Below are 60,948 nucleotides of genomic sequence, written 5' to 3'. Positions count from 1 at the left end.
TTGCTCTTCACTCCTGGAGGGATAACGAGAGCAAATGACCCTGGACTACGGGCATAACCCCCTCCCCACCACCTCCCCGCACACACACGAAAAGAGGATGCAAACACAGCCTTTGAAATTCAGGAGGATAATTGATTCTCTGACGCGTGGAAGCCCACAGGACTCCTGAGGGAGCTCAGGTATAAAAGGCAGAGATGCACCTCCCTGGCAGCCAGAGGACACTGGGGGAGATCCGGGAGTGTCCTCCCTGCTCAGCACGAGAGCAGGTCCTGCCTGGCACCGTGGGGGCACGGACCCAGCGGGCTCGCACAGGCAGCTCCAGAGGAGAAGTTGGATTTGCAACAGGGGAAGGAACACCTGGGCAGGAGCTGATCTAGGAAGCACTTGTTTTCTCCAGGAACGGTAAGTGGGAGCCTCTCTCTGTGCATTAACAGAATAATGTCTATTTGGAAGTTGGAGACAGTTAAATTCCACTGAAATACAATCAAAGCTGGCATCAGGAATTAGCTTTGCCAGGTACAACAGCCTTTGTACCACACCAAGATCTGTACCAATATGTTTCTGTACCAAGTTATAGGATGAAACAATAATTTAACTACATCACAAATGCAAACCAGTGAAATTATACTATAGATGAGCTTTATAAAACATGTTAGATGTTTACCAGCTGTAGCACAGTTTTTCTCTTTTGCTATGTTGATGTGAGTTCCTTTTACCCTGGTAAATGAACGGTATTTCACTCACCCAGCAATGAAGCTGTGTTTCAGGCAAACCAGAGTGTGAGGAGAAACACAACAGCGTGTTACAGGTAACGCAAAGCCAGCCACGACGAGGCACAAGGAGGCACTTAAAAGGATTTCTGCTTTTCTAATGCAGCATTTCAGGGTATGAAAGTTTCGGCTTTATGAAACAGCAGGCATGGCAAAAGCTTCATTTCATCTACACAGAGGTATTTTTAAGACTGCTCAGGTTGAGGTTTCAGAAATGGCAAGGGGTAGTTACCCAGCTCTCCAACATCACAGTCACAATGCTGCTGTTCCCACTGCACAGGATGGAACGAAGCTATTACGCTTCATCTGCTGGAATGGTGCTAAAAGCTCTTCATCTTAAGGGGGATTTATTTATTAATCATTTTTTCACATGCTGCCAGAATGGAAAGTGAAGGTGTCCCTCACCTCAGGAGAATTTCAAAGGTGACAATGTTTTGCAGACCTGTCAAGCTGCCTGCACACAGGGTGACACTTCAATTTCCCAGCTTCTCCTCTGAAACAGCAGACACATCTGGGAAGGGATGTAGGACTTTAATTTCTGATTTATTCCCGAAGGAAAGAGGGAGACAGACATACCCAAAAATCTGGAAGCAGGCTGTAGCTAAGGGAGAGAAGACAAAGCAGGACAGGGGAAGAAGGACAAAGCCAGAAACAAATAAAAAAATAATTGCAAAGAAACTAATAGTACAGAAATTAAAAAAAAGGATCTCAAATGTTCATAAAGCAATTCTAGAGGAAAACCCAACATTCAAAGAGGAGAAGCCAGAGACAGAAAGAAAGTGGTAATCAGGGCTGTATCCTAGGAAGAGGAAAGGGAAGCAGACAGCCTTGGGCTAGGTTTTCATTTACATTGGCACTTCTCAGCTCACATAGAAGCTTCTCTAGTACTGATTAAATCTCCTGGTTGGCACTTTCTATGGATGCTGGTGCCACAGGCTGCTGGTACCCACTGACAGACGCCTTAGGTAATTTCCTCTATCTAGGAAGATCTGACTTGGGATTTTCATGAAGGTATTTAGTGCAGAGGCACAGAAGAAGAATGTTTTTCCAAGTACAAATGAAAAAGGGAAAAAGAAAGGGAAGCAGGAGATTTGTTCTAAAAGCAGAAGTCCTGTATATCCATCAAAGTCCCTTTTTTCCTTCCTTTAGGCATTCCTTGGCTCTCTGAGGGGCCAAAGAGATTCTCTAATAGAGCAGGAGGTAGGAGATGCCACCCACGGGCACAAGAAGCTCTGCAGGAGCCAGGAGCTGCTGTGGTGCTCCCGGGGGAGCTGCTGGGGAAGCTGCTGGTCCCATCTGGGAGCACAAGCAACTGGAAACAGAGACTGGGCTGAGAATGACTTTGTGATAAGAAACCCCATTTCTTAGTGACACCTTTTCCCATGTCTGTCCGTGCACTTCTGCCACTGCCACTAATCGTGTTACTGACTTCCCCGGTGTCAACATCAGACCCACTTACAAGACAGGTCCTTAATCAGCCTCCCCCTCCCTGTGTTGATCTGCTCCGTCCAAGCAGAAAGGAGAGCTCTCTGATGATGTTTTCCAGCTCCCCCATCAGTAAAACCCACTGCTTGAAAGTTCACTTGAGCAATCAGAAGTCCAACCAAACCCTTTCCATCTGGAAGCTGCTCCCTTTACAATGAAGTATTGTTATACATTTGGAAGAGGTGGGGTTTTTTCCCCCTGTCTTAGGGAGATCAAACATCTTGCTTCTCTTTTCTTGTGTAAAATAAGATAGGGAACAGGGAAGCTTGGTATTTTAAAGCTTTCTATCCACATTCTTAAAGAATCCTCTTTGAGCAAAAGATCAGTCGCTTTCAATGGAAACTCAGGAAGAGCAGCATTCACTGAAATACCTTCCTACTGTTGCTCGCTTCCAGGGAAAAAAGCGCTGCATTCAGCTCCCGAGGGTGTGTGACCTCGGGCGACTCTGCCCTGAGTCATTCTCAGCTCTTCAGCCAAGCCCAGGAGACGAAGCTCCGCAGCCAGGGCTGCACACAGGGCTCAGCGCAGCTCACCTTGCACCAAAGCCGCTGCTCAGGGGCAGGTGGGGGCTGCTCTGCACACAGCAGCACTTCAGCCCTGCCAAAGGGACGTGTTTTCGGTCCAGTCCCCTCTCCACCCCAGCATGACTGATGGAACAGTCTGCGTTTTGTTTGCAAACCAAGCTCAGCACTTGCCTTCGATAGATGGCTTTGGCCAGGGTTACCTCTGCGCCAGTATTACCCCTTTGCCCAGGAACTTTATTTGGATTTCCCCGTTTCTCCCCAGTCCCTGGCCAGCCAGAGACGCAGCCCAGTCAGCTGTAAGGCACAGACCTGTGGCATGCAGGTACAGCCATGTGAGCAGACACATCCCCGGGACAGCGGGGCAGGAGAGGTCCCAGAGCTGGTTGCAGACGGTCCTGTGAAGGCAGCGAGGTTCCTTTCACATCCCTGCCAGCTGCTGCCCCCATCCAGGTGCTTTTACAGCCCGTGCAGGGGTCCCTGGGGCTCACACCAGCCCAAGAGAGAGCTCTCCTCCAGCCACAGCAGTGGGACAGGTCAGTGAGGGGGTCCCACAGCATCAAAGCCCGACTGGCCCTGTCTCCCAGCCCGAGGGAGACACCAGCTCCCAAGGGGTCACACACAGCCACTGCCCCCAGGAACTGCACTCCATGGGGAAGACTTTGCCACACCAAGACATCTCTGCCTCGGGAAGCACCACAACCACAGAGGCACATTTGCAGTCCCTTTGTGCTGAGAAATGAGCAGGGGGACTGAGAACACAAAGGTGGCACTTGGCCTCCCCTCCCAGCCCAGAGCACCTCAGTGCCCTGACTCAGGCTGCTCTGCATTTTAGGTGACTCCAAGGGGTGGAAGATGCTGGATAAGGCCACCCTGCTCCTGTTCCTGCATTTAGTCACATGCTCCATCTCCTCACCTCTCTATCCAGACCTCAGGTAAGTGCTGAGTGCTTTATGCACGCTCCCACTCTGCCTCATCTCTGCCCTTGTGCAAAATAAGCAGGTGCCAAATTAAAGTTGCCAGCACTTCTGAAAGCCAGATGAACTCTAAATGTGTTGCTAGGCCTATTTCTTTGCCCTGTCTTAATTTTTTTGGGTATACTGCTGGCCTAGGGGTGATTTCCAAAGAAGGCAGGCACCTGATGGAAAATTTCAGCCCGAACAGTTGAGTTTAGAATTGAATGCTGGGTTCTATAAAGGGAAATCTGGCAATCTCCAGGGCAGGCAGCACCTCCAGCTCAAACACTGATTAAAATTTGTGGCTGCAGGGCACCTGCACTGAAGTCAGAGCTGCAGATATTCTAGTACATGAACTCTACAGATACCTATTAATATTTCAAGTATTTCCTTGTTGGCTCTTAGAAGTTGTAATATTGCTTTGTACCACTACAAATCAACAGAAGCCCAAAATCGAGCATTGGCTTCTCTGATGTGGATTTGCAATGTCCCATAGAAAATGCTTTAGCATTGTGCCAAAGCCATGGCACAATGATACCAGAAACACTGGGATTTTGCTTACGGATCCTGGGAGCTCAGCGAGGGGGATGTGTGCTTGAGGCAGCGCTATCAACCATTTTTTCACTGTTGGAAGAGCTTCAGGGCAGCTTCTAGCTGGGGAGAGGGCCAGACAGTACTTGTGTTACTGCTAAGATGGGATGACAAATGGAGAGAGAAAAAGCAGGAAAATAGGGAATAATGGTTAAGAAGATTGAGCTCCAGCTGGCATCTGAGCACATCTCACAGTGTGCCTGGGCTTTGTCTTGCAGGTACAGTCCAGGGCCAGTGGCTGGCAAGGCCGTGAGCTTCCAGCTGCAGCACAGCAGCTCATTGCAGAGCCATAACCCCTTGGCAGAGGAGCGGGAGGAGGAGGGTTTGTTAACAGACCCCACTGAGAAAAGGTTTGTACCTCACCTGCCAGCCCTGTGGCTGCAGAGTGCACTGGTTACAGTCTCCCCCAGCCCAGGAGCAGACCAGCAGCTCAGTCCCAAACAATCACCCACGTCCAGAACCATGTCCTGGTGTCCCCCACCAGCAAGGACACACTGACGGGGGCAGGCTTACAGGCCCAGGGCTCCTGCAGGGAACAGAATTTTCCACTGAGCTCTGGGACTCGACCTGCAGGGATGCTAGAGCCTCTCCTTTCCACCTCTGCCTGGAGATAGATGATGATCATTTCTGTCTGAAGCACAGAGGACTTGTCCTTACAACAGTGAGACCAGCCAAGTGGTTTGTGTTTCCCTTACCTGTGGATTTTCTGCAGCTGGGGTCTCACCACAGGCTGGAGATCTGCTGGAGGCTCCTGTCACCCTTTCCCAGACACAGCTCTCCCAGGAGGTGATGGTGCTGCTGCAGAGCACAGGAATGTCCCAGCCCAGCTCTGCCCTAGACACTTTATTTTGCCTGCTGCCTCCATGTCAGGACTGAGCTCCCTCAAATCCTTTTACCCTCCAACACTAATGCAGTCCAACACCACAAGGTGTTTGCTGTGGTTACCTGCCCTGATAGCAGCACTGTTACACGTGGGGTGCTTTGTTATTTCTCACCTGGAGGGTTCACTGATGGCTCAGAGAGCACATTGTGCTTCCTTTCCCCCCAGGATGCAGCGCCATGCTGATGCCATATTCACTGACAACTACCGGAAATTCCTGGGGCAGATTTCCGCCCGAAAATTCCTACAGACCATCATTGGCAAGAGGCTCGGGTAAGCCCCAGCACCCTGCTGTCCTTGGGCTGAGTTTTGCTTATTACCCTGGGCAGTGCCTTCCATGCACCTGGCAGAAATCACTACCTTTTACTGCAACAGAAGCAATCTCTCCTGCTGTTCCACATCCCAAAAGGCACCCTGCATCCCTAGTCTTGGATCCCCCTAATCACAGCTATCATTAAGCAGCCTAATTAATCCTTTCCTCCAAGGCTATAAGCATCAAATCAGCTGAGAGTTCTATAGCAATACCAACAAGCAATAATATTTGCAGATATTTGCCATGATCCTTCACTGGTAGGGAACAGTTATGCCTGGTCTGGTTTGAACACAGAAAGCAGCCTCTCCATTACCCTTGGCTAGTTAGATCACTGACTGCCACTAAATAAGACCAACTGGTTAGATGCAAGCCAGCCCAAAGCCATCTTCTAACACAGGAGCAAATACAGCAACCAACTCCTTGCTGGAATGAAGCAGAATGGCCTTAGGCTCAGTCCCAGCAAGCTCCCTTGCTGTGCTGCTCAGCCTGAGCCAAACTTCAAATGAGGGACAAAAAAGTATCTCAGAAACAAAGATATTTCTCATTTTCACCTAACAGAAGCAGCAAGAGCAGCCCAGGGGAAGAGGTGCAGGAATTCCTGACCAGGCGCCAGTCTGATCAGGAATACCTGCACCTGGACAGCCAATACCACCAGCAGATGGTACTGAGGGACTTCCTGGGAGCCATCCTGCAAAACCACAGGTGGGTGGGAATCAGTTCATTCTCTGCTTACCACAGGAACATGTCCAGGTCCTCATTACTGGCTGGCTTCCAGATGTGAAACTACTGAATTAAGTGTCATTTCAGGAACAGTCAGGGGAAGAATAAGGCTGACCCCAAGCAGGGTGCAGATAAGAACAGCCTGTCCTGAGCCAGCCTGCACCACACACAGCAGCACATCACTCTGCTGTCTTCTCAACCTCGTAATCCAGTAAAATAATAGCAGAAAAGACAATTTCTCTCTTGATCCTAATTATATCATTCCTGTCCTTTTCCTTGATAGGCCTCAGGACACTGACAGCAGTTGGTTAGAAGGCTTTCCCAGCACCCTGGCTAAGCTCATGTAAATACTTCTCCCTTTTCCATCTTCCCCATGCTCTGGTGAGTACCATTCCCTGCTCAGTCCTGTATATAACTCACTGCTGCTGCACTGCTCAAGGTTTGAAGGCTCTCCTTCAGTGATGCCAGCTCCCACTGCTGTCCATGAAAAAGATGCTTGCCGCAATTTAAGGGGGAAAAAACTCCCAATCAATATTGTCAAGTACCTAAAACCTTGTTAGCTTGAACAGACAGACCACAAGTGCTGTGAAGCTGCACGTGGATGTCTGGGAAAAGGCTTGCAGCAATCCAAAGCAAAGCAGTATGAAATAGAGTGCCTGAGTGTCTGCATCAGGCTAAAGGCAGACAAAAGTCTTCCTCCAGCAGCAGAAGCTGCCTCTAGGTCCCTGAGACATGTCAGGTTTTCCCTGCTCTGGACAGCAGAGGAAGTTTTACTATTTTCTGTATCACTCACTCCTGAAAACAGTCAGCTGGAACTTGAATTATGCTCTAAATCTTGCCAGCTCTGGGGGCCTGAGAGCCAGCAAACCATCCATCCTTGGGAATACCTTCACCTGTACAATGACCAGTTGTCCTGTGTGAAGCAACCTCCTTTTACTGCCCTGTCCCACAGAAATTAAGCCTGTCCAATCCTGCCAGCACAATATAAAGGGATGTGGAGAGATCAGTGTGCACACTGAACAAAAGAGGGGCTGGGGAAGAGGGGGAAGATCAGAACTCTCCACAAGTCACCCCTACGGATTCAGCTGGGAGAGCATGGCATTCCAGCATCTCTCTAGCCATGCTTGACTTGGTTACCTTTCCACAAATAAGGTCAGTCAGGAAAAGCCTCCAAAGGATGAAAAAATTCCTGGGTGTGCTTATGAAGTTTTCTGGTAATTCTCTCCTCCTCCTCTTTCTGTCTAGAATAATTCAGAGCTCGTGGACCAAACTGTACAGTGAGCCTTTCATGGCAGTGAAGACACTCCCAGATGTGAGCAGCTGGAAACTGATGCATACACTCCTCAGATCTGATCAAAGGAATGCAGTGCTGATGCACTACTTAATTTACTCCAGTCTTTACAATTTAACTCCCCTCTTGAAATACTGCTCTGTACTGAATCAGGAAAAAACCACTGCTGTGGTTTAACCTCGGGCTGCTTTACACAGAGACTAAAACAACCAAAACACTTGTAATCCTGGGGACATTCTGCCTACTAATTAAGGTTTCAAATCACGAAGTGTAGCAAAATTTCTGCCAAGTCATCATTCTGTTTGAGGGCCTGATTAATAAATACGAGCCCACCAAAAGGCACCTTTAGGCAACTTAGTAAATTGATTACAGTGTCCTCTAAATTGATGCTGATGGCACAACCACACACAGCAAGGATCATGGCGAGGTGAGACATGAATCCACACATCTCCCATTCATTGGAAACACTGCCCTGGGCTGCTGCTGCCTGGCTCCCTGACACAGAGCCCTGGCAGCAGAATGAACCCTAAAAAGCTCAGCTACGGTTACTGCTCAGCCTTGAGGAGTTCTGACTGAAGTTACAGCTCTGCCAGAACCAAAGGAGATCCCTGTGCATCAGATTGGGCTGTCACTGTTTCCACTCAACGTCCTGCTGGGTGCCATCCCTGGCTCTGAACTCCACTGTGGCTACAGCTACAACTGTAAATGTTTTAAAAGGAGTAAGTTATTAGCCCTGTGAGCTCATACAGCTACTTCGTCCCTCTCACCCCAATCCCCCTGTTGTTTGTGTAATAATTATGTCTTCAGAAATGTAAATAACACCAGGATGGGGTCTGCTTTCCCAGCAGCAGCAGGAAATAGGGGTCGTTCTAAATAAACCTGTCCAACAGCAGGTCAAGATGGCTCTTTTGTTGAGACCTCAGTTTCTTGATTCTGGGCCCAGAATGGAAGATACTCCTCAAAGACAGTGGAAGGATGACTCAAAACTGGGCTAACAAAGGCACCAGCTCCAGTACCAATGACAAGACAAGGCTGGAAATACAATGATAAATATATGTTAAGACCTCTCCCTTAAGTCTTCCCTCCTTGCACTCCAACAATTCCTTGATAGTCTGCAGTAGTTACCATCTCATTTTTCCTCAGGTGACATGTTTTAGGATAGGAGGCTCCAGTGTGCATGGAAATTAGTTCATACTTGCACCAAATCCTTACCTGTCACAGCCTCCCTGTTCAGGTTTCACAATTCCAGCACTAGGGAAGTATTACAAAGCACCCAGCAGGATGGGAAACATCGAGGGGATGTTGAGGGAGATCAGTGAAGCTGCGACAGCAGCAAGAGCACTAATGGATAACTGCTACCCTTCCATGAGCAGGCAGCTGTCAGAGACATCAGCCATCCTTGTGCTTCAGAAACACAAAAGAAGAATCACCTGTAGCCTGGTTCAAAATGGGTTTGTAAACCTGTTCTGTAACAACACACTCAAAGCCATTAGGACTTACTCACTTCAAAGGAAAGGAATTACAAAAAATGAACCAGCTTCCTAAAGTAGCAAGTTAAGATGATAGCAAAAAAAATTTAAACTCTGTTAAGTGGCATAAAAGGCATATGCAAACACTGGATTGGATACCCCCAATAAAATCAAAGACCTATCAAAAACATTCCAGAAAGTGTTTGGGTGATTAAACCTGGGTGATTAAATGGCTGGGTGAGTGCAGCTATTTAGCATAAAAGAGACTTCAAAATGAGGAAACAAATGCTCAAACTCTGCGAGATTAAATATAAAAACAAATGAAGCAAATCAGAAAAATCTGAGGAATAAAAGACCAAAATAATAAAACCAATCTTTCCTAATGTACACCCAAGGAAGTAGAAAAATCAATAGCAACACACACAGCTTAGAGAAGATACATCACAGGGGCACTCCATGGTCCCTTTTGCATCTGTGCTCTCCTTTGGTAACATGCTGCAGCTCTACAGGCACAGGGAAAGTTCTGTCCCAGCATGAAGCATCAGCAGAAAGAATTAGTTACAAAACAAAGCTGCTAAGCAAGCAGTAACAAAAGACGAGGCTAAAAAAAAAAATATTCCAGGGTAAATGACTATGAATAGTAGCTTAGCTATTTCTTGCCTAAAACTCCTGTAGTCCCAGAGGACTTGAATGCAGCCCGAGATCTGGTGTTTGAAGGAGTGCAGAGGAGGTCAAAGAAGTTCATTAAACCTCTGTGGATCCATCATAACGTTTACCCTGAACGAGCAGGTGGGAACTGCTACACAGAGCAGGAACAGTGAGCTAAGTGTGAGCAACAGCATGGGGAAGAGACAAGGTGGATTTAATAAAGTGGGCTCAGGTCTCACGCACGTGAAATGCTTTGGAGGATTCAGCTCCACACCCTTTATCCACATGCTTGCTTGCTGATGTAATTTTCCTGGATTTCCAGAAGACATTTCATACGGTTCCTTTGCCAAAGGGCCTTTAAAGCAACTACTCTTGACATGGGATGAACATGGATGCAGGGCAAGGAAGGAGCACCTGTTAAATTTCCATGTGGAAGTTGCTCATCAGGAGGAGATTTAGGCCTTTGGTTATTACTATCTGTGAGTCCTTCAGCAACCCAAATCTGCTGCCTCAGCACTGCTTGGTGGTCCTGAAGGGAGTAATTAGGTGGGAAATTAAAGCTCGAGTAACTCAGACATGGCCACATGGCAACCAGCAGAATCCTGGCTTTTGGTTTCATACAACACCAGAGGCAACAACCTGCCTCAAACTCGTATTTGGAGTGACAAGGTTACCTCCAGAGGCTGGAAAGAGAGTGAAGCCCCCACAGGACCCCCAAACCTGCCTGGTCAGACATGGCCAGGCACACCAGCACACAGCTGGCTCCCCACAAGGGCCTGACCCCGAGGGCCCAGAGCAGCTGGGCACAGCCTGGAGTGGGAGAGAAGAGCCCTTAGCAGAGAAAGGCAGCCACAGCCTCACCCAAGGGACAGGCAGGAGGGAAGTCCCCTCAATAAACACGGCCCCCTGGGAAAGAACATGAAAGAACAGGAAGCTTTACACTCAGCAATGACTCACACAGAACTACCCACCAGAAAAAGCTCTTCTCATTCTCATGTGAGCCCAGCTTCCAGTCACCACCTCTGAGACAGCCAAAACACACCACTCATTCAAAACAAAGGACCATTCTTTCCTCTTTATTCACAAATCTTTAGGATGAGGAAAGGGCATCTGGGGAAAAGCAGATTTGTATTTTCTTCTTCCTTTTTCTCAAAATGAAATTCAAATGTCCTGGGAGAAGGGGGGAGGATCCAAGGGAAGAAAAGATTTTCCAGATTCATATGAAAAGCACTCCAGTAGCATGAACACAGTGATGAAAATGAAAATTTTAAAAAAAGTTTAACTGGCACCCTTTTGACTTAATATATAAAAAAGAATCATCCTCTGCCTTCCTTCTTCTGGCCTTGCAGTTACTTATTTGCTTCTGTTCTGAAGGCATTTGCTTTGTTTTCCACATTTCTTCAATTCTTCTGGTACTAGTGTGTCCTGGAAAGAAAAATCAAAAAAATTAACTCTTCCAGGCAACAAAGCACTTCCTTCTACAGTACAAGTGTCCCCAGATCCCTCATTCTCTCTCAAAAGCAGCTTGTTGGACAAGCTTCCCCAAAGCAGCTTATTTGAGTGATAAAACCAGTACTGCTCTGGAATGGGGGATGGAATTCAAGGAGCATGGAAATGGTCAGAGAAAAGAAAGATTAATTTCTGGTGCAAAAGGGATGAATGTGCCTATTAAATTATAGAATTGAAAAAAAAAAAACAAACCCAGGCTGAAGGTAAAGCCTGCAAGTACCTTAACTTCTCCTTTTAACAGGGCTGATCCATCTGCTGGGAATCGTTGGTCCATGTAAACACAAAGATCTTCAAGTCCCCAAGAAGATCAAGCAGTCTCATGTTAGCACAGCAGACCCAACTTTTCGGGGTCCTTTTGCCTTCCGTGATGCCAGACACAGGCACACATAGCATGACACTCTTAACTGACATAGCTGGGGCATCAGAAAACTCAGCAATGAGGAAAAATGCTTGCGACTGTGTATGGCAGCAATATCTAACTTAGGGTTTGTGGATATTAAGTTACTTGCAAGATCTTAGGGCCACAGAGATGCTCTGAGAGCCAGAGCCCCTCTGCTCTGAGGGAGCTGGGGATGCTCTGCCTGGAGAAGGCCCCAGGGAGGCCTCACTGTGGCCATGCAGGACTTGAAGGGGGCTTATGAAAAGGAGTGAGAGGGATGTTTTATACAGGCAGATGGGGCAGTGGTTTTAAACTGAAAGAGGGCAGGTTTGGATTAGATGTTAGGAAGAAATTTTTTACACAGAAGGTGGTGAGGCACTGGCACAGGTTTGCCTAGAGAGGTTGTTGATGGCCCATTTTTGGAATTTGTTAAAGGCCAGGGTGGATGTGGCCCTAAGCAACCTGGTCTTGTGGAAGGTGTCCCTGCCTACAGCAGGGGGGTTGGAACTAGAGGACCTTAAGGTCCCTTCCAACCCAAACCAGTCTGTGATTCCGTGATCCTCTAGGATTACTTACAGCCCACAAGGAATGAAGGAGTTAAAATACTAGGCTGAGAAACAGGAAACATGCAGGCTGTGGAGAACATGCTCATGAGGCACTTGGTAACAGGCCACTAAAAAGCTGCAAACCACTGGTCCAAAGTGATGTTAAAGAGAAGCATCCAAGAGCCTGAACAGCAAACACAGCAGTCATCTACAAGGACAAGTGACAGCCACCTCCAGTTCCTCTCCAGTAACTTGCTGTACCTTGTTCTGTGCTCAAATACCTCAAAACACTCCAGGGAGAGAAAAGACAGCAAAAGGGTGTTTTTCTGAGGGACATGATGCCAAATTCTCCACAGGTGACTTCCACACAACCATCCTGAACACTCCCTGATCTACAGACAGGAGCTCTCACCACAGTGCATACCATTTGTGTGGCACGACCTCCCAGTGCTGGTTTTGATTTGCACCACAAAAACTGGGCTCCATTCAACTCCCCACGTGCCTGGAGCACTGACTATGGATGTGAGAGGAAGCAGATGCTCAGGAGATGTACCTGTGCAGGACATTGCACAGTGATTTGTGGCATCACAGGACCCATCCCAGAAGCTCTCCCTCTTTCCCACAACAAACCAGTGCATTGAACAAGGAATGAAGCCCTCCATGCACACACACTCAGAACTGGGCAGTCCTGCCTCCCACACCAGTGTGTGCAGAGCAAACTGGGACCTTACCTCTTGGAAAGAAAGGAAATAAAGGGCTTTCTGCTGGCAAATGGCAATGGAGACCAATCACACGGCTGTGTGCAATGGAGGGGGCTGGGAACTGCTGCTGCCTGAGCCATCATGACCAGTTCAGTCTAATGGGAGGGTGACCCAGGACTGGGTCGTGCTCTCAGCTGAGAGAGGTGGTGCTGACCTGGCTTTGCTGCACAGAGCTCTCACCACCCCAAATGAGGATGTAATTCAGCAGGCAGAGTGCCTGGCAGCTGAATAGCCAGAATACTGCAGGTGGGGATAGGGAGTACCAGCAGCAGGATGGGAACAGCCCCAGTATCAGCCACTTTCATCAGGTCTCCTCCAGATGACATTACTAATAATTTATTTATAGGAGCAATAATATTGTTTAAACTAGGTTTATTTCATCACCTGAGAGCTGCTTGGTGCCTGTGACAGCATATTTACATGTGCACATATCACCACACAGACTTCAGACAGTTAAGGAAATCACACAAGCGCAATTCAGTCTCAGAGAACATGTACTGCTAATATGCCAACACAGCTGCAGCTGCACCCAAGGACTGATTTAAAGCCCAATAAGCAATGTTGGGGGAAGCAGCTTCAGCTCACATACTTTTTGTCAAAGGAGTGAGTGATGAGGTGAAATGAAACAGGCAGCATGCCCAGGGAAAGGCAAAATCCAAAAAGGCCCTTACTTCCTGAAGAGCTGGTCACTAGCAAACCCCCTTTTACCGCAGCGTTCTATACTTTGCCAACCTACTGCTCTGCTCTGCAGCGATCCTGCCAAAAGGAGAGAGGGAGAAAGGTTCAGAGAAGACAGGAAGGAAGAAAGCAGCCCTGTTCCAGGAACCAGACTCAGTGACAGAAATGCAAAAAAGCAAAACCAGGCCTTCTGGTAACTTCTGTAACAAGATGGTTTATACAGCCAGCCCCCTTCCCTCCCCTTCCCATGCCTGCTGTCGGCCTCCACAGCTTCGCCTCAAAGTGCAATCTGGTTAATTGTCACTGCACTTCAGCATCTGAGACAGGCAGGCAGCGTCTTCACAAGGAGATGTCTCTTTGAACTTTAAAGTCATGTACAAAAGGTTTAACTTTAGCCTCAGAGAGAAGTTTTACTTTCAAATCTGCCATTGTAGTTGCAGCTTCGTGTCATTTACCGCGAAAAAGCACTCGGACACCCCCTGCAGTGGTTTGAAGGAGGAACTAACCACCTGCATCTATGTGCTAACAGAAGCCCTGGTTGAGCCAAGACAGAAATTTGCTTCATTGTATTATTTTCCCCCAAATCTGTATCCTAGGCAATCTCCACTTAATAACAATGTCTCATTACACTTTAAATGAAAAGGAAACATTATTAAATGACACAACAGCCCCAGGGGCAACAAAATTCCCATTGGAAGTTATGCAAACAAGATAAAGTGCTACAGTGGAGAGGGCTGGACATCTGAGGGAGCAAGGCTGAGAAAGCTGGGAGGACAGTATGGAAATGGTTTATTACATTAATCAGCCTCCTTAACACAACCATAAAAGTAGAGATGTTTTAAAGAAATCAAATCAATGCAACCCTCCTGAAAATTATATTGCTTATGATTTTTTTACAGCTCTTGTCCCAGTTTTAATAGAGTGTAACCAAAAAAGTGAGAACCCAGGGCTATCTATGCAGATAGGTATTCAGGAATAAGCTCCCAGTGGCTGAAAAAGGGGAAAGAGAGGAAAGCACAGGTGTGATGGCAAAGCAGGTCAGTAAGATCATCTTCAAAGCCAGATGCTGCATTAGTACAAAAGGGCTAAAGCTGAAGTGTCACACGGACACTGTGTGTGGCAGAAGGAGAGGGAATGGTGTGACCTCTAACCAATGCACTGCACTGGAAGTTTGGGTCACCAAACTGCTGGCTGCCCACGCCAGGGCAGTCACAAAGGCACTGCGTGGCAGAAGACACAAGTGTGCAGAATGAATCCAATGCCAGTACAGAAATGAACGCTGTATCCCAAATATCTAGCAGAATTTTCCCTGGGTTTGCTAGTGTTTGTTGCCTCTTGTCTGTTGCTGCACAGCTGATAAGCAGCTGCTTCCCTTTTCTCCATCATCTCCCCTTAGCTAAAGGAAAACAACAGTAATTTACTCGTGCCTTACCTTCCTCCTCTCAAAATCTTTATCACAAGCAGAGCTCCCAAATAGCTGGGCCTCTCCTGAATTTAAAATGGCTTTCACAATCTAATATTATTCTAAGAGCTTGCTTCAGCACATGCCACATGACCAATTCTCTCTGCAGGAGCTGTACCTCAGGGACAGCCCCTCACTGCCCTGCTCAGTTCAAGAGGCAGGGAGTGGAGCTGAGCAGCCCAGCCCCACACACAAGGTCCAAGAGCCCAAACCAGTGTTCACTGACACACAGCATCACCCTGTGATGTCCTCCCCACTGATGTCAAAGCTGTGCCCCCCCTTACCGCTTCACAGCTTTCTGAGCCAGCATCCTGTTGCCTGCCAGGAATGTGATGCCACCCAAAATGGCCAAGTACTTCAGAGTCTGGAACATGTTGAGCTGAGTCCAGTAGACATACATGAGTCCCAACATTGCTGGGGGAAAAAAAAAGAGAGTCCATGGCTGAAACTGCATTTCAAAGACCAACCATTTGTTATCCTCAGAACAACTGTACTGCCAGGCCTAAGCATTTGGTTTCTATCTCATCTCTGAAGCTCTGAATGGCAGATCTAAAGACTACATATTATTGCCAGGGAATGAAGACATCTGGGTCCCCATTCTGGAAAGAAAATGTGACACTAACAGCTTGCAATCAACCCTCCTGTGGCAGAGTTATGGACATATTATAGACATTAAGGGCTATTAAAAAGAGGAGGATACTCTGGATTTCAATAGGGGATATTAACCTCACACATCTGTAAGGGCTTACAGCTTTATAAAGCTTCCAAGGAAGCTGACTTGGACTGAGAAACATAATGGCATTTGGAAATCAGTAGATTCCATATTCTCCCAACCTGCTATGTTTTTGAAACTCTACCAAGACATTAAATAACTGTGTGACCAAAGGCACAATAAAATTGATGAAAAAAAATTGGTTCAGCCAAAGAACCAGAAGTGTTTTCATGGGAAGAGCTTTAAAGAAAAGATGTAGCCATTCACTGTTAACACAGTCCTGCAGGTTTCAATCCCCACAGAACCTCCCTGCTCTCAGAGGATAAACATGCAATAAAGAAAGTGTGACCTCTGGAAATAAGAAGTTCTATTAAGTACAGATAAATGGAGTGAGAGAGGGGCCCGGATAATGAAGGCTGTTATAAGCTGATGGCCAAAACAGGTTTATCACCATATTAACAGTCATGAAAAGCAGGAAGGCAGATGGAAACAAAGAGAACAAATGTTATGCTGTTATGTCATTAGAGTTAATAGACCACGAGCCCATTAACCACAGGCTCTCATCTGTAACTCCCAGGTGAGGAGGTCAAACACAGCAGAAAGCCTCTGACACTTACCAGCATGTCCCATGTGAAAAACAATGGTGCTGGGAGAAAAGCTGAAGTTGGAGATGTTGGCACCTATCTTGATCCACTAAAAGGAAAAGAAGCAAAACTGGAGTTAAACAGCCTTGTAAACACAAGCTTTTATTTTAAGCTTCAGTATCCTTCAAGCCTGTTTGCTTTAAGATCTTCAGTGAATCCAGTGTATTCTCTACAGAAGCACTTGTTTACTACTGCAAGAGGAGAGAGCAGTAATTTTGCTAAAGGCAGCATTGTTGAGCTCTTTCAGTGAATATTTCTTCTGCTACTTCTGACTGCCCTAATGCAGTTCCTCAAATATCTTAAACTGATGAGAGTACTGCTCCAAATTTAAATACTGAAAAAGAAATAGACATTGCTATTTCTATCCAGTTGAATTAATTACCATTAAAAATACCAAAAAAAAAAAAAGGTAATGCTCTCTTTTTGGACTCATCCAAAGAACAACTATAGATACAAGATGTTTGCTCAGAGTATCATTTTTAGCTTTTAACTACAAAAGATAAAGGCATGAAGGGTGGAAAAGAGGAGCAGCAACAATGAGTTTTTTCATTGAAGCATCATCAACTTGTATATTGTGAACTCCATAGACCAGAGGACATGACTGCCTGAATGCCAGCTTTCACTGAGACTGGCAAATGGGAAATTACTCTTGGAATCAGTTTCATCTTCCAAATAAGGAGTAATTTAACTTGCCTCTGTGAGATTTTTTTATTGCATTAAGTTCAAAGCACTGACCTGATGATACAGTGAGTAGCAGAGGATGTTTCAACTACAGACACTCAAATGTCCATAAATGGGAATTCAGTCTGATAGGATTAAGTAACACAGATTTTGTGATGGATTTATTACATGTGAGGCAGAATAACTGCTTTTTTCCTGTGGAAGTCTAATGTTATTACAACTTAATCAGCCCACTGTTATTCACCATCCCCAGCTGAAGCACACTGAAGAAACTCATCCACCTACTTCAATTTGGCAACAGTGTTACTCTGCTTCGACTACAACCTCAAAAAACCAAACCAGACCAACGCTCTGCACTGACATCTGCTAGCTGTGACTGCAGCACTGCTGTGCCAGTCATGATTAACCAAGAGTTTTAGCAAGAAATCGACCTGTCCAACCTCCTAAGTGACTCTGGACTGGACAGGAAAAGGTATTGCTCTTTTGTGACCCAGTTCACTCACCAGGATGAGCAGCAAAAGCAGTGGGGAGAGAACCAACGCTGTGAAAGTGTTGGACACCACTGTGGGAGGCCTCTTCTCGGGTTCCCTGAAGAGGTGCTGCAAACAAACAAAACCAACTCATGAGGAGGAGTATTCCAACAGAGCAGCTTCTCTGCTCCCCAGATGTCTCGCTGCAGCCCTGGTGCTGTTTTCAAGAGGTTCCTCTGCATGAGAGCCATTCTTCTTAAGGCAAAGCAGTCTATTCCAGTCTCTGCACATTTGATTTCTTGCACAGTTAACTTTTCCTTGCACTCACAGAAGCACTTGTTAGCTTGACACCAGCACAGATGGCTGGAACAAAGCAGAGACCTTTCTGCGGTGCTTACCTGGCCAAATTTTCATGTTTGAGTCTTCTCACTGACACCAATTGCTCTCTCACAGGTAGAACACACAGCTTATTTCTTCATACACCAGAGAACTCCAACAAATTTCTCTCCATTAAGCAGTAACTCTGGTCTTCCTTTAATTACATTACTTCCAAATACATTATGATGAGAACACTAGGCCCTCATCTCCACACAATTTTGACTGTACCTGGATTTCAGGTTTGGGAACAAAGAGGTTCTTGGACTGGACTGTGGATGGTGCATCCTCTTCTGGGAACGTGATCACAACATCAGCCTGAAATGAAATCATGCAGCTTCATGCATTTAGATCTAAATGTATTAATAAAATCGATTCCATTACTGTGCTCTATTTCCTTACTTGCCAATCTGTGATCTACATAATTTTTAAAGGAAATTGAGAAAAAAAGACACCAGATTTTTTAAGAAGCAACTTCTCCTAAACAGAGGCAGTAATTCCATTCAGCCATCATTAAGAACTGAACTTATTTCCAGCAGAGAAAGAGCAGAGAGGTTAAACCTTGAGAGCTTGCTGTGAAATTAAAATCAAACCCATAAACCTTCTGAAGTTTCTGCACCACCACGTGATGAAATGAATGTTAATTTCTGTCTTGCTTTCATGTTTACTTAAAACTTGCAGTGAACAGCAAACCTCAGAGCCCATAAATGGCCAAAAGGATTCTGATTCACTACAAAGAGTAAAACATTTGAGCTTTTTGCTTCCAAGCCTGTACCATGCTCTCCTGTTAAGACTGTCAGTAATGCCAAAATCACACGACCCCACTTCCAGCTATATACCACATTCCACAGGATTGGATTTTCCAGAGTGGCATCTCCAATGATCAGGTAAAGAGTGTAGGTCCCAGAGGCAGAGTCAAATTCAGTCTTTCTTTCAGAGGTATCCAGTTCAAACTTGTACACATTCTTGCTGTCTGGTTCTGCAACAAACACCACCTCCTGGCCAGTCTTTTGGTTGTGAAGTCGGACAAAAGTCTGCAAGGAAGATTGCAACATTCAAGGACTTTTTCAGCCAACAATCTACATTAAAAAAAAAAATAATCAGAAGTGTGCTTTTACAGTGCAGACTATGTGCACTCAATGTGTGGAGTTAAATACAACACGATACCAGAGCCAGGATAGGTTTCATTTAACAGACAAAACAAACGAAGTGAATCTCCCATCTACTGAGATCAGTGATCTTCACAGTCAGAAACATAAGGCTTCTCAAAACCTATCAAATCTTTTCAAGAGCAACTGTCAACTCAGATGCTTCATGACAGAACATCTTGGTAACACAGCAATGACAAAAATTGTCCTAACCTGGTGAGGGATGAGTTCAGCTCCACTGTTCACATCTATCAGCTGGAAGGATAAAGCAAAGTTCTGATGGCTGTCAGCAGTGAATGAGCCCTTGGCTTTGGCTGGGTAAGCTACCCTAGGAGGAAAAAAACCCACAGAGAACTGAGGTGATCTTCCAAGAGAAGGCCTGGTGCTCAGAGAAACCAAGGCTCTAGTCTAGAGTCAGGATTGCCCTTAAAGGATCACACACCCCATGCTGTTTTACCTGGTTGTTTTTGGTGCAATGCTCTGATCTTTATCCACGGTAGAAAGATCTACATTAGTAATCCCCACTTCTGTGGAAACTTTTACTTTCAGCTGCAACAAAACACAATAGAAAATTCCTCAGAGCGCTCTACGCACCAATTATGGTCAAGTTCACTGCACAGGCTTTAGCTCTTCTGTCCCTCTTCCCCAAAGAGGGTCTTATGACCAAGCTCAAGTCAGAGCCTAACCTGAACAGAAGGATCTACAGCAATTTACCTTCTGGCAAAACTCCTGAACCAGTCACCCACCCTGAGCCATCCCCTTCCTCCCTGCACAAGCAGCCAGCCCTGCAGACACCAACTTCTCAGGCATGCTGGAATTAGCTGCCCTTGAGAGCGCTGTTTTTAATGGAACTACCCAGATCCAACTAGTTTGCCTTTTGAACTAGCAGAAACCAGCTATTAAAGATTACATCACATATAATACAACTTAACACTGCCTGTGCATATGTCCTTCTACTTTCTGGACAGCAATTTGAGACAAGAGGTCTCCAGATAGCAACCAGTTCTGCCTCTGTTGGCTCCTAGAGCCCAACAGGTTTCCGTTGATTTTATTACCAGCAGGCAAACGCCAAAGCATTCCTGCAGACCTGCACTTTATCCAGCAAGTTTTCCTTCAGAGTCACAGCATTCATCACTTAGTGCAGGGCAGCCAATAAGGCCCTGCCATTTATCACACTCCTCTGTGTTAAGTGCAGTATAAACCCCAAGCAGAGAAATAATTTCCTGCCCTTTCCCCAGCCCCAAACCACAGCCCATCCAGGCACTGAGCCGAGGGTTTGACTGATTTCAATTCTTCTCTCAAATATAAGCAGTTACTGCAGTCTGTAGTTTTTAATTAGCACATTTGTTCTCACAGCTTACAAATGCTCCCCTAGAGAATTAAAGTTTCATTGCCAAGATATTTTTCATCTTATACTACAATTTGTTATTACAGGTTTGCTCATGTGAACCAGCTCCACACCCTCAGCCCAAAAAATAATTCACAGGGAACCTGTGGGAAAAATATGTAAAAACATTAACTAAACTATTCAGTTCAGACTTCAAACACAATCATCTTGGCAGTTCCTTTACAACAAAAAGTGTAATTTAAGAGAGAGGCTACTGCTGAAATGGATCCATTAACATGCAGATGATTAAGGCTAACTTTAGCACAGCCTTAACTTGTTCCAAGACTGGGGCAAAGAAAGATGGACTAATGAAATATTAATTTTATAAAAGTTGTGTGAAGGCAACTCAGAGCTGCTGCACACAGCCTCTGCAACTGCACAGTACACAAACATCTCTCAAATATTTTAATGCCAGGAAATGTAGTCTCTGCCTGAGTAATAACCCACTGGTTTAGCTCATTACTGTCAAAACGATGGTGCATTAAGGACAATTAATGCTAATAACAGTAAGGAAAAAAGCAGCTCCCCAGCAGTCCTCCCCCGTAACAATGTGTCTTATTAGCAGCTGTTCCCACAAAGCTGCCGTGCTAATACATTCCTGCCGGTGCCTCCCTGTGCCAGCCCCAGCTTAAGCAGGACAATCCAGCCCCTTCTGACACCCCTGAGTGCCATTACTGCTCCACTGACAGAGTCAATTTGATACTCAGAGTAAAGGTCAGCAGTTGTAAGTGTCCTCCTCCAAGCTAAATATGTTGGAAGACTTGAAACGCTAATTGTTTCCTTAAATAGGTGATTGAGGGCAAAAATTAACCCTGGGACCTCTTTGGAGAAGAGCATTCTCAGCTGTTGACACTGGGGTGACTACATGAACAGTCACAGAGGTCACATTGCTCTCACTGTAACAAACCTGAGGAAAGGAAAACTCCAAGTGTTTATCTAGAACTGCTCTTCTAGAAAGGTGTGGTCTCACAGCTTTTGCCACCAAAAATTAGGGGCTTATGCACGAAAAGGAAGACTTCATCTGCTTTGGTCACTGTTTCTCCACTACAAAATCTTCACCATATACTGTTTTGGAGATGCCAAAAGACCCCCTTGACTCTCTTCTAGGGCTCTAGAGCTTATACAAACAGACAACAACAAATGCTCAGCTTCCATACATCAGGCAATCCCCAGACAACTGGAAGCCAAACCTTGAGATTCATGGGCTCAAATCTGGAGTGCTCTGAAGAACTAACACTTGGTAATCATTTCTGCATATCGACTTAGGGCTGCCATATAAACACTTCCACTGTTACCCTTTGTTCATATGCTGCCAGATCAGCATCTCAGTGATAAGTCAGGTTTGCAATTGACACAAATCCCTTTTGATCATATATTAATCTGGTTACTGGCCATAATCCTGAGTCAAAATCCAATGCATTACAGAAAAACATGTGATAAAAATTCCATACAACATCCTTCACAAGTATAAATAAAAAGCTGTTTCAGTGAATAGGCACACAATGAAAACACATCAAAGAGCACACTCACCTCCACTTTGTTAGCAATAAATCGCTTATCTCCATCTACACTGATAGAGAAATCATAATATCCACTTGCAGGTTTCACATTCATGAAGTTCAGCTCAAAGAAATCTCTGTAACAACAAAACCCAAGGTGTTAAACCTCCAAATACGCTGCATTAAATAGGTAAACAAACACAGCACAAAGCTAACGTTGCTAAGTGTAGCAGAAAAAGAATTCTTCAAAGCTGACCAAAGTCAAAGAATATTGGAATTTCCCACTCCCAGTGAAAAGAAAAAACAACAGAAATTCACCATCACCACCAAATGTGCTCAGTCATGCGACACCAACAAAACACAACCACAGCATTTTGAGTCTTCTATCACAGAAACATTTCTCTGGTGGAAAAACACTTATGGAAAGTAAGTCCAACATGGTTCAAATAACAGCTGTTTGCCTTACTCTAAAACTAATGTTATTTTCTTACCCAGCGAGAGTAAATGGTAGCTGTTGAAGGACAGTGGCTTTGCTAGACACAGACTTGGCTTGGTCAAGCTTTACAGAAACTTGAGTCAGTAGCTGGGACATAACATTGGTCACTTGCAGCTGCAAGAGAAAAACCAGCATTTCTGTGAAATCTGTCCCAGAAGGAATGCAGGAGCACAGACAACTTGGTACCCCTCTGTGTTATGCACCCAGAGTTCTTCCCTGCTCAGCATCCCACATTCCCTTGCTCCTTCTAACACAATAGGGAAGGTGAAGAGCCGGCTTCCACACCGTGCCTTCTTGAGGCAGTGTCTGGTAAGCCCTGGTAAGCCAAGGTTCCTAAAAATCACTTCATAAAAGCCCTAAAATCCCACATCTACTGGAACCTGAGTCACAGAGCTAAAAGTGAGAGACAGCACCTTACACTTTCAGTCAGCCCAGACCTACAGTTACACAGACTGAGCCAAGATTTGGGGCTAAGGCCTTACCCTGAGTACGGGCTGATGATGAGACACAGCTGCAGGCCCATCAGGGACAATGATGACAGGCAAGTGGAAGCGGTTCTGGGATAAGGAACTTGCAGCACGAGCAACACTGAAGGCCTCTGAGAGTGTCTCAAAGTTTTTCTTGCTAAAAATCGCATTCATCAGCTGGATAACTTGATCCTGAAAGAGGAAAAGGCAATCACATATAAGCACCAGCAGCTTACCACAACATTGCAAGCTGGCTCAGTATGTTATTAATGAAAACATTATTCATAAAAGGCTGTTTAATTTTCCATTTGCTTTAAAAATACTTCAAGTTATGAGGCAACCCAAAATGATCTACCTTTGGAATTTCACATGTGCATTCTTATTCTTGGCTGGGAGGTTCCAACCACAGTGGCTGGAACTGTGCTAAGAATTTGGAAAAGCAGAATTTGGATCCACCTCTGTAAATGACGTGTTTCGGAGTGGAAGATGTCATCAGCTCAACTACCCAGACTGCATGTGGCTGCAAAAAGACAATTTGGCTGCAAGAGCTGCACAATTGTCTTCATACAGTGGAGCAGGACCAGGCTTGATGTCCTGGCTACCTGCCAGGCTGGGAAGGCCATGGAGCGAAGCATCCCAAAGGCTCTGGAAGGAGGAAGTCTAGGCCCATGCAGGCTTATCCCCTCAGGCTCAGCAGTGTCCTCAAGCTAAGAGGATTAGCTTTAAAGCAGTACCACCAGGAGCACAGAGCCAGCTCTGGCTTTGGGATGTGCCAAAGCTAATTTGTTCTCTCCAAAGCAGGAGTGGGACTGCATCCCCCCAGCTGGTTTTGTAGGCTGACTTGGTAGGGGGGTTAGGGCATCTGCACCACACTGCATATTATTCATTACCCCTCATTATTCAGCTTCTTCCATCACTGCCTGCTAGTCTGGAAAACAGAGGAATTGGCTACCTGTACTTTGAGCCAAACAAAGGATTTTGGGCTAAATTCTAACGAGAATGAGAACAGTCAAAGACAATCCCAAATAAAGCAACAGGGATACAACTTAGTGACCTACAAAGAACGCTTTTAAATGAAATCCTCTGCATCTCAAATTTTCACTCTCCTGCTTGTACCAGGTAAGCACCAAACAATACCCCAACTAGAGAAAGCATCCAGACAAATGCTACAAAACTCCTGCACAGTGCAAATCCTGCAGTGTTTTTCATGCCTGTGGAGGGCATGGCACTGCTCCAGACCCTAATCACCAACTGACACTCTCACTAAAGTTGTGGGGGGGGGGGGGGGGAAAGCAGCTATTTTTTCAAATACTACATGCTATTTTTTAAAGACAGTTTTGTGGCATTCTAAAGGCACTCTCACCATTCACCAGAGATAAAGCCTTAAGCCCCAACAGCAGCACTTCTGACAGCACAATTCTGAAAAAAAACCTAAACAATTTTCCTTAATTGGTCTTTTTTTAGCATCATTTGGATGCTGACAGTTTGAATTGTGCGTGGCAGAATCACCACCTCAAAAATGACATCAAAATTACCTTGCATTAGTCTGTTTGGCAGTAGTGTGGAAAAGAGCCAGGATTGAACTCAGATGTCTTACACTGGCTTCAGTCTTAACCCTGCCACTTTGGCTCATGCTTTAGGGAGTTGCCATTCTCACTCCAAAGTACATCTAACTCCATTAACTTGTGGAAAAAAAAATCAAGTGGATAGCTTGCAGTAATGATTTCTAGTTTAACCAAGATCAAAAGAAATTTCCAAGAGTCTTTCATCTTAGACAACAAGTTTTTTCATCTGGATTCCTGCAGGCACATGGTAATGTTGTCTCTCTTTTGGGCACCCCAAACTCGGGTGCCCGCATTTCCTCACAGATAAGTAACATTTGCAAAACACTTCGAAATGCTGGAAAGTGCTACACAAGTGCCAAATAGCAGAACAAACTCTCAAACAAGGGTTTTTTTCAACACCTTGTCTCAATAAACAAAGAAAAGCTAAGCCTCACTTGCAATTTCCCTCTGTACATTTGGAAAAGGAAAAAACCCAACAAATCCAGCCTGTGATCTTTAAGTTGGAATTTCCTCTTAGATTCTGTTTCCTAGCATTCCTGCCACAATGTCCCTTTTCACTGAGTATGCTCAATACTTTTTCCAATAGAAATTCTACCCAGTTACACAGGGCTCTTGCACTGCACCACAGGGACTGTGCAGATCCTTTTTGGAAGTTGGAGTGTGCAATGGAGGAAAAGGCAGGTACAGACCTCCTTTATTGCTGGCTCTGTACCCACATGGTCTGACAGCTTATAGGCAGCAGCAACAAACAGAGCAGTAGTCTCAATTCCTTCTTCAAATTGTAGGTAAACTCCACCCAGGTCATCCAAGCGAGCGACAAGGTCCTGACAGAAAGAGTTATTAAAATATAAATTGCGTTCTGGTAGATCCACAGAAGTTATCTCTGCTGTTAGGCCGGCCTGTAATCAAAAATTATCTGTATGGGATCAATGATATATTTTATAACAGTCATTTAGAAACAGGAAAAAAAGAAAATCCTCCAGCCTTTAGTGGATTTAATTATATGGAAACGTCAGGATTTTCTGTCTCAGTCCACTGTGAAACAGATAAAAGTCCAAGGAATTATCTGCTTGAAAGCCAAGCCACATCATATCATCAGACAATAATCTGAGTTGGTTTTTCATTTTGTTTTTGACATTAATACTTCTTTTAGTTCCAAAGTGATCTAGCAAATTTCTAAATAATTAGAGAGCACAGTGTTCCTACCTCGATCTCCTCAACAATGCTACTTAGATCTGCCTGCTGGGACAGGTAAGATGCCGTCTCCAAAGCCTGGATGGTTCTTAAACAAGAACAAACAAAACCAAACAAGTGTATGATTATTCCTTCCTTAAAAGCCAAACATCATTTAAATCAAAGCAGCAACTGCGTTTTCTATTCTGAATGAAGTGTAAAACAGATGTTCCTGCCTTCAGTTCACTCAAGAGAATGAATCTGAAGTGATTTAGTGTTAGCTTAGCATTCATTACAGAATGTCACTTTAGCTGCATCAGTGCTGCAAGAAACTCACAGACTCAAAGGCAGAGAAAAGAACAAACTGATCCCTGCAGAGCACAGATCCCAGACTTGCTACTGAGGCTTCCAGGAATCAATTTTTTTAGTCAACAAAGCAAGTTTTAAAGTTTCCCTTTCTTCCCCAGCCTTTAAGGGACATTCTGTTCTCTTGTTTCACAGTGAAACAAAGTTCTTTGGTGATAAATGCCAAGATTCATTCAGCTTACTGGCACATATTTTCCAGCTCACAGTGCAGGCACCCCAAACTACAAACAACAGGGCTGAGAAAGAGCATCAAGTCTGCTGCAACCATAAAGGACACAGAATCATGGTTGGGTATAAAGTAAAAATTCTGTTTGTCAATCCTTTCAGCTGGAGGCTTTTTTGGGATATCTTCCCTTTACTGACCATTATCTTTGAACTAAACTGAATATAGAAGTTCATTTACAAAATCATACAAAAATGGCCCCAAAACATGTATTTCATTCTCCCTGAGGAACAGTAATGAACTGGACAAAACACAGCACCTACTCTACTACATCTATATTACAAATATTAAGCATTTAAATACTCTTTAATTCAAAATCCAGCTGCCTGGAGGATAAACACGTGCATCACTCCTGCCTGAGACTTACGCCAGCACGCTCTCTTCCTTGCTGAGACGAGCAGTGAGAGCACTCAGTGCTTCCTGGGATGCCAAAGGAAGGCCAAAGCCACTCAGGGCACCAACAGCGTGGAAAATTTGGGTGACTGAGGAATCCTCACTGACAGCTGCCAGCAGCAGCTCCCTGGTCTCATTTGAAATGGTGGCCTGAGGAAGAGCAGAGGGAACACAGCGATTCACACTTGAAGAAACATGGCCTTCAAATCACCACTGATTCCTTCCTGGAGCAACACACTAGACTGGTGAACCACTATAAGCTTCTGGGAAAAATCCATTTATCATTCATTACCTTTTAGTTTAATTGATTAAACGCCTAAGTTTTGCTGTCAACCATCAATCAGTCATGATAATCCATGATTCAGATTTATCCTGGTAACCTGCTACTGCTTTTCATGTGGCATCACATCACTGTGTAGCAGCCAGGGGTACTGATGACAAAGAGGGCTTGGATAACCCACCCCAGTTCAGCAAGGGTGGTCTGCACCTGTATCCAGCAGTGTTCCATCACCCAAACAGTCTGTCATCCACCCAGGGAGCTTCTAATCAAGACAGTCCTGAGAATTCTAATAAAAAGTTCTGCCTTTTTCTTAGCCATCAGTGTTTAATTAAAAAACATCCCCTCAGAATTACTCTGGACCAAATACTTGTGTTATATGTCTATACTTTGCCTTGTGTAGAGCATGCCCAAACATTTATTTACCTAAGGCACAACAGAGAACAATCCACTAAAAGAAAGTAAAAGTTATGCATAAAACAAACCCAAGAAAACTATCAAGGCAAGTATTTCTTTGGTAATACCTGTCTGCAGAACTCAGGGCTCCACACTCACCTCACAGCCAGACAGGACCTGGATGGACTGGGCAGCATAAAAGAGGGATTCAACACTGCTGGAGTCCACATGAGATTTGATGAACTTGCATGCAGCCTGTGGAGAAACAGAAGTTAATGTAAACCACTGAGAGGAGATTTAAACAATACTCTAAGGCAATTCCATGAACACTTTGCGTTTTTATACCCCCCAGATTCTATTCTGCCAAGTGCTGCACATAAACCAGGGTGGTTCCTCCTAGAAGACATAAGGAATTTTCACATAAACTCTACTACAACCATAATTCAAACCTAAACTGAGTATAATTATAAACCCTATCAAATTAAAGTCTTACAGTAGGGAAAACCTTCCAGGATAGAGAACAGATGAACGGAAATTCTGTGGGTGAGCTTCCTTTCCAGCTGCATATCACACCATCATTAATGGATAGAAATACAGAATTTCAAAGAATGCAGAAAGAAAAATGGGGCAAACAGGTACAGCATGAAGGGAAGCAAAGCGACTGCTCCTTAGTTTGTATTAACTGACAGCTGGGTGGATGGATCACTGGGATCCATTTTAAACAGAAAATAACCAGGAATTTAACTGCTCATACATAAATCACAGGGCTTTGAGCATGTGAAGCACAGGCCTTTACAAGCAGGACAAGACTGCATTACACAGGAATATTCCTAGACTTTCTCTTGGCTGAGGAGGATCAGGTCAGAGATTACTTAGTCAAAGCTGACACCCTCAAACCCATGGGCCCCAATGGGATGCAGCCACAAGCACTCTGGGAGCTGGCAAACCTTATTGCTAAGCCATTCCCCATCATCTTTGGGAGCTCCTGGAAAACAGGAGGTGCCTGAAGACTGGAGGAAAGCCAATGTCACTCCAGCCTTCAAAAAGGGCAAGGAAGAGGACACCGGGAACCACAGGCCAGTCAGCCTCACCTCCAGCCCTGGAAAGGTGTTGGAACAGCTCATCCTGGCTGTCATCTTTAAACACATGGAGGAAAACAAGGTGATGAAGAGTAGCCAACACAGATTCACCAAGGGAAAATCATGCTTAACCAATGTGGTAGCCTTCCAGGAGATGACCTTCTCCCTGGAGAAGCACCAGGTGGACAACAAGCTTCCATGAGCCAGCAGAGTGTCCTGGGGACCAAGAAGACCAGTGGTATCCTGGGGTGCATTGGAAAGAGCACTGCCAGCAGGTCAGGGACGTGATCCTGTCCCTCTAACCAGCTGTGCTGAGGCACATCTGGAGTGCTGTTTTTGGTGCTGGGCTTCCCAGTTCAAGACAGACAAGGACATACTGGAGGGCTGTGAAGATGATGAGGGGCTGGGGTGTCTCTCAGGAGGGAAGGCTGAGGGAGCTGGGACTGTTCAGCCTCAAGGAGAGCTTACCAGTGCACACAGACATCTTAAGGGTGGGTCATTCCATGGTAGATGTTCAAGTATTACACCTAGCTATTATTTTTACTATCTCTAGCTTTTAAATAGCCCCATCCTGTGAAGAGGTGCACTGTGCACAAAAAAAGTTTTATCACAAAATCTTCAGGAGCCTCACAGCTAAGAGCTTATGTGCAGAACCCAAAGGGAAAGCAAGACCAAATGGTTTAGAACCCCTGTACTGGATGAATCTATGAGGAAAGAACAAACTTCTATTTACAGTTCACATGCACAGGTCAACATCCTCATGCATGTGAGCAGGTGTGCCTGTGTGAGGAGGATGTTACAGGCACAACCTGCAATATTTAAACTAGAAATGCTTAGACACAGCGCAGTAAGAATTATGTTGATACCACCAGCCTTTAATTTAGACAACCAATTATACATATAAATAGCACTGCCTGAATTCAGTACTTGAACTGAAACAAACTAATGAGAACTCTATTTAACAGTACAGCAAACGTGCCACAGGCAGGGAACTTATTCACAAGACAGTTAAACAAATTGATATCCACACCAACATCACAATGGGCCGTGGAGGAGCGAGCCCTGAAGCCACCATTTACAGGCAGTGAGTCTAAGCGAGCCAGGGCCACGTTTCTGCCCGGACAAGGATGCAATTTATCCAGATAACACAGGAGAGTCGGTAATTACCAGTGACACTCCGGTACTTACTAAGGATATAACGCACGTACGTATTACATCCCTCACACGGTCCTGTCTAAGCCGAGCTCGCTCTATAAACTCACATTATAGTAATAATTCGTCTTTCGCTGCTCTGCAGCAGCCCCTCAGTACAGCAAAGCGCCCCCGGGCAGCGGCAGCGGGGCCCTCCCCCGCTCACCTTTTCGTCCGCCACCCGCACCCCGAGGCTGCTGAGTCCCACCACGGAGTAGTAGGCGGCCCGCACGTCGGTGAAGGGCCGCTCCAGCACAGCCCGCAGCCGCGCCAGGTCACGGGCAGCGAGACGATGGCTGGGGACGAGGGCCTGGGCACTGGCGAGGAGAAGCAAGAAGCTGAGCGCCGCTTCCAAACGCAGCCTGGAGCCTGCGGAGAGATAAACGCGTTATCCTGAGTCCCCTCTTCCCCACAGTACCAATACCAGCCCCGGCCTACCGCCCTGGCCTCACCCGGCGCCGCCATGATGCCGCCCCCTCCCGCGCCACGGCGCCGCTTCCGCCCCGCGCCCCGCCCCTCCCCGGCACGCGCCATCACGCCACGGGGGGGTAAGAGGGACGGCGTATTATGTGAGGGTCCCTCAGCCCCACTACTGCCCTCCACGACAACCTAAAAACTGTGAAAGAGAGTGCAACCAGCGGGGCGGGAGAGGGAGCGGGGGGGAGGGGGGGTTGCGGCGGGGCTGCCAGGCCGAGGACAGAAGTAACTCCCCCGGGTGGCGGGAGTGGTACGGGCCTCCCGGCGGGCATCGAGGGCGGCCCCTGCCGGGGATGTGGGCTGAGCTGATTGGCCAGGGCGCCTTAAAGGGGCCGCGGCGGGAAAGTGCCCGGGGCTGTGGCCGTGTCCGGTTGTGTCGCGTTGTGTCGCGTTGTGTCGCGTTGTGTCGCGTTGTGTCGCGTTGTGTCGCGTTATGTCGCGTTGTGTCGCGTTAGGAGTATTTTCACGCCATGTGCAGCCGTGCAGAGCCGTGGCACGCCGTGGCGTGCTGTGTCACACCGTGTCACACCGTGTCACGCTGTCTGACGCTGTGCCCTGCCGTGCCCTGCCTGCTGTGCCACACCGACACCGAGCCCCTCGGGATCTGAACGGGGGGTTTGAGTGGAACTTGTGGGATTTTCAGTTGTTAGTCAGTAGCTGATTTGGTACTCAAGGTGATTGTGCATATGATATGATTAAGCAGTTGCATTGTGAACTCGTTCGCTTGGCTACTGTGCTGAATCAGTCGAGATTTAGGCTGGATGTCAGGAAAAGGTTCTTTTTTCCACAGGGTGGTCGGGCACTGCCCAGGCTCCCCAGGGAATGGTCACGGCCCTGAGGCTGCCAGAGCTCAAGAAGGGTTTGGACAACGCTCTCAGGCACATGGTGGGATGGTTGGGGTGACCTGTGCAGGGCCAGGAGTTGGACTCCATGACCCTGATGGGTCACTTCCAACTCACAATATTCTAATCTATATCCTATTCTAACTCTACGATTCTAATCTTTTGTTTTAAGGGCAGTCTGGCCGAGAGGCACCAGGAGTGAAGTCAGAGAACTGAACAGTAACTGAGGAAAAGGTAATTTTGGAAATGTGAAATCACAACCACTGATACATTGACCGCCTGCTCCAAACAGACCTCAGACTCAAATGGAGGGAAGAACTCTGCCTGTGGACAAATTAGCATGAAACACGAGAGATATAACTAGCAAATAGGGGATTGAGTACTAATTAACAAAAAAGTTCTGTAATTTGCAACCAATGAATGCTAATACCTTTGTTAAAATGTATAAATAGTGTAAAGTCTTGATGACTGGGGAGCCAGCCTTTTGTGGGTTATCACCCAGCTCCCTACTTTGTGCAAATTAGAAATAAAATATAAATACCTCTCCTTGGCATGTGAATTGGTGCTGCACACTGGGGAATTAGCCCATGCTTGGGACAGCAATCCTGTGCCACAGCCCATGCAGTGCTGGGTGTTGTTTTCCATCTGTTCATTTCTTCCCCTTTGTTTTTCCTTAAGTACCAAATAAAAAGAGACAAAAAAGCAAGTGTAATGTTAATCCCCAGCTCTGCTCTGCAAAACCCAAACTTCTCGGTTAACCAAGCTGGGTTTCCTGTGGGAATAAATAGCAGTGATTATTTCAGGTGGCTCTTGGGAATGGCCATGGCCACGCTATCCGGATCCCTGGGTTCCTCCAGTGAAGCAATGTACAAGTCAAGGTGCAAAATGGCTTTTTCCTGTGAGCCCCTGGGGATGGGCAGGTGGGCCTCTGTGCCCCTGTCCCCACAGGGGACACAGCATGCCATCCATGGGTGACAGACACCCACCCCACCGCTCGCTGTCCTCCTGTAAGGCCCCAAAATTTGGGGAAAAGGGCTGTGCTTCCTCCTGCAGAGGGCACTGGGAACTTGTGCTTTTTGCTTTCTGGGAAAGATCCCCTGGAGCCGGTGCAGCTCCCACTTGCACACCCGTCCCTGCTCGCCCTGGCATTGGGGGCACTTGGTGTGACATGGGCAGGGCTCTTGGCCTTGCTGGGGGAAAGCAAGGAGCCATGGAGCTGCTTAATGTGGAAAAGCCACTGCTGAGAAATCAGCCTGCCCTGCTCTGCCCCTGCTTCTCCCTCTGTGCCAGAGTGGTGATGAGATGTCAGCTCTGGAAGGGCTCCCTGGTAGTTTATACACCCCAGCCAAGACATGCTGCCCAGAGGTTGGTTTCCACAGTGCTGAAGCACCAATATCACCTAAATCCCCCAATTATTGAGCCTGAACGTGTTTGAGACAACAGGAGATGCTCAGCTCAGCTTTGAGCATCTGCCATACTGAGGATGCTCCCTTGCACTGGGTTACTCCTCTCCCGTTCTCCCTTGGGAGATGTAGCTCCCAAGAAGTGCAAAATCCTGTTGCTGTAGCTTTCCTGGGGGAAGGAAGAAAATGTCCTGTGTCAGTGTGCCTGATTTTACTGTTCTGTCTGGGAAAAGGCTTTTGCTTTGCCAGGTTGGGTTTGCATCACCTCACATTTTGCAGTAATCAAATGACACATTTTGGCCATCTGAGATGGCGTTTCCCATTCCATTGCCCTTCCTGGTGAGAAACTGGGCTGAGAGGAAGATGATTTGCCCAGAACTGGAGCAAAGCCAAACTGAAATGAGCTCAAAATCCTCTGTGAGCTGGCATTTCTCTTCTGTCAAGCTATCAGGTCAGTCTTTGACCTCACCCTATTCTAGTCTGTATCAGGAAATGGCCACACAATCCCCAGGGCTGCTGGGACCCCTCCAGGAGGCTGCAGGGTGGCTGACCCCACCACTGCCCCATGGGAAGGATCCTCAGGGGCCATGGGGAGCCTGGATGGCTCCAGTGCCTTCTCCCAGGGCTGAAACACCCCCCATGCACCAGCCCAGCCTCAAGAGGAGGCTGGAGACTCTCAGCCAAATTCTTCTGCTATGACAGATGGAAATGGGACATTTCCTTTTATTTTTTTGAGATGAGAGAAAAAAGCTAAAGGCCACTTGTGCAATTAAGAGCCTTAAATGTGGATTTTATTTCGATGTAATGGGATGGTTATTGCATATAAAAGGAGAGCCAGATGGTTGTTAAAACCACGTTTACTAAGTTCTAATAACTGTGAATTTGACCTGCAGCCCATCAAGAGCTGCAATCCCTCATTATAAAATAACTTGGGAGTGTCATCCCCAGATCCTCTGGCTGGTCCTCGCTGCGACCTTTGGGCACAGCAGCACTCACTGATCCGGGCAGGATTTGCCCCTGTGGCACAGCCCTGCAGCCACAGCGTGTCTTGCCTGTCTCTGCTTGAGCTTCAGTTGGTTGGTGATGGTGACAAGGACAGAGGGATGAGGAGGTGTGGAATACATCTGCCAGCTTGGGGAGAAGGGCCAGGGGCCCTCTATGGAGTGCAGGGCAGTGCAAAGTCTCTGCACACCCAGGGCAGAGCTCTCCTCTGCTGTTCCCCCTGGTGCTGGGGGGCTTGGAGGAGGGAGCAGGAAGAGAGAAGGGTGGAGAGAAGGTTTCCCTGCTCAGAGAATGGTGGGTGGAATGTGGAGGGTAGAAATGGAGGATGGAAGGTGGAAGGTGAAGGATGGAAGGTGGAAGGTGGAGCATAGAGGAGGACTGGGAAGAAGCTGAGCTATGACTCCTTCCCTCCCCGTGGGAGCCTTGTTTAAACTCGTGCAGGCAGGGAAGGAACGGGGTGAATTCACAGAGGGAAGTGCAGGTCTCACCCCTCACTGACTCCCAACACCTGCTGCACACAATGCATGGGATCCAAGCAGCTCCCTCCCTGCAGCAGCCCATGCACAGCACCAGCTTCTGCAGCACCTCAGGGCTGGATCTGGCCCCTGTGCATTGAAGGGGAGCCCAGGACAAGCAGGGGAGTGAGCCCCCAGACCTGTGGGCTGGACTGTGGCATCCCTCCCCCCAGCTCTGCCTGCCAGCAGCGCAGCCGGCCTTCCTTCTTTGGTAAAGACTCCAACAATTCCCTTTTTAGGCTTAATACCACCAGTCCTGGGAAGGAACAGGAGCCTGTTCCCCAGCCCCCAGCCCAGCTTTGGGTGGAGGGGCTGTCTGCAGGGAAACAGCCCCTGCTCCAAGTGCCTGCAAAGGGCTTTCCAAGTCTCCCTTCTCCAAGACTTTCTGTGCCTGGCAGCTCCTGCCCCACTGCAGAGGCACCCCTGGTCCCTGCTCAGCTGATCAGCTGCCCAACCTGACTTCCCAGGACCACACCTCACCCAGCCAGCATGAAGGTATTGTGCTGGCAGGAGTCTGCTTTCCTTATTATTACTCCTGGAAAGCTCTCCCTGATGAATTCCAGCTGGGAGACTCTTTTTTTAGGTCTTATTAAATTGTTGATATGGATTTCTCTGCAGAGCCATTCATCCTCCCCTCCTCTTCCCACTCTGTGCCCCACCAACACCCCCTGCCAGGTTGCCTGGACCCAAACCCATCCCATCCCCCGGGAGCACTGCCTGCTGCAGGGCTCTCCCATTTAGCCCAGTCCTGCCAGGAGCAGGCAGCTGGCAGGGCTGGGGCTGGCAGTGCCTCCAGCATTCCATGCCATCCTGACAGCATTCCTGGGACACAGCCCCTGTGTGAGCTCCTCCAGCATCATCTCCTGTTGGCAAAGCGATTTATTGACCTCCCCCTGCTCTGTGCCACCCCAGTGATGAGACCTGTACCCAGCACTGTCCAGCCCTGGACAGGAGGATGGGTGGGAGCTGGGAGTGGGATGGGAACTCATGAAAGGCTCCTGCAGATGGGTTCATTTGCATCATTCCCATTGAACATGTTGAAACTCTCCTGTTTCCTGGGATGATGTCAGATCTGGACTCCTTGGCTGGATTCCCTCTGCAGCAGGGAACATCCACAACTCCTGGTGTTGCCTCCTCTGGGGATGTGCAAGCAGCCCAAAGTTGTGCCCCTGATGTGGGGAAGATTTGCCTACCTTCCCTCCAAATCCCATGGGAGCAGTGGCAGGACAGGCTTATGGGTGCTATTGGAAACTCATCCCAGCAAACCACTCCCCAGATGTGCTGGAAATCCAGAGGTTTTGGAGCTGGAAAGCCCTCCAGGAGGTAATGCTGGGGTTTGTGCTGCATCCACTGAAACTCTGGGAACAGCAGCTGCCAAGACACAGCAGAGCAGAGTTCCTGCCAGGGCCGTGGGTACCACTGCTGAGCAGCTCCAGCATTCCCTCCATCCTCCACACTGCCAGAGACAAGGAGTGGTAGGAGATATTCCCTGCTCCTACAGCACTTCTGAGTAATGGAATCTCCAAGGGTGAGACCCTCTAGCACATCTGTCTTCTAAAGCCTTTTAGAAAGCCCTGCTTGGCAAGCAAGGAAGGTGAACAGCGATGGTTCAGCTTGGGCTCTGTGTCCAAGATGCTGCTGTATCACTGGGGATGAGGCTTGTCAGCCTTGGGAATAGCAGGGCATCACCAGGATGGGGCTGAAACCATCAGCATGGAGAAGCCTGGAAATCTGGGATGTTTGAGCTTGAGGTCCTCTCTCTGTTGTAGAGGAGAATAAAGTTATCACTACCCCTTGCACTGCCTCCTGCAGTGGGTGGGCAGGTTCTTCCCAGTGTCCTCCTGGTGGCCCCAGAGCAGGGACACAGGCAAGTCACCAGCAGAGCTTTGGTGGTGACACAAAGGTAGCAGCCAGCTAGGGAAAGGATGGGATGTTGTGCTCCCAGGGCTGAGTGACTGGAGCAGACCCTTTCCTTGGCTTTGTCAGTGTGTGAGTGTGGGTGGATGGTCCTGGAGGGCATGGGGCTGCCACAAAACCCCTGCACGTGGTAGAAATCCCAGCTTGGCTGATAATATTTCCCTTCTGCTCCAGCTTTGCTCAAGTTCCTAACTAAGAAGAAAGGCTCCATGGAGCACTCAGAACAACTGTTAAAAATAATTTTAAATAAATCAAACCAAATAAATGCAGAGAGATTGAAAAAATACATCCTGGCTGCACAAGTCCCAGCCTCCAGTGCTGCCTGTGCTGATGCTGCTGGCATGGCAGCCAAGGCTGTGGCACAGAGATCCCAAAATTTCTGAGCCCGTGCAGGAACAGTCACCGAGAGGTTTCTTCCTCTCTGGGATGGATGAGGCTCTCCCTGTCCCCCAGCTGTCTGCAGGCAGGAAAGCAACAGGGATTTCTTTGCACCAGACCCATGCAGGGACAACACTGAATCTCCCAAAAAGACCTTAGGACTGGGTTCCTGCTGAAGGAGATGGATATTTGGGGCTGGAGCAGCAGCAGGGGTGTAAGTCAGCGTGGCTGTCATGCAGCTGCGCCCGGTGTCACCAGCCCGACTTGGCCCTGCTGGAATGGAGCTGGCTGATGGCTTCTTCTGCTCCCTCCCACCCCACTGTCCCAGCGGACACGCTGCTCCTGCCCTGCAGCCGGCAGGAAGAAACTGGTTCCTGACTGTTTTAGCAATGCGAGTATCAGGTTCAGTTTCCTTTGATTCCCGGTGTTTGGTTTGCTCTCCTACTTCATAAATATTCAACCACCAGATGCTTGAAAAAGCGCCTGCGAGTTCCCCCGCGTGTCGGTGGGAGCTGCGCCCGCGGTCCCTGGCCCCATCCAGCCGAGATCCATCCCCGTGGATAAGGCACAGGACAGGGACAGGGCCAAAGCCGGCAGCTCGTAAACCAGCGCGGTGCAGAAACGCGCTCCCCCAGCCTGCGGGGACCCGGCGAGGGATGTGAAACAGCTTGAAGGGACGCAGGCTGGGGACTTGATGCCCGAAACCGTAGGGATGGCTCTGGAGGGACATTCCCAGAGAGCAGTGGGGATGCAGCTGCTCCCCGGGAATCCAGGTTGTGTGGGCACTTGCTTCCCCGAGTGCACTGCCTGCTGCCTCTCAGTCTGCTGTCCAAGAGTGAAATCCAAGGAGCTCCTCGGAGTCCAGGGGGTGATGGAGTTAGAGGGAGACATTTTGCCGGGGAGCCGGATGTTTTCCTGCTCCCTTTCCCCCGTGGGTAGGGGCAGCATTACCCACCTCATGTGCCACTCGACCTGTCACCGACTGGGGACACACCTGCACCACCAGCATCAAATCTGCAAAGCTCAGGGGTGCTGGGCGCCCTCACTGACAGCTTAGCCAGAGTTGAAGGGACCATAGGGAGAGAAAAACAGGGGGAAAATAAAACCCCAAACCCATGCATTACAAAGAGTTCCCTGTTCAGCAGGGCAGTGCCCTGGTGACATCAGCACCAAGGTTGGGTGGCAGCTTCAGAGCCAGAGGTGGCAGGAGGGTGCAGGGCTGGGGAGGGGGGAGCACGGCAGCCCCCCCAAGCTCCCCCAGTGCCTGGGCAATCCTGCAAACCCCAGTTCCTGCTCAACACTCCCCTTTCTTGCCAGAATCACTCCGGAGCATGTCAGCATGCTGTCATGTGAGGAATCTAATTTTGGAGAAGCTTTTTCTCTCTCATTTTGCCTTCGATACAAACCAGACACGGCTCCGCTTTATTGGGTGTGAGGGCAGGGCTTCCCCCATCCGGCCTTCCCCCACTCCCTCCCCAAAACCGTGCTGGAGTGCAGTTGGAGGACTCGCTCTGTTTGTCTGGGATACTTTTTGCTGTGCATGCCAGGACCTTCTGCACAGACGTGCTCCTGTGCAGGACCCCCTTGTTGCGCTGCAGAAGCCCTGCATGGAAGCCATGGGGGAAAGAGCCAAACTGCTCTGTGAGGTGGCTTTGTGGCTGCTCAGGTGCTGCCTGCTGAGCCCTGGGGTCAGGCAAGCCTTGGATGTGTGGGATGCAGCATCTTCCCTCTGCTGCATTGTTATTTTGGGGACTGACACCCGATTTCCAGAAGAGCAGTGCTCCCCACAAAGCCCCAGGAGATACTTGTTCCCTCCTCTTCTAGCCCCCATCACCTCAAAGCCCCTCAGCGAGGCCACAGTCTCTGCACATTCCTTCCCCTCTTATTCCAGGTGACTGCACCAGGCCCCCAGATCCCCTTACCTGCCTCACCCCAGGGCTCTGCTCCAGTGCTCTGGGGATGGATAGTGATGGACAAGTCCTGGCCTGGATTCCCCGTGCCCCTCTCAGCAAAACAGGGATTGCCCTTCTCTGAATAACTCACTGTGACTCTGGGTGCCTGGGGAGGCAGGGAGCAGCTCCCCTTGGCCCCACATGCAGAGCAGTGGTGATCAGTGAGGTAATTAATTGGTTTGGGTGGCATTTATGCCTGCTTTGCACACCTGATGTGATCCTTCCTTTCCAAGAGGTTTGGCCTAGGAAGCAAGAATAATCTGCTTAGGTCAGGGAAGGATGATAACCATCTGTCCACCTGCAGTCCTGCACAGGGAGTTTTGGAACTGGGGGCTCCAGCCAGATGTGCAGAATTTGCCTAAAATGGGCTGTGAGAGCCAGGGAGGTGTGATGCCCCTGCAAGAGTGGCACAGTGCTGAGGGGCTCCAGTTCCAGCTGTCTGTTTCCACACAGGGAAAGCTGCCCAAGAGAGCTCAGCCCCTAGGCTGAACCAAGGGTGCTGAAATCAAATGCGGGCTTTGAAAGGCTGCTGATGCTCCCAGAAGGTGCCCCAAATCCTACCTGAGTCCTCTTCCAGTCCTGCTTCAGGGGCCAGTGCCAGCTGGGACAGAGAGTTCTGTCCCCATCACTGTGTGGGACCGGACAGGTGGTGTATGGCAAGTCCACAAAGACCTCGACCATGGTTCAAGAAGCATTTGGACCACGCTCTCAGGTGCATGGTGGGATTTCTGGGGTTGTCCTGTGCAGGGCCAGGAGCTGGGCTCTATGATCCTTGTGGGTCTCTTCCAGCTCAGGATATTCCATGATTCCATGATGGTTGCTCTCTCTGATTTTACCTGCAGTAACCTGGGAGAAGTTTTTGCCTCTTCTTCTAGGTTTGCAGCTCATTCTTACAATATATTGCAGTCTGCATCATGCAAGACAGATGTGTTGGAGAGTATTTTGGGTGCAAAACTGTTGCACCCAGTGAAGCACCCTTCCAGCAATGCCATGTCTGGACCTGACCCCTGCTAGGTCTGCTCCTGAATGCCCCCTGGACTAACAGAGAGCTGAGGCAGCATATCCTCTCTGCATGACATCCAGCACCTCTGCTCCCTCCCGTGTTCCTGCGCCAGCCCAGCCATCCCTGACCTCACCTTTCCCCATCTGCAGCACTGGCCAAAGGTGTCCTGAGCAGGTTCTGCATCCCAGCAAGGGAACAGCCGCCTTTCCAAGGATTCCTAGCTCATATGGAACACAGCTTTGCAAAGGCACAAGAATTTGTTCAAGAGTTCACTGAAGTTTAAAGTGAATTTGTCTCAGACGCACCCTCTGTGATGCTTTTCCATCCTAACTCACATCAAATCATCGCTGGACATTTATTGTTTCTGGGCATGCTCCAGTTCCTCCAGGAGGCAGCAATAAGAGGGCCTCTTGCCTCCTTTTTCTCCTGCCATCCCCAGGCTCAGTCCCAGCCCCCCTAAGTTTCCATCCTTCAAGGCCTCCAAACCCAACACCCCCAAAGCCCCCAGTGAGGAGCTGAGCTGGATCATGTCCCAGAAGGGTGAGGGCTCTCTGTGCAGCAGGGGCAGCCAGTCCAGACTGTGGAGCTCAGCCTGGGTGGTGGCAACAAGAGGGTGAGCAGTGTGGAAGGGCTGGCTGGGAACAGAGCATTGCAGTGTGGGGAGACAGAGGAGGTGAGGAGGTGCAGGAGGACGCCAGGATCCCTGCTGACCGGGGCTTGATGCTCCCTGCTGCAATTCGAAAGCTGCTGCAGCCTCAGGATAGGGTTTCCAGTACAAACACTTGGAGGTTTTCTCTCCAAGTTTATGTTCCAAGACTAATTTCTCAATATTCGTTTAGGGAGTCTGCCTTTCTGTGGTGTAAATCTGTGTACCTCCACCACCTCAGAGAGGCCCGTGCTGATTGATATCAGCTGAGATGCTGACCCCAAATTTGCAGTTTGCACAAATGTTCCTGCCAATAAAACTGTTATTTAAAGTATTCGGAGAAAGTGAACCCAGGAGGCATGTGAACATGGTCCAAACAAATCTAATTAAAGCTTTCATCCAGAAAATTCTTCCTTACTATAGAACAAAAATCCACACATTAATACTTGTCCTCACTTCACTGGGGCTAAAAAACTCAGTTTGGAAGCCCAGGATAAATGAAATTTGTGCTGGGCTGGGCATTCACAAACCCTGCTGGCTCCAGGACCCCTCCCCTTTGGTCTCCTCCTGCATCCCCATCCTTACAGTACTTTCTGGATGGCTCTTAGCTTTGTGGAGATGCTCGTTGCTTAATTCAGACAGTCCAGCTTGGCTGCAGTGGAGCAGCCACAGGCTGCTGCATGTGCTGGGGAAGTAGCTAAGGAAACATGCTGGCAGGGGCTAATGGAAGCCAGGGAGGACAGAGGTACCAGCATCAGAGGAACCACCAGCTCGCAGAAACATCATGGAGCTGATCCAGATGCTGCATCCCGGCTGTCCCAGTGGCTGGGGTGCTGGCTTTGGGCCATGTCTTATTTTAATCTGCACAAACTGTCACAGTAAATCCACCCAGGAGCAGCAGCTGATCCAGTCCTTGCAGCAGCATTTCAGAGGGCTCCATGTTATCCACATACTCCCCAGGAAACTGATGGCATAAATGGGTATCCCGTGGGATAGAGGCAGCCCCAGGTGCCAGGCAGGGCTCTTTTCTAAGGGCATCACTCCCAGGAATGACTCCTGTCACATCCTATGGGAACACTGCACTGGTGCCTCTGATGGTTCCAAGTGGGAGCCAAGGAGCTCTGCAGGAAACACGTCTGACCCTCTGAAGTTCAAAGGCTACAGACACATAATCCACTGCTGGTCTAGCCTCTTCCTATTTTTCTACTCCTGTCTTTCTCTCCCTTGTTTCAACTGACATTAAGTGGAAATCACCCCATCACTCACCTTTTTCTTCCTCACTGCCTCTCCAAGAAACTAAACAAACAAATCTACCCCCCCGGTTCACCTTCATTTCATCTGCCCTCCCAAAGCCCTGTGCTTTTCTGAGGGCTTCCAGCAAGACAGCCCTGCAGGCATTTTCCAAGACAGGAGAAACTTCAGACAGCAACAAAAATGTGTAGAATTTGGCCTATTTCTCTTCCCTTACCTTTCAGTGACCTTCAGGGAGCTTTAGGCAGCATCTTCCTTGCTCCCTGTCATGCCCCAGGACAGCTCCTGCCAGCCCAGCCCAGGCTGCCTGCTGGAGAACGAGCCACAGAAATGGAAAAAGCGAAAGAATGAGACAGGTGGGGAGAAGATGACTTGACTGCTAATGCAAGAATTATTTCCCTGCACATTCCTTGTGCAACCAAATGGCTGGAGGAAGATCTTTCAATACCAGATGTGCTCCTCATCCCCACTGAGCGAGTCTGGCTGCTCAAGTGGACTCCTAAGTTTTAGATTTGCATTCATCACATTCTCCTCGATGGTTTTGGCCACTGTACAGCTGAAGAAACCCAAGATAAGGTCTGGAACAGAAAGTTTGACCTCAGTGATACGTCTTTATCCCACCCCTTTCCTCCAAGGAACTGCCCAAGGGCACAGACATCCTTCTCCCCTGCAGGGAACCAGGCCTGGACATCACAGGACAAAAATAACTTTTCTCCTGTCCCTGAGATCAGCTGCAGAGGGGCTGCTCCTGCTGCAGCCCCAGGGCTGATAGACAAACCCAGTACTGCAGATCACCAGGAAAATCCCACACTTGGAGCAGAGGACAAAAAAGGTAAAAGGATATCTTGTGTGTGGCATTGCAGAGGGAGGCTGGGGCAACAGAAACTACCCAGACAGGCAGGATGTTCTTCCTCTGTGTCCCTAGCCAGGGAAGCAGCTGGTTCTGCCTGTACACCAGGGGTTTCACCAAGTGTCCAAGAGGAGCAACAAGCATCCCTCAGGATGTTCCACTGAGCCATGACTGGGGACGAGATCTCCGAGGGTTGCAAAGCCCAGGGATGAATTCATCTGAGGCATGAATTCTTCCAGAGCGTATTTCATTGCATTCCTACCCTGGCCATGACTTTAACCTTGACCTGAAGAGCCAATTCATTCCCTGGGCCTGAGGGACAGGGTACACACAAAAGGGCCCCTCTGGGAGTTGTAGGGGACACCTGCATTACCTCACGTGTCACAACACTGCCAGGCATCCTGCTGGGCTCCCTAGAGGAGCAGGAAGCACAGCAGGACACACACACTGCCATCTCCTCCATGAGAGTGTTTTACAGGCATGGCAGATGAAACAGAAGAGCAGGAGAGCTGTAAACAAGCTCATTTGAGTGTCTCCCTGGGGCCTTGTCAAGTCAGCTTCAGCTCCAGTCAACACCTCCCACATCAGCCAGAGCCCAGCCCAGCCAGGCTGCCCGCAGGGACCCGTCTGCTAATGGATTTCAGGTGCTCCAGCAAGGCATGGAGGAAGAGCACAGGGAATGCTCCCCCTCCTTCCCACCCTTGTCCCTCATGACATCCCCTCAGCTGGCTCCTGGCTCTCAGACATACATTTCACTGCATCATGCCAGTTTCTAACCTACCCAGAATGAAACTCTGAGGAATGGTTCTCACCACAGTGGAAAAATACTCTTTCACCCCAAAAGTAAAGTTAGGTCAGGGCCAAACACAAACAGAAGAGCATGAAGAGCACTTGTCATAGTCAAGTGAGCTTTTAAATAGACTTCCAGAGATAATTTCCTGCCCAGGTCTCGTCTCATCTCCTCTCTACTTCCCTTCTTTCCCTCCCCTTTCCCTGCTCTAGCTGAAGCCTCCTTGCAAGCCAACATCCCACCTGTTTCTAACCCAAACACTCCTGTGCCACATTTCCCAGCAGACACGATGAGGAATTCAATGGAAAAGGTAAAAGGTCAGGTTGGAGCTGTGCCAGGGCTGCAGAACACAGCTACAGCTGGGAATGGACTTCCAGAAAATGTCCATCCTTCCCAGTGACAATCCTCAGGTGTCCTAGAGATGATGCACTGAGTGCAGCTGGTCAGGGAGGAGGAGTCCTCGCTTAGGAGCCCAAGGATGATGGAAGCGGCAGTGAAAACCCCAAATGGCAACAGGGAAAAGCAAGAGCTTGGTTTGCAAGTTCAAAGGAGCAGGAAATTAGGAGGGCAATTAGGTAGGGAAGTATCTGATCCATGACAAACTGGGCCACCAACACATCAGACAGGCAACGAAACAAAGAGCCAGTGATGAACCCAGCAAGCCACCGTACAGCCAGCAGCAGATGTGTTCAATTAGCCCAAGAGCCAACATCCAACCAAACACCAACCTAGCCAGCAAAAAACAGACAATAGACTACTTGTTCCATCAAACAGCTGAGTTAATAGCAAAAACGTGCAGGGAGTGAGCGAGCAGCCAAAAACCCACGCCAGCCACTCAATAAGTCAATTAACCAAAGACCCACATAATCAACCACTTAAGTAGAGCCGAGCAAATAAGTCACAATGAGTTATTTATCCATTGAATTTCGCCTCTAGTTTTGCTTGGGCCATCTCTGTGAGCACATGTCAAGTCCCTTCAACTGATTTTCAATTAATCTCATTTTGGCTTGTTTGCTCTGTGCATGGCTGGCCAGAAGTTAACATGTGAACTTCACTCATTAGCTGTGATTGCCCAGGAAGATTACATGTTGCTCTCTAGCCTCAGGTTCGGTAAGCACAGTTTTGCCAGGGAGTCTCAGTCCCTAAAATGCTCCAACGGGACTGCTCTTAAGCTACCAGGACACAGCAGTCACATATATTCAAAGGAAAAAACACAACCAATGTAAATGGGAACTTACCCAGCCATCCAAGAGGTCCAACTAAATAGTCCTGCAGGAAGAAGGCTCGTGATGCTGCTCAAATTGGAATTTGGAATGCTGCTCACTGGGGAATTGGAGGGCTTGGGTTTAGTGCCCTAAGGTTGGGGCCCATTTCTGGGGATCTTTTCCATCCCTGAGGCCATAACTCCCTGAGCAGGTGGGGAAGGCCCAGCTCTTCAGCTCCTTGTCTGGAGCCCCTCAGACCCTGCCTGGGTTATCTCAGTGCCTTCTGCAGGATCTCCCAGCTGACCTCAGCTCCTGATTTATCACAGAATTGTTTAGGTTGGAAAACACCTCTAAGACACCAATTCCAGCTGTCAACCCAGCACTGCTGTGTTCACCACTAAACCACATCCCCAGGTCGACATCCAGATATTTTTCAAACACTTCCAGGGACAGTGATTTCACCATTTTTAATTCCTGGCCACCCTTTCAATGAAGAACTTTTTCCTAGTACCCAATCAATTTGAAAATTGCCTCTGTGGTGGCAAGCCTGGTGACACAGCCAAGATAGCACTTCCTAGCAAGGGCTGGGACATGTGGGGCTCTTATTGCATCTGGGTGCCCCAGGCAGCACCAGAGTGTTAAAACAACACCACCACTACTCTGAAAAACCCAGGCACCTGACTGGAAGCTTCTCAGAGGAAATGCTGTGTTCCTCACCCTACCAGCCTTCGAGGAGAGGCCGCATGGTGCCGTGGAGTCCAGGGCTGCTGTTGTCCTCCTTCTGGGGCAGAAATGGTTCCTTCCTCTGGCCCACACCAGGCTCTTTCACTTGCTGCCAGGAGACCATAGGTCTTCTCAGGCAGGTGGCCAAACACCTCAGCTGTGCCACAGCAGGATTTGGCCCATGCTGTGGGTCACACTGCCCTTATTGGACCCTGGTACCACCAAGCCACGGCCATTTCCACATTAGCTCTGGGAACAAGGTCCGTTCCTGGCATCCTTCACCCCAAAATGGCCATGAAGAGAAGCAAGCTGAGCTGACTGGGCTCTGAGCGTGGCCCCACACAGCTAAGGGAGTTTTCTATCCCTCTCCTCTGGGGCTGCTGTGAACGCTGTGCTTTCGGCTCTGGCTGGGGAGGAGGTCTGCGCTGCCAAACCACACTGTCAACTGCTTCCCTGCTGCCTGCAGATCCTAATCCCACAGGCAATATATAACCAGCGGGAGCTGCACCATCCCTGAAGTGTGAAGTGGAGTATCAGAGGAGCACTGCTATCTCCTGCCTCTCCAAGAGGCAGTCACAGGGACTGTCAGAGATTAGGACTAATAGTATTTAGCTCACTTCAGCAGCCAGCTGAATCAAATGATCCTTACATGCCCTTATGTCCTAATGAATTGCATTTGATTCCTTGCCCAGCTCTGAGCATGGAGCAGCAGCAGAACTCTTTCATACTCCAAGGGCTGTGTAGGAATCACCCCTCTCATTACCCTTGCAAATCCAGCCTATGTTTTTAATCCCAACAGCATCTCCTACAGCTCCCACTGCAGATTCAGGTTTGCGTTTGTCTTTCAAAGAGAGTTGACCTCTCAAAAGCCAAGCTCAGCTGCAAGCATCGAGCTTCAGCTTAGAGACCAAACAAAACCCACTGATTTCACATTATTTCCATGTAAAGCTATAAATCAGCTTGGGCTCGGTTTGACTCTGGGCCAAGGCTTGACTGAAACGTTCACGAACCTTTAGGAATTTTTCGACAAGCTTGGTCTGAGATTCAAATTTGTAATGAAGCCCCAAAAGTGAAGCTCTGCTAGTTCCATGTAATTTCAGGTTTTGCTGTGAACGTTTTATGCAGCTCTGGGGACAAAGTTACACCAGCATAAACCCCGTTACTCCTTAAGAATCAATAGAGCTGACCTGGATTTCTGCCGGTGTAAGAGCAATCAACACAGCCCAGAAGAAGTTATTTTTATTCCTTGCCTTCTGTTTTGCTAGAATCCACCCAATAAACGTTCCCAGCCTGAGTCCAGACTGTAGAAATGCAAATGCCAACAGAGCATAAACCCCGGCATGTGTCTGGAGAAGTTTGTGTAAATCGACAGGGTCATTCCAGCTGTGAGGACAATGAAAACCCAACAAGAACTCCAGGACCCCCTTCCCCATCCAAATCTGCTAACATCCTGAGAGGCTTCTGTGAGAAGATGTATTTTGTGGGTTGTTGCCTGAGATGACTGTTTCTCTAGGGCAGAAAAATCACTGTGCCACATCATCCTGAACTCAGGACAGGGATTTCTGCAGCCTCAAAAGGACTGGCTCCTGCTGCCCTAGCACACTGCTGGGCTCCAGTGGGTCAGTCAGGCTTATTCCCACTCATTTCTCACAGCTCCCCAGCTCTAATTAGGCAAACCAAATTTGTGCTCTGGAAGGAAAATGCTGTGGGGCTCAGGGGATGCTGTCCTCCACCCTTGCTCTAATTTTATAGCATATCTGCAGTGGTGTGTCAACATCAAACTGCTCCAAATGGGGGAACTGATGTGAGGTGCTGTGCCAAAGCCCATTTAGCTCCTTCTATCCCAGCACAGGAACCCATCTCCACAGGTTCATCTGGATGGCTGCTGGGGTAAGGGACTTCTGCCCCTCTGCTCCCTGGCCTCCTGCTTGCAGGACAGAGAAATCCCAGGTGCAGAAGCAGAGCAGAGCATGGCAGCCAGGCAGTGAGCTCCACTGCCCTGCAGCAGCATTCACCCTCTCTGCAGAGCTGCTCCTCTGCTCTGTGCTGCAGCACATCTTGGCCTGCCACCAGCTCCTGCTCCTTCCTATGCCAAGCACTTCCCGCAGTAAGACAGCAAACAGCAGGATTTCCCTCTATTTGCTTATTTTAAAAATGTTTCTTACGGCAAAGGTTTAAGACCTGGCAGGAAGCTGGAGCTTTATTCACCCAGGGGCTCTCAGCAGCCCCAGAGATGTAAAGCAAGGAAGTGCTCTTGCCTGCTCCCCATCTGCACCCCAGCCCTCTCCAAACACTGGCAGGCTCCCCTTTCACAGCTCATTTTAGTGCCCAGAAAGCCACTATTCCCGGATATTGCCAGATCCCCCTGCTCTTGTTTTAATCCCACACCCACTCCCAAGGGCAAAGGTGCTCCAATGCCTTGGGAAGGCAACTCCTGAAAGGCAGCTGTACTGCTGAGATGCTAGCTTGGCCTTCTGCATTCCCTTCTATGCTCTTCAGAGGTGTTAAGAGGGAATTCCTCACTCCCTGGCAGCATCTTGCTGACCTTTCAGTGCAGACATACTGAGATTTAAGTGTTTGTCCACGTTACAAAATGATAATTGATTTGCTGCCCCCTGATCTGAATAAATAAGTGCACCCATCTCAGAGGGGTTTCAGGTGTGGTCAGTGGGACTTGGGGGCCAGTTGTGCCAGCCTGGCTCCTTCCATATGCCCAGGGCAGGCTTGGAGCAAGGTTTTGGAAGAGGTCTCTGCAGTGACCTTCTGTGCTGGGTGTGGGGCTCATTCCCACAAGTACTGTGTCCCGTGGCTCTATTTCCTTATTTATGGTCTTTATGTTCCTGGTGTGAAGGAGTCAACATTGCCAAGGGTCTGGTGCTCCCACCCATGGTAACCATATGCTGAAGGCACCACACAGGGGGTCAGATTCCTCCTGAGAGCACAAGACTAAGTCTTCTGTGGCCTTGCAGCATCTGCTTGGCAAGTCCAGCACATGCCTTAACACCTGGGCAAAGCTCCCTCACTCCAACACACATCCCCAGCCATCACGGTACCTGTCTGCTGTCTGTTTTGGAGCTTCCCTTTGGAAAGCAGCAGAAAATCTGCTGCTCTAACAGATCAGATTCAAAACCTTGAAAGCCAACTTCAGCTTTTAAAGGAGTTTGGTCCCTCTCCCTATTGATGGCACAGATGAAAATTAGAGTTTCCAGCACTCGCCCACCCTCTTCTCAGGGCTGTGACCTGGTGTTGGGAAGGTGGTTTCAGGGCTCTGCTGTTGGCAGGGAGTGAGGGCAGCCTCTCTTCCCAGAAGCAACTCTGAGCATCTGCTGCAATAGGGCTCCCCCAGCAGTGATTCTGGCAGGAACCTGGACCAATAATTCCCAAATTCCAGGGAGGGATGGTGGTGGGTTGAACGCCTTGCAGCAGACACCAGGTTTTGGCTCCTGAGTGCTACACATGAGAGGAGAGAGCCCACTGGGGAAAGTGGAGTTATCCAAATTGGATGCAAGCTACATTTTATCTTATTGGAGTGGGTTTGGGGGTGATGTAATCACTCAGTGTGCTTGTACATTTGGGATCGGGACGAGATGCTGTTTATCATGAGCTGACAAGTCAAGGAAGGATGCGAGAAAATGATCTGGGACTTCCCATGCAGGACTGGCTGGAGCTGTGAACTGGGGCAGACGTGACTGGAAGCTGTAAGGATTAATGGCCCCTCTGCTGCTGTACGAGGTGCAAATGAATGAAATTCTGTTCCCCTTAGAAAGGAATGCCATTAATTCAAGGAGAGATTGTCCAGATTTTTGTCCAGTGTGATGAAAGCAGAATTTGGCCCTTGATCTTGCACAAAAAATGGCTGTCTAGCAAGCTTTAAGGTGCTTCTTTCAATTTCTCTTTTGATTTTATCACATTTTCTTATGTAGAAACCTTTTTTCCAGCAAATGCAGAAAGAAAGGGATAGAGAAAGATAGGCAGGCAGGCGAGGAGAGGCACTGGCAGACAGGAGCAAAGGGAAAATGACTGAGCAGAGGGAAACTGTACCTGGGACACAGGGAACTGTACCTGCTCCTTTGGGCAGCGGGAGGAGATGCTGGGGTGTGAGGGGTGAAAAGCCTGGTTGGTGGGAGGTCTCCAGCACCTTTGTCGTCTCTTTGGCTGGAATTCATAAGTAAATACGGAGGTGACTGAAACTGTTCCTGCTCATCAGCGGCCTCTCTTTGGCACTCGCTGGAATTTGGGATGGGAGGGGGGCTGGGGGGGGTCCGTGTTTACTCACATTCCTCTTCATATGCTGGTTTCGGGATGCAGAACAGGGGATGGCAGCAGGGTGGTGTGTGTGGCCACGAGGGGTGACGGGCTCCCTTGGCTTCTGGTGGCTTCATGCCCCAGTAGCTGCTCTGGGAGGGGGAGGTGACAGGGGTTTGTAGTGCAGGGGATCAGGCAGGAGAGCTGGGAGTCGTGGGGCTGGCACTGGAAGCTGGATGGGGGTGGGAACCCCAGCAGATGAAGCTGTGCCATCTCCCAGCAAGGCACCAGGTCCCCAGGGAGTCCTTGTTGAAATCCTGTGGGTACAATAATGCAGCAGTTCCTCCACCCCATGCGTCCCTGGTTCCAAGCAGATCAGCATCCAGGAGGATGCCACATGACCACCCTGCCAGCCCAACCCCTCTCCTCTGGGCTGTGATTCCACCAAGTTTCCAGCCGTGGGGTACTCTGGGACCTGATCAAAACACACTTCAAGAGCTATTTTTCCTCAAGCTCTCTGTCCTGTGGCTTTGCAATCCATCAGAGCAGGAAGATTCACCTCATTCCCTCTTTGAATCCAGCAGTACCTTTTCCTAAGGAGCAGCTGAGACAGAGTGGGTTTGTTTTGTGTCACCCAGAACAGTGGTGGGCTGAGCTCTGCTGAACTTCTCTGCCTGCCATGGAGCATCACGTTTGCCACCCACATCCTACTTGGAGCTTCTCCCCGCTGGCAGGATGCAGTGGTATGATGAGCTGCAAGCAGAAGCAGCAGATGTTTGTTTAAAAAAATTAAAAAAGAGGCAATAATCCAGAATTTTGCTGATATAAACACAATACCAGCACTGAATACAACTGAAGGAAGACAAAAACATCCCAAAGACATAAAACATCAGGCTACTTGGAGAACCTCCAGGCTACATGCACTGAACTCTGTCAGCCTCGGAGAAATGAGTGCTTAACCCCTTTTCAATCTCTTTGGCAGTCCAGCCCTTGAAGATTTACAGTGGACTCTGTTTGAATGAGGGATCTTCCCTGACACATCGTGCTCCTTTAATTCTGGGTGAGAAAACAAACAGCTGCCCTGCAGACACCCGTCTGACTGTCCCGTTCCCCTCCCCGGGGGACACCCAGCCCTTCCTCGCTGGCATTCCCCACCACCTCTGCAGCCCCACCAACACCTCGGGGCCCCCGTGGCTCTGGGGGTGCCCGTCTGCCGAACACCCGGTGCTCAGGTACCCACCGCTCCCCATGGGCCGTGGGGATGCTCCTCTGGGAGGTGGGTGCCCTGCTTGCCATACTCCCCTGCCTGCACCGGGATGGGGCAGGCAACAGGACCGGGCTGTGCTGCAAATTCCTCTCTGCTGCTGCTGCTCATTCCCAAGCCCTAATTACAGCGTTGCTGCAGGGACCAGCCTGGCGCGGCTGGATCTCGGGGTCAGGCCAGGCTCCGAGGGCCAGTCGTGCTCCAGAGACAGCGCTGATGTATTTTGACAGGACTTAAGGACACCTGCTACTTTCGGAGATTTTTCTCTTTTGCAAGCAAGCTTTCAAACGAGTGTGTGTGTGTTGACAGGGGCAGATATCACTGGAGGGTGGTGAGGAGGGAGCAGGAGGGAAACCTCTGGAGAAGGTGTCAGGAAGGATTTTTCTTGGCTACTCAGCCTACAGGGAGTGATGGGCAGTGAGGAACCGGCCTCCCTTGGACACAGATCATGTGGGCTCACTTTGGTTGTGGGGCCTGACCATGGTCTTTGTAATGTCCCTTTAAAGCCAATTAGTAGCATTAATTTATGGAGACCACACACATGCCCAACCCTTATATTTATGCTGGATGGTTTCCATCTTGGAAACTTTCTTGGACTTCTGTCCATCCCCAGGATGTTTCCAGGACTCCACCTTTCCCTTCCCAACCCTGTGGCCGCAAGGGAACCAAGAAGATTCATGGCCAAAGCATCAAGAGGGAAAGAGCTACCAACCTCTCCCATGATTTGGAAGTTCTCAGGCTGAGCAAAGCACGGGCTCCAGGCATGGGAGGGGGTTGTGCTAACTCGTGAAATAAAGAATGTGTTGTGCTCTGTGAGTACAGTGCAGAGAGGGACAAACTTCCTTCATGCCAGTGCCAGGTCTCAAGGTCTGCACCCCAATAGATCGGGTGGTCTTGAGGGATTTGCTCCAAACAAACATCAGAAAGCAAAACTGGCTCTGTGTTTGTATTTTCAGCTCTACTAGAGTCATGGAATGGCTTGGGTTGGAAGAGACATTTAAAGACCATCTAGACCAACCTCTCTGTTGTGGGCAGGGACACCTTCAACCAGATCAGGTTGCTTAGAACCCCATCCAACCTGATCTTGAGTGTTCCCAGGGATCAGGCATCCACCACCTTTCTGGACAGCCTGCACCAGTGCCTCACCACCCTCACTGGAAAAAACATCTTCCTTGAAAATCACCCCTTGGTCTCTCCTCACCTTCTGTCCTGGTTTCTCTTGTCTCCCCATCTAAATGAGGAGAGCAGCAGGCAGGGAAGGCAGGTCTGAGCTTCACCTGCCTGTGCACGATCTAGGCATGGGAGATCATCTGCCTGCTTAGGCATGGGTGGCCCTTGTTGGGGAGTGACTGGGAGCCTGGTGAGGGCCAAAAAGTGTTTTTCAGCCTGGGAGCCCCAGTCCCATCCCATTCCATCCCACACAGTTTTACAGTGCAGCTCTCTCTGTAAAGTGTCTGGTGGAGTGATGTGGAGCCATGTTGGCCAGATCTCCCTGTGAGTTTCCAGACACATTATAGATGTATGTACACATATATTTATATCTGTAGCTGCTGTTTTGCAGCCGGTGGGAAATGAAGGCTGTTCTCAGCCTTGTTCCCTTTCTGCACATTACCCGCTCTCCCCCTTGCTGACATCCATTGGACCCAGGCTTCTCCCAGAGGAGAAGCCAGGAATTTATTAGGCAATGAAGGTGCTTGACATCTTCTCAAACTGCTCCTTCTCCTCTCTAGGAGTTTTTTGCTAGGTTGGAGTGGTGGGATTGTGTGAGGAAGGCTGAAAGGAGCATGGCTGCACATCTCCCCTGGAGCCTGTCCGTCTGGCTGCTTTCATGTGCAAAAGGCAAAACAGAAACACAACCGACCTCTGAACTCTGGATGGGCCCTTTCACCACCTCAAAGCTGTTGCATTATCTCTCTTTTACCTCCTTCCTCTCTTTCCTCCCCAGCCTAGACACTAACGCCAAGTCTGGTTCTCAGCACATCTGCTCTTTCAAAGAGTTGGGAGGTCCCAAGACCACTCAGTCCCAGAGTCAGGATTCTGACATCTGGCTTGGCCTTGCTTATGAGTCACTTGGGAAGCTTGGGAAAGTCACGTAACTCTTCCTTGCTGGTGCAGCGGCTGCTGGGGTGGCGCAAGGCCCAGCCCGGTGGGCCCCAGTTGGCTTCTCTTCTCCAAGACTTCACCTCTGAGCACACGCCAAGAGCCTTGAGCTCCTCTGGAAGAAAGCGCCTTGCAAATGCCCCATGGTCTGATGTCCCATGATGGGAGTACAGGTGTCCTGTGCCAGCCTTTCTCTGCCAGCCCATTTGGAGAAGTGGAAGGTGCAGAGATGCTTCATATAGTCTTCCATCAGCTGTGAAGACTTTAACAGGCACTTTCATGTAATGCCATCCTGTGGGATTTACCTGCTGCTTCCCTCTGCCCTGTGGTCCATTCCATCCCACTATTCTAGAGAGATTTCAGCTATTTTATTGCATTTGCTTCTCCAGGCCAAAGCCTGCTTGAAGCCTCCCTGGTGAAACACTGCCAGTCACAGCTTTACGCTGGGTGAACTGAGCAGAGCCTGGCCCCAAGCGTGTTAATTGTTGGCAGACTCATTACTGCCCTTTCCTGGTCTTTGTTGTTTCCCTGGAGGGGCTGGGAGCCACGGACCTCCGGCGCCGGGTCCCAACAGGAGCGTGCTGCAGGAATGGGAGCTGGCAGCTCCCAGCCAGGGGTTGTTGCAGGAGATTTTGTTCCACCACCTCTGCAGGGGCTCTGTTTTTCCATCCCCAACCAACGAAATAAACACTTTCACATGTCCCGAAGCCCTGCGGACCCAGCTTGGGAATTTTGCTTTTCCCTGAGAAACGCCTGCCCCCACTGGTCTCCCCACCAGCCCAGCTTGCTCCATTGCCACTTCCAATCCCCTTAGCTGAGAGGAACCTCAGTGCTCCCCTGGCAGGGACCCCTGTGACACCTTTCCCCAAGGACAAGATCTCCATGGAGGTACAAAACCTGGTGGTTCTGGGGCATGGTGCAGGACTGTCCCCACCATGCCTGACTGGGAGTGGAGATGAGCCGGATGCTTGACTGGGGTGTTGGTCAGGAACAAGGAGACAAAGTGCAGCAGGAGGGGGGCATATTTGCAAAGACACCCCCCGAACTCCCCACTCCTCTTGCTGTGGGATCCCAACTGTCCACCACGGCTCCTTGGCTGAGCTTGAGCCTTTGTGCCCCTGAGATTCATCCAGAGCATTCCCCAAGACCCCCTCCTCCCTTTTCCTGTGAGCCCAGAGGCCCTACAGGGAAGGACTGGGGGGGGGGCAAGGGGGAGGGAGCATATTTAGGCCCCGTTGTTTCTGCTCACAGACGTGGCAGTCCCCAGCCACTGCAGCTCCAGCCCTGGCAAGCACAGCCCAGCCTGTTTTTATGTTTCCTGCCTCGGCTCCCAGGCAGCCCAGAACAGCCCAGCACCGAGGCACCGCGCTGGCCGTGACCCCGCTGAGCTGGCTGAGCTGGGGGATCTGATCCCTGGGGAAGTGCAAGCCCCTCTGAGCACCTCTGGATGTGGGGAGTGCAAAGAAAGGGCAAGCCAGCCCCAGGAAGAGGAACACCTGATATAATCTCCTGCTGTCCCCTCTCCTGGATTGGGTCAGGGTGTGCACCAGCCAGGGTGATGCATGTCCTGCATTAACCCCTTCCATGGGGACAGCTCAGGAGGAGGGCTGGGGCTTGTAGAGCCAGTCAGCCCTGATCCCATGGGAAAGGTTCTGGCCCCCTGTCTTCCCCATGAGCGCCTGAGGGAGGTGAGGATTCCTGGGGAAGGCTGTAGAGCCCACCAGGGATGAAAGAGCTGTGACCAAGGCTGCATGAGGAATCACATCCATGGCAGCATTCCATGGATCCCCAGTGCAATTATCTGTCCTCTGAGGCAGGCCAAGGGTTTAGCTCTCCTGAGACATCCAAATTAGTGTCACTATCTGCAGTGGGTCACAAGTGGCCCTCTCTGCCCTTCATTGCTGTCACCAGAGAGGTCAAGGTCTGATCCACCCCATAGAGAGAGGGTCAAATTCTACTCAAAGTTGGGTCTCTTGTGGCCTGGCTCTTTCTGGGTCCTTTGCTGCCTTCCGGGAAGAACAGCTGCCCTTGTGTTTTGGGGAGATTGCTGCAGAATCAGGAGCTCCCAAGAAATGGGACCTGGGTAGCACCTGGAGCAGGGAGAAGGCAGCATCCCAGCAAGAAAAATTCAGATCCGGGCAACTTTAGAGCTGGTGGCAAAGGGAGTCAGTAGTCTAATGTCCCTAGTCAGAAGCAGACTAGTCCTTTTTTGAGCGCTCAGCCTCAAGCCCAGTTTCTTGGAGAGCTGCAGTTTCCCCAGCATCCCCACCAGGCAGCCTGGAACCAGGCTGTGGCCCAGGTGGAAACCTGCTGGCTCCTCTCCTTCCCTCTGCATCCCTGCATCTGGCAAGTGCCACCAGCAGGATACAAAGAACAGACATTTCGTGGCAGAGACACTCATGTCCCCACTGTGTTTGCAGCCTGCCTGCTTTTGCTCCCCCAAATAGGCGAGTCCAAAGCTTCCCCTCTGCTTCCGCTGCGTTTCAGTTCTGCTTCTTTGATGCCATGAATAAAAGGCAGGACATAACAAACTATAACAACAATAAAAAACCCACGCACAAACACATAACAAATCAAAACGACCTGGTCTGTGAATGAAGGGGAAAAAAAGGTGGTTCCGTCCCTGGAAGTCTCAAGAGCTTCCAAAAATAGGCTGCGGCCCCAGCCAAGGCGAGCACAGCCAGGGTTTGCTCGGTCAGCGCCAGCACTGGGAGGGAGCTGCGGTTTCCCACTCGCTCCTGCCCTGCTCCAGTGCCTACGGGCAGCTGCACCACATCCCCTGGCAGGGGCAGAGCAGCCAAGGGCCCTGTGGGGCAGGGAAGGGCAGTGTGGCTCAGGTGGTGTGACATCCCTCTAAAACCTGGGGTAACAATTTATTTTGCTGTTTACAGCTGAGCAACCCATGGGCCATGAAACACCTCCCCCCTGCACATGCACCGAAGGTGGGCGTGGCTGGTGCTGTAGCTGGAAGGGTAGAAGGGTCCCAGACTTCAGCACCCCGCTGTCTTCCAGCTCTCATGATGGCTGTTACACAAGCCTAGAGGATTTTCCCTATTTTCCCAGGTGCTTGGTACATGCAATCGGAAATTTTCCACCTCCAAACACCCTGCCAGCAGCAGCCACTCTCCCCACTGTGCTTTTCCCTGGGATTTGGGCTTCTCCCAAACCTTACTGCAGGAACACTCCTCATGCTGGCCACTGCCTCCCACATCTGGGAACCATGAGTGGAGCAATGGGGCCGGAGATGGAAATTTGGGCTTGGCCCCATTGGCTCACCTGCCTCAGCCCCACACCCGGCCCGGGGACTGCACCAAACCCCCAGCAGACCCTGGCACCCTTCCCCTTGTTGAAGGCAACTCCTGGCAGGATCTGCCAGGCAGGAGAAGGAGAGGTGGAGCTGAAGCTGCTGCTGGGCCGGCGCTGTGTGCGCACGGGCGGCGCAGCCTCCGCTCGGCTCCGGCCAGAGCCGCATTCCTCCCTTCACCCGGCGTGCCGCAGTTCAGCGTGTGCACGAGCGCACACGTCCTCCAAGAGCCCCAGCCGGTGGCCAAGAGACTCCAGATGCTGGAGGAGCTGTGCACAGCTGCTGGCCAGCAGCAGCAGAGGGGAAAATATAAATAAAGACTTTAAACCCTCTCCCTCCAGCACAGCAGCAGGACATTCTCGCGTCCCCTGCATCCCCCTCGGTCCATTCTGCCAGCTCCCAAAGCCGGGCCGTGCCTGCGAGGTCACCTCGGGCAGAGCCGCCTGCCTGGCTCGGCGAGGGGAACAGGCAGAGTCCGTGGCGTGTCTGGAAAGAGAAAATCTCCCTGCAGAATCTAACGGGAGCACCGCGAGCTGGCCTGTGCGGGGTCTGCCTGAGAAATGAGAGCATGGAGAAGGAATGTCAGGTATTTCCTTCTGCTCCCCAGTGCTAGAGCAGCCCCAGGTAACTGGCAAGGGCAAAGGAAGGGACCAGTGCTGTTTCCCTGAATCCCTTTGCTGCTGGTAACCTCCAGATCACAAGCAAAGCTACGGGGGTGGAAGGGAGACCGTGTCTTGCTGGCGAGATACGGATCTGATTCTATTTGCTCAAACGGGAAAGGAAACGGAGAAGAAACCTAAAAGAATTGCAGGAGGTTTTATTGGAAGATGAAATCGATCGAAGCCTTTCTGCAGTGTGGGAGCTGGGGAGGAGCTGCCTCAGAGAGGGCCTTGCTCTGTTTAAAATGAAAGCATTTCCTGGGCCATCAGCCCAGCGCGCCTGTGGGAGGGGGATGGGGAGGGTTTTGCATTGGCGGCATCACCACCACGGAGTCCACAGACCCTCCTGCACCACCTCCTCCTCTCAGGGCCGAGCGTCCGCCGCGGGATGGGGAGGGTCGAAGGGGGGATGCAGGACTGGAGACACACCGGCCCCCAAAGTTGAACTCAGGTCATGGTCTCACTGCCCCTCGGTTTTGTTCCTTCCTTCGCGTGGCTTGCGGTTGAAACTCGAAACCGGCTCATCTGGCCGGCGGGCGGGACTGCAGCGCTGGATCTTGGCACTGGCCTCGCCTCGGCTCCGCACAGCCCCGGCCGTCCGCGCAGCATGGAAAAGCACAGTAAAGCTTTCGCTTCCTCGTTTGCACAGCACCGCTGTCATTCCCGGAGAGGCTGGGGCAGGATGGAGAGGGGCTGGCACGGCGTGGGCAGAGGGGTTCACCCCGGGAGCGGAGAGTTCGGCTCACGCAGGCACTGCCAGCGTGGAGCTCGGCTGAGGCAGCCCAAGAACCAGCACCATCCTTGTGCCTGTGTAGGGTTCCCTGCTGTAGGACATGAGCAGGGTTCAAATGGCCCCAGCCCCCCCAGCTTTCCTGGCCGGTGTTTCCAAGCATGAGGTGCGCGGACACGGCACTTCCCCGCAGCTGCACGGCAGATGAGCGCCTCTCTCGCTGCTCTGGCAATGCTCCGCTCTGCCTGCCGACTCTGCCCCGTCGCACGCGGTCTTCCCGAAAAAACTGGGCAGCTCTGTCCTTCCCTTTGCTCAACTCAGAGGCTGAAACATCATCACCTCTATGCTCGTATGCAAGGATGGGGGCAGGTCCGAGCTCGCCAGCTCCCAGAAGATTGTGGAATGGAAAGCAAATGGAATAGAGCAAAACAAGGTGACCCCGCACTTAAAATCTGTTATTTTGCTTTTACCTTGTTCTTCCTCCTTATGCTTGTTTCTGAGCATCAGTAGGGAGACTGGCCGTGCCAGCTATCCCACGTGTGAGGTTTGGCTTAAATCAATAGAAATCCCGCTGCTTTCAATGAAGAATATTAAGTTTTTCTTTAAAAATAGCAGCTGAAATTTTTGAGTTTGGAACAATCCCCAAATCCATCCTGGTGGCACTGCAGGCCAGGGCACCCTCACCTTTCCTAGTGCGGTTTCATTGGACGGGTTCTGTTCTGCCACCTCTTCCTGGGTCACTTGGAAAGGGGGACCCTGGAGAAGTGGCCTTGTCGGGGTCATCAGGGGCTGTGCCACTGCAGGTGCTCTGTGTATTGCAAAGCCCCACAGGGACAGTGACAGAGTTCTTTGCCTTTACTGCTCTGCCCAGGACACCTTCAGCCCTCTCTAACCTTGTGCCTTATGTCTCAACAATTCCCCTATTTCACCCTTTTCCAGACTTACTCTTTCCTGGGTGTTGATCCTGCCCATTGCTGGATGCACCCATGCCCTCTGTGCTTTTATCAGGCTCCTCACCACAGGCAGGTGCTGGTGGGGCTGGTCCAGCCTTGAACCTGGGGTCCTGCTGCCTGCCCCTTCCTGGCCCCTCCTGCTTGGCTGATATCCAGTATTGCTGTCTCCACCCTGGCTCCTCAAAGGCCATTTTCCAATGCTTGTCTATTCTAATTTGGGTCTTTGGCAGGACAAGTCTGTCTCCTCTCTGGGTGCAGGTCCAGTCTGTGCTTGTGGCCATGGCTTGGAGCTCTGTGTGGCCAGGCAGCCTAGCAGTGGCCCTGGCTGGGGATGCTCTTGGTCCTCGCCAGGGAGAGCATCAAGCCCTGTAGCAAGCACATCTTTTGCTCTCTCTTTTTTTTACGTGGCTGAAGGTCTGCAGGAGTTCTAGCCTCCTGAGAGCTCTGCCCCACTCCTGAGCCATGCTGGGACTGGGTGTCATAATGCTGACACCTCAGATGCTCCCACTGGATAGACAGAATGAGATAAAATTAATTACTAATCCTTAAAAATCAATTAAGCAATATAATTAATTCAATAGTAATTATTAATTATCAATTAATTGATCTCTTTAAAGAGGGGAAGGTAGAGGAAAACAAGGCAGAAACAGTAGTTCTGGCTGGGAGTTTCCTCTCTACCCTCCGGGTCCTGCCATCTCCCTCAAGAAACAAGCAGCTCACCTTCCCTTCTACACTTCTACAGAACCCACCTCTCACCCAGCCTTGGGCTCTTGGAGGAGTTGTGTGGTGCTGGGGAGAAGAGATGGTGCCTTTAAAAAAAAAAAAAAAAAAAAAAAAAACCAACAGAAATCAAGTACCTGCCAGGAAAAAAACCCCATATTTTCCGTTGTGTCTTGGTTGTGGAAGGGGGATGTGACAGCCATGGAAAATGGACAGATTCTGTGAGCAATAAAAAATGGCTTTGCTTTTTCCCCCTCTTCTCCCCCTGTCGCTTTTCATGTGCTGCATTTCCTACAATCTGATTTTCTTCTCTCCAGCAAATACAGGTTTCGGGTTCCTGAGCATGGGGCTGCGGTTTGAGAGGAGCAATGGAAACTCCCTGCGGTGGGAAGGGGCCAAAGGCACAGGGGGTGCAGGAGGGGAAGGAAAATGGGGCTGTTCTCACTGGGGTGTGGAGGCTCACAGGGGCATGGAGCTGAAACCCTGTGCTCTGCTCCACACTGGGCACGTTTTTCATTCAGTGCCTTCTGTCTGAGGCTGAAGGTGATGATGCATCAGGAGCTGGGGTGCGCTCCCATGCTGGAAGAGGAGACCCGGGAGGGTCCCATCACCCCAAGACCACCCCAGGCCCACGGGTGACCCACAGGAGAGTCAGAGCTGGGTTTGCTGGTGACCCCTGCCCACTGTCACCTCCATCCCTTGCCTGTGCACGTCCCATGGGGCACTCCCCTGCCTGGCTGCTGGCCAGTGTGCTCGCCTTTCCCAGACCGCTGGGGGAGAAGTGAAAGTGCTTCTCCTCATTCCCGAGTGAGATCTTTGTTTACAGGGACTTCAAATATTTATCCAAAGTGCAGGGCTCTGGTAGGGATGTCGGGTCCCCCTGCTCTGGGCTCTGCAGCTCATCCTTCCTCACCTTTGGGCCATCTCCTTCTCTTTATTTATTTCTTTGAGGATCTTCCCTGCACTAAATCACTGCTGGCTACATCGGTCTGGGGGTGATGGGATTCAGCTGCCCACTGGGATTTTGGCTGTGACCTGCAGGAGCACCTCTCCTTCTCCTTACAGGGGGTGGATTCATCCTACAAACAGGGAAAATAATTGGGCTCTCTAGAGGCTGTTCCCCTGGATCAGGGAGCTTTGAGGCAATTGGGACATTTGAGAGGCATCCTCTTTCTTCCCCCTCACCCATGCAGGCACCTCCACTGGGCAGGCACCCCCAGTGTGGCTCAGCTGGGTGAAGCCTGCTCATCACTGTCCGTGGTCTCAACAGATGAAACATGCTCTGAGAAAGAAAAGTGAGTTTCTGGATTAGATTCTGGCGTGAATAAACACTTGTGCTAGAATTTGCCAGTCTTTCAGGAACTGCAAGTATTTTCACAGTGTCAAATGTTCAGGCAGATACTGTATAAATAATGACCTCGATTATGTCAGTTATTACAATGAGCAGAGCTCTGGGCTTTGATTCATAACAGTATCTGCAAATCAGTGTCTTGACTTTTTGCTCTTCTTGGGAGATTGCTCATGCTCCAGCACTCTGAGGCCAAACGTCTGTGGTTTTGGACAGGGTTGTGGCAGCCTGCCAGCGCCTTCCCTGCACTGGGGCCAAGTGCTGCGTCCCCATGACATGGCAGAGCTGTTTTGGAAGAAATGTGGGGTATGTGACTTCCTGGGGAGTCTGGCCATGCACCATGGATCAGGGACCCCTGTCCATGGCACCTCCTGCAGCAGTCCCAGATGGAAAGCCCAGGCTGATCCGTAGCAGAGGAGGTGGGAACATCTCAGAGGGAGCTGGGTCCCATTGCAGTAGGTCCAGGAGTGTTTCCCTGAGGGGGTGCCAAGCAGAGTGGGGAAATGTGGCAGTGGTTGTACCTTTGAGAAGACAATGCTGTCCCTGGGCCTGGGGGTCGTGGGGGCTCCTCCTGCCCCTCCCATGCCTTGGTGCCTCTTGGGGGATGGACCTGAGATGGGAGGGTGGAGGTACCTGGGGAAGTTGGAGACACTCCCAAGTGGGACGAGCAATTAATGATCCCTGATTATCCTCGGAGCACATCTGGGATCAGCCTCTCCTCCTTACCCCAAGCTTGACATTTTCAGAAATCTTCCTTTTTCTCTCACCCTGTGCTAGGACCTCCTCCCAGAGAAATGAGTGAACCATCTGCCAAAAGCACAGAAAAGCACCAGACCATCAACTTTGCTGCTTCTCCAGTGGGAGAAATGACATCCGCAGGCGGTGGGTGAGGAGAGCACTGGTGGGAAATGGCCAGGCAAAAGCAAGCTGAAGCTAATCTGAGTCTGTTTTTTCTCCAGATTGCTCTGTTTATTCACAATCTTTCTTTGATAAAATTGCAGAAAATCAGAGGCAACACACACTGCCTTCCAAATGTAAAGGGAGGGATGGAAAAAGAGCCAGGAAGAAAAGGCAACTCCAGCACAGAGAGCGATGCAGAGGGGCCATCTGAGAGGCATGAACAGAGTAATGCACTCAGTCTTTCAGCAGCC

General features: G+C 49.6%; 2 protein-coding genes and 2 long non-coding RNA genes across 6 annotated transcripts in view; 3 read left to right on the top strand and 1 right to left on the bottom strand.

Annotated features, from left to right (window-relative positions):
- Window positions 1-227: 227 nt before the first annotated feature.
- Window positions 228-8,430, top strand: GHRH (growth hormone releasing hormone). Its single transcript, XM_010397141.4, has 7 exons — window positions 228-402; window positions 3,612-3,711; window positions 4,542-4,673; window positions 5,372-5,476; window positions 6,075-6,218; window positions 6,520-6,617; window positions 7,482-8,430. The coding sequence occupies exons 2-6, from the start codon at window positions 3,632-3,634 to the stop codon at window positions 6,581-6,583; spliced, it is 525 nt and encodes a 174-aa protein (XP_010395443.2). The 5' UTR covers window positions 228-402; window positions 3,612-3,631; the 3' UTR covers window positions 6,584-6,617; window positions 7,482-8,430.
- Window positions 8,431-10,692: 2,262 nt separating this feature from the next.
- RPN2 (ribophorin II) lies at window positions 10,693-30,069 on the bottom strand. 2 transcript variants are annotated; one of them, XM_039563526.1, is made up of 18 exons: window positions 29,973-30,069; window positions 29,687-29,889; window positions 27,410-27,505; window positions 26,552-26,727; window positions 25,629-25,704; window positions 25,112-25,246; window positions 22,873-23,049; window positions 22,386-22,504; window positions 21,926-22,031; window positions 19,466-19,557; window positions 19,222-19,336; window positions 18,700-18,894; window positions 18,092-18,178; window positions 17,519-17,614; window positions 16,308-16,383; window positions 15,263-15,392; window positions 13,510-13,594; window positions 10,693-11,069 (listed from the first exon to the last, which is right to left on the bottom strand). In XM_039563526.1, exons 1-17 carry the CDS (start codon window positions 30,052-30,054, stop codon window positions 13,543-13,545), a joined length of 2,013 nt encoding a protein of 670 aa, XP_039419460.1. In that variant the 5' UTR covers window positions 30,055-30,069; the 3' UTR covers window positions 10,693-11,069; window positions 13,510-13,542. The 2 variants fall into 2 exon arrangements, with proteins under 2 accessions (XP_039419460.1, XP_039419461.1); XM_039563527.1 differs by lacking the exon at window positions 13,510-13,594.
- Window positions 30,070-30,309: 240 nt separating this feature from the next.
- Window positions 30,310-31,385, top strand: LOC109144319. The gene is made up of 2 exons (XR_002045015.3): window positions 30,310-30,671; window positions 31,012-31,385. It is a non-coding gene; the product is annotated as an uncharacterized LOC109144319 (long non-coding RNA).
- Window positions 31,386-55,754: 24,369 nt separating this feature from the next.
- Window positions 55,755-60,948, top strand: part of LOC109144273 — a 5,360-nt gene continuing 166 nt past the window's right edge. The window contains exons 1-3 of one of the 2 annotated variants that reach the window (XR_002044940.2): window positions 55,755-55,973; window positions 60,575-60,679; window positions 60,799-60,948. The exon at window positions 60,799-60,948 is cut by the window's right edge and continues 166 nt beyond it. This is a non-coding gene — a long non-coding RNA (uncharacterized LOC109144273). Of the gene's footprint in view, window positions 55,974-56,420; window positions 57,210-60,574; window positions 60,680-60,798 lie in introns of those variants that run through there. The other variant, XR_002044939.2, reaches the window with a different exon arrangement.

The sequence above is a fragment of the Corvus cornix genome, chromosome 20 (assembly GCF_000738735.6).
Source record: "Corvus cornix cornix isolate S_Up_H32 chromosome 20, ASM73873v5, whole genome shotgun sequence".
Classification (NCBI taxonomy): domain Eukaryota; kingdom Metazoa; phylum Chordata; class Aves; order Passeriformes; family Corvidae; genus Corvus; species Corvus cornix.
The sequence above is the reverse complement of the archived record's forward strand: the minus strand, read 5'-3'. Positions and strand labels throughout refer to the sequence as shown.

What these genes read in the sequence shown, in the direction of transcription:
- RPN2 (XM_039563526.1), bottom strand. Translation starts at nt 30,054, where the DNA reads ATGGCGCGTGCCGGGGAGGGGCGGGGCGCGGGGCGGAAGCGGCGCCGT. An exon ending in TTATTGCTAACAAAGTGGAG is followed by an intron (nt 19,558 to 21,925) that starts GTGAGTGTGCTC and finishes GTTTTGTTGCAG; the next exon opens with CTGAAAGTAAAAGTTTCCAC. An exon ending in TTCCCAAACCTGAAATCCAG is followed by an intron (nt 17,615 to 18,091) that starts GTACAGTCAAAA and finishes GTTTGTTTGCAG; the next exon opens with CACCTCTTCAGGGAACCCGA.
- GHRH (XM_010397141.4), top strand. Translation starts at nt 3,632, where the DNA reads ATGCTGGATAAGGCCACCCTGCTCCTGTTCCTGCATTTAGTCACATGC. An exon ending in CCTCTCTATCCAGACCTCAG is followed by an intron (nt 3,712 to 4,541) that starts GTAAGTGCTGAG and finishes TTTGTCTTGCAG; the next exon opens with GTACAGTCCAGGGCCAGTGG. An exon ending in ATCATTGGCAAGAGGCTCGG is followed by an intron (nt 5,477 to 6,074) that starts GTAAGCCCCAGC and finishes TTCACCTAACAG; the next exon opens with AAGCAGCAAGAGCAGCCCAG.